At 32.3% G+C, this 72,089-nt stretch overlaps 5 protein-coding genes across 6 annotated transcripts in view; 4 read left to right on the top strand and 1 right to left on the bottom strand.

Annotated features, from left to right (window-relative positions):
- Positions 1 to 22,313: 22,313 nt before the first annotated feature.
- LOC134243411 (proprotein convertase subtilisin/kexin type 5-like) lies at positions 22,314 to 37,010 on the bottom strand. Its single transcript, XM_062725662.1, has 3 exons — positions 36,935 to 37,010; positions 23,029 to 26,241; positions 22,314 to 22,821 (listed from the first exon to the last, which is right to left on the bottom strand). The coding sequence occupies exons 1-3, from the start codon at positions 36,995 to 36,997 to the stop codon at positions 22,633 to 22,635; spliced, it is 3,465 nt and encodes a 1,154-aa protein (XP_062581646.1). The 5' UTR covers positions 36,998 to 37,010; the 3' UTR covers positions 22,314 to 22,632.
- A 229-nt stretch (positions 37,011 to 37,239) lies between these two features.
- Positions 37,240 to 41,949, top strand: LOC134243396 (uncharacterized). Its single transcript, XM_062725650.1, has 8 exons — positions 37,240 to 37,920; positions 38,038 to 38,073; positions 38,895 to 39,049; positions 40,192 to 40,464; positions 40,562 to 40,669; positions 40,943 to 40,978; positions 41,092 to 41,151; positions 41,529 to 41,949. The coding sequence occupies exons 1-8, from the start codon at positions 37,266 to 37,268 to the stop codon at positions 41,706 to 41,708; spliced, it is 1,503 nt and encodes a 500-aa protein (XP_062581634.1). The 5' UTR covers positions 37,240 to 37,265; the 3' UTR covers positions 41,709 to 41,949.
- Positions 41,950 to 43,520: 1,571 nt separating this feature from the next.
- LOC134243409 (uncharacterized) lies at positions 43,521 to 48,471 on the top strand. The gene is made up of 5 exons (XM_062725659.1): positions 43,521 to 43,689; positions 45,732 to 45,861; positions 46,308 to 46,422; positions 46,990 to 47,133; positions 47,379 to 48,471. The coding sequence occupies exons 1-5, from the start codon at positions 43,592 to 43,594 to the stop codon at positions 47,675 to 47,677; spliced, it is 786 nt and encodes a 261-aa protein (XP_062581643.1). The 5' UTR covers positions 43,521 to 43,591; the 3' UTR covers positions 47,678 to 48,471.
- Positions 48,472 to 56,525: 8,054 nt separating this feature from the next.
- On the top strand, positions 56,526 to 65,816 carry LOC134243410 (uncharacterized). 2 transcript variants are annotated; one of them, XM_062725661.1, is made up of 5 exons: positions 56,526 to 56,592; positions 61,112 to 61,241; positions 61,808 to 61,922; positions 62,571 to 62,714; positions 62,878 to 65,816. In XM_062725661.1, the coding sequence occupies exons 2-5, from the start codon at positions 61,116 to 61,118 to the stop codon at positions 63,174 to 63,176; spliced, it is 684 nt and encodes a 227-aa protein (XP_062581645.1). In that variant the 5' UTR covers positions 56,526 to 56,592; positions 61,112 to 61,115; the 3' UTR covers positions 63,177 to 65,816. The 2 variants fall into 2 exon arrangements, with proteins under 2 accessions (XP_062581645.1, XP_062581644.1); XM_062725660.1 differs by lacking the exon at positions 56,526 to 56,592 and adding an exon at positions 58,976 to 59,284.
- Positions 65,817 to 70,628: 4,812 nt separating this feature from the next.
- The window catches only part of LOC134243408 (E3 ubiquitin-protein ligase TRIM56-like), a 5,375-nt gene continuing 3,914 nt past the window's right edge, over positions 70,629 to 72,089 (top strand). Inside the window, exon 1 of the mRNA XM_062725658.1 lies at positions 70,629 to 70,659. The gene's annotated coding sequence lies outside the window, so the exon portion shown is untranslated. The remainder of the gene's footprint in view (positions 70,660 to 72,089) is intronic.

Here is a 72,089-nt window from a genome sequence, read left to right as displayed (position 1 = left end):
TCGACGACTGACTTCTATTTTAAACAGAGACAAACTCCATTTACTAAAATGTAAAATTCAGCTGTCGAATGTAAAAGTAAGTCTCTTCATAAAACTCCAATTACAACACCTTAGCATTTTTAATTTTGCGCAATATTTGTTTTCACGTAAATAGTACGCATTTACAGTAAATTTGTAAAGGATTTTCAATAACAATAAAATAGCACTTGCTTCGTTTTAATTATGTTCATTTTGTGTGTGACATCTTAAAATATAACAAATTTAAAAGTTAAAGTATTCGGTCAAACTTCCACATAGCTTAACATATTTTTTTCCTAATATTTTTTATGTGAAACAAAGGATTCTTCAAGACCTTCTCGAATTATTTATGCAGAAAGATTGTCAGTTCTTATGAATTACGTGCCAATAGCATTTACATGGTCCTACATCATTTTTATCGATTTTAAAGGATAAATCAATTTCATGCGATTACTTTGCAAAAATGTCATCAATACATCTGGGGTAAAAATAACATTGAAAAGAGTTATGAATCCAATGCTGACGGTTTTAAGGGCGTTCTATTTGCTATGTCTCAAAGATGCACCTGGTGACTTATTTCTCCCATCTCTTTCTTTTGGTCTGATTGTTGCTTTCATTTGAAATCAAATGTTTGTAAATAAAATAATTAAGATATAATAAGATGTTATTGATTTGAGAAAAAAACGGTATTAAAAATAAAAATCTCAAAAATGAAAAATGCCATTTTTCATGGACGAATTACAAGTTATATTAAATACATTCTATGCAAATACTGTAAAGTATCGCATTAAATGTATACACTGATGCTTATAGTTAGAAACCTTAATATTGAAAAGCAGCATTTTCATGAAGAAATAATTGATATTGGTATTAATTTTTTGCATTTTGGAAAGCTTATAAATTATGATGAAAGAGAAATGTGTCGCGAAACCAACTGTATTTACAAGGTAGAAAAGCGTTATTATCTTAAACAAAGAAATATATTTTAATACAAAAATGCTGCCTTAATTCGAAATGTACATTACTATGGTATTGAATAATAGATGATATATTGCGATTTTTACTGAATTGATGACGGATTTTTCCGTTATTTCCTGATCATGACAAGGAGCACACGGCGGGTGGGACCGGTCGGCAGGGGATGTTCACTCCTCCATGGCACCTGATCCCACCTCTGATGTTTTGGAGGTCCGTGTTTGCTCTGCTCCTGTTTTGTATTGTTTTATGGATTTTTGATCTTGAATAATATTCGTTATCTCCATATGTTTCATTTAAGAGATACAGGAAATGTTCTTCTTTAATTAGATCTAAAAAACATACAAAATTGATTGAGGAATTACCAAAAAATAGTTGAAAAACAAATATTATTAAATTAATGAAAATAACGATCAATGAGTAATATAAAAAAAGAACCATTACAAATATGCAAACAGGGTATATATAAAAGGGTATTTATAAAAGAACTATTCAAATCCACAGGCGGCATCAGCTGCATAGGAGGAGTATGTATCTACTGTAACCCACAATTGTTTATCAGTTAGACGTAGTAATTCGTTATCAAATTCAATTTTGAATAAAGCAAAGTCTTAAAAATGCGATGAAATAGGTAAATCAATATACCGTTATTGAATATAAGATTAAATTGCATTGTCTAACAAAATTAAATCATTATATAGACCATAGAATTATTGAAATACTAATTTATATGGAATTGTTAAAATTGCCATAACATCAAATAATCTTTCAATAGCCTGTCTTGGTTCCAATATTAATCACTGGAAGCATATCCCTCAGTATGGTTTACGGTTGGAGACGATAACACCATATACGTACATGTCATTGTTGATAATTTCTTTATCGATGAGAAAACATGATAATAAAAAAAGCTGACCATCTTGTTTGTGTCTGTTGTAAATTTTGTATTTACTGCCACCCGGTAAATTCAAAATTTACAACATGACATTTGTCATAAAGTTTAGTTGATAGTTGGCAGTTATCATCTATAGACTGAAATATCCAAATATATATTGGAATAGATTCAGAGAATAAATCGTTTCCGCATGAATGGAAGAATATTTAACAATTGTTAACTGATATATGTGAATGTCGAATTGAAGCCACAGCAGTATGTTAAATGCTATATAGAACTTTAAAAAAAATAATAAATGTACTTCTTCATATACCTTGTAATAAAAAACCCCGGCTCATTATATTCCAAAATCAAGATCAGAACAGATTGCCATAAAAATACAAAAAACCTAATCTTTTCAACACCTATTTCAGATATTGAAGTTGAAATTTAATTTTCCTTTGATGGCATATGCATTGCATAAATAATTAAAAATATTAACTGAAAACATATAAACTACGTTATTTCAGCTGCCAAGCGTTAGAATTAAAAGAATCCAACTTCATCGTGGCTTTAAGTAAGTGAAACTTTTACAAGATAATCGATATTTTGTTTATTTGTATTCTTTTCGGTGAAAAAAGGGAAATGCAACTTAACGGACTTGATATATATTTGACTTTACCCTAAGCGAAATAAGTTGTATGGATCGAAGTAAATGCATGATAGTTTGTTTGTTTGCTAATTGATCTAGTTGAAATTAAGTTTGAAAAGTGCAAAAAGGACAAAAATGGGAAAAAACTGGAAACACCAGAGATGAGACCAGGCGCCAAGGAGAAGTGAGCATCTTCTGCCGCACTGTATTGATCATGTAGTCAGCGAATCCAAGTCATACGCTACTAAAATTAGTGTGAGATTATTACAAACATGTGAGAAATAAAGCAAAAAAAGTAGCTTTTTATGTTTGTATGTTTTGTTGCTGTAGTTTTAGGTGTTTTACTTTTGTTATTAGTTTTTTGCTACAAAACTATTAGTACATAAATAAACATAATACGTTGTATGTATATAGCTAGAACGTTTGCCATTATTTTTAAAAGACAATAAATTACATGTAGAATTGTACAGATATTGAAAGTTGAATAGTTTAGAAATTTAATTTTTATGTTAAAGGTTTAACATTTATGTGACTGTGCTTTAATTATGATTGTATATAGTAATTAAAAAAATATATTTAGAATTTGATATTATGTTAAAAGTGAATCAGTTATATGTGTGTTAATTGTAATGAATTAAAAAAAAATCTTTATATGCAAAAAGTGATTTTTCATATGTTATACTATTTCTTATAAAATAAATATACATATACTATATAGGAATTCTGAAATATGAAGATAGAAACAGTAATTGAAGTGAAAATCAATTGGAACAATACAAATTTTGGACAGGACAATCACGAACCTTTAAAACATTAGATATGGGATCAAATGCCATGGAGAATTAAGCATTTACAAAAACATCATTTTTCGCAAAAAAAAAAAAAAAAAAAAAAAAAAAAAAACTAAAAGAATCAAATGGAGTTTAAACAGCAAACTCATTTTTAGAAGAAAATGAGAGTTATGCAACATGAGACCCACAGGAAAAATTCTTTGAATACTATCCCTTCTAGATCTTCTTTTATAATAATTTATCAAAAGTTCTAAGATATTTTGAAAATAAAAGAGACCATGGTTGGAACATGATTTCTTCCTATCAAACTTTAATGCATTTCAGTGTCTTTGGTAATATACGTACAATATTCGTTTTATTCACAGTTAATATTTAAGATTTGTTTTACGGCACTATCTGCTTTGAAACATAAAATAATTATTGATCTTTCATTTTATTGTTAAAGGCGAATTAAACAAGAATCGAAAATCATTTTTACTCTTGCATTCATAAGTAATCATTAAATTCTGTGGTGGCTTACCATTTGTTGAATTCGTGGCTATCATGCATCCACGAATTTACATTGAATCAATACCTCGGGGTTGAAAAGTCAATCACCTTTCCTTTTATAGATATGAGTGAATGCACAATTGTACTCCTCCCTCGTACATGTACCTGTATCACCAAGGCAATTCACGTCAATAACCCCAAACTTCGATAATTCCACTGGATCTTTTTTTTCTGAAATCTAAGGTCATTTTGGTAATTTTCTCTAATCTTGGAAGGGAACGCACTAAAAATTTTTGATTGAAAAAATTTCGCTTGATAACGCATTTGCGAAATTCTAGGGGTTTTAATTGTGGTTTTGTGACTTTTTACCCGTCAACATGCATTTTCTTTCTAACTTACTACGTGTATGCTTAGATGAAAGAATGACATTAAGTTTATGTCTGCATCTATGTTTGCAATTGAATATATTTTTAATGTTGTTTCGAAACAAAAGTTCTACTCTTAATTGAAATTAAGATAAAAATGAAATTAAAAAAAATAACAAATTCTATCCGTCTTCTCATGGTTTTCAAACGGCCTTAAAGAAAATTGCATTTGCACTACGATTTTTGAAATGCTCAGTCTTTTTTTATTAATTGTAGGTGGAATTTGACCACGGAAAACTTAATTCTTTAGTGCGTTTCTTAATTATTTTCCAAAATTTCTGAAAATAATGCATGTGATTAATCATGTTAAGTCATAAAAATGTGATTTTTATAAAAATACGACGAAGATAATGCATACTGATATGATATTGAAGGTCAGAGTGGACAGAATAACATTTGATTTATAACATCTCCTAAAAGAAAGAACCAAAGAACGCAAAATGTTTTTGTTCGTCCGTAGCCTCGTTTTGAGTGATCGTAACTGGTCCCGCGCAATGAAGACCCTGTCAAGGAGATTTATACGTTTGGTTACATAGGGAGTAAAATCTCATAAATATATAGTCTTAAATGCTAGTTTTCAACTTTTTATGGCCATGTGTGTGCGTAATGACACGCAACTTAATTAATATTCGTAACATTTTATTTCAGCAAGTGAAAAATTGTCCCCTCCGTTGACATCCTCTCAACTGTGTGATATACGTGTGATTGATTTATTGTTCCTCTCTAATTCCACAAGTACCTTGAAGGAAATAAAAAAAGAGGACTCCCCAAAATCAAACAACAAACATTATCTAATACCATTTCAATGACACCTGCAAATATATCTTTATTGGACGGCACAATGGCTGCATAGGTTGTGAAAGGGTATCAGGAACACACACAAGATTTTTGAATTTCAGATTGCCCTGTCAGATAATGCACTAATTGGATTAGTATTATGTCTAATGAAGCTTGCAAAGTAGCAGCATTCAGTGTCAATACCGCACATAAATTAATATTTTCGATGCAATAATTTAATTAGGATTTTCAAATGAAAATTTTCAATTAAAACTGCGGCTAGAAAATCATCAATATGCACGTGTCAGTTATGAAACCAAAACGCTTCTCAGACGAGTTATAGGTTTGGGTTAAAATATAATTGTGATGTTTATCGATAACAAAAGAATCATCGATAATAACACTCATTAATCAATAATAGAAATGATTGATGCTGCTTCAAATTTGTTTGTTTTTCGCAGCATTCTTAAATCTATCCAGTATTACAATATTATTGTGCACTTGAAATGTTTTTTTTTATTAACATTGTTGATTGTATCATGGTTCTTGTAACCCTTTCCATATTCATTTGCATTTCAAAGTTGACTCAATTTGTCTGCATGGCGCAGCAGTACAGCGTTAGCGCTAAAGACAAGGAGAAATGATTTTATCCGCACGTCGCGGGATGTGGAGACCGATTTTTTGGATGAGACCGTTTAAACCGAGATTCCGTGTCGCAGTTGATGCTACCATGGAAATTTTTTCCTTAGTGCTCAATGGCCCTCAGTGCCGAATATACGTCAAAATTGCAGCTGTTCACCGGCAAATGGTGGCGTCTCATCAAGGTGCTAAATTTATTGAGAGGGACGTTAAACAACAAACCATTGATCTAAACATCCTGAAAGATAAAGTCTTAATGTTTTCCTCTTTCCACATAGAAAAATACACTTATCAAATAATACAGATGAACTTTTTCATGACCACAATGATACTACTCTTTGATGCCATAAATACTTTTTTAAAGTTTTAAGCATCTGATTGGTCCACAGTGATAAGTATTATTTTCAATGTGACACACTTTAAACTTTGTAAAGATCCAAATAGAAATTTCGCATTTATTACTTAGTACCAAATACACCTTTTCTTTCCTTAAAATAGCAGTACATAGATGTAATTCATTAGTTGCTGGAACAAACCATTGAAACAAGTTACTTTTCAATGGATAGGTTTTTATGCAAACATTACAAATAAAGATACCAGATGTCTCTACATTAAATTATCATTTATGACCAATTGAACTTTACAAGTTTATTAATTTTGATTTCTAATCAACAAGAATGTGTTTATAAAAAAAAATCAATAAAATCTAAATTCAATTAGATAAAGATTATTTTAAATTGAAACTTCTGATCACATAAATGTTCTTTTGGCCTCATATCTAGATAAATCTGATTATAGTTTTTCATTAAGTGGACAACAAAATAACAGTGTTGACACCAATTGACGAACAAATTACATTCTACTTCCAAAGAGATTAATTGAGTTCAAATACTGCATGATTAGAAAATGTCCAATGTACATTGTTCGTTTGTATACATGTATCTAAATCAGGTATAATATTTGAACAGTTTGAAGACCAAAACCTTTTTACACATGTAATTAAATTCACACAACACTGCTACTTCTAATGAGGTATCATTAAAAAAGTTTATTAAAATTCGGTTATTGATAATTTTATATCTTTCAATAACGTACCACTATTGATGACATTACTCGAGAATAGACCTCCCCTAGAACTGAGAAAACCTCACTCATACAACATATAATATGAAGTTTGATTCCTGGAATGCAGGCCATTCAAGCAGTTTCTAACGTATACAAATAGTTCATAAACATATCACTACAGTAAATGATACTTCAGTGTATTTTTCAAAGCAAAAATATTTTGAAAAAATACACGCTACTATAAAAACATGTACATATACAAACATTGGCGATTGAAATAAAATCTGGTATACATAATTTATATAAATGATTTTTTTTTAAATACAATCCTTCACTGCAGGTGCAAAGCATCAAATTGTTTCTACCTAGACCTAAACATTAGGTCACCATTTTTTTCATGTATTAAACATGTCGCAGAATATTTAAACAAAACAACCCATATTGAATCAGATTCTCAGGAAAAAAAATATTATTATAGCCAAAAATAGTCTGCTTGACCATAACTTGAAAAGATATATCCGGCTGCTAAGAACAATCTGGCTTTTGTAAATTATAGCACAGTCTAGCATTTCATAAAAACTATCGGTTTGGCTTATTAAAGTAATGAGATTTTTTTGTGTGATTGTAGTTTATCATTCCTCTCGAGAATTTTTCACTCATGTGGAGACGCCACTACTTGCCAGTGGAGAGCTGCAAATTTTGTCCTACTCTCGGCACTCAGGGCCATTGAGCAGGGAGGGATCTTTTTCGTGACGGCACCTACTGTGAGACGGGACCTCGGTGGGATTCGAACCCGCGACGTAAGGATTAACTCCTTACTTCTCGACTCTAGGATTAACTCCTACCTTTCGACTCTAGAGCAAACGCTCTAACCACTGCACGCTCTAACCACTGCGGCACGCAGGCGAGAAAAGTAACGAGATAAGACATATCCATAAATGAAAAACATAGTAACATCCCTGACAAAAAATACCATTATATATATAGTTAACTATAGTAAATCAAAGTTCCAAAGTTTTCACTATAGTAAATCAAAGTTCCAAAGTTTTCACTATAGTAAATCAAAGTTCCAAAGTTTTTACTATAGTAAATCAAAGTTCCAAAGTTTTTACTATAGTAAATCAAAGTTCCAAAGTTTTCACTATAGTAAATCAAAGTTCCAAAATTTTTACTTAAGTAAGTCAAAGTCCCATAGTTTTCACTATAGTAAATCAAAGTTTCAAAGTTTTTACTATAATTAAATCAAAGTTCCAAAGTTTTAATTAAAGTAAATCAAAGTTTTAAACTGTAAACATGAGTTTAGCAACCTTTGTGTTTTTGTTTAATTTTTTTGATTATTTAGCCGTTTTAAGGGGGGGTGAATATGGGGTTGGTTAGGGCTAGCTTTGCTGTACATCTTAATTTTAATATGCAAAGTAGTTAATTCAAATACAATATTTACATTTCTAAAATCAAAAAAGGTTGACTGAAGTTGATAAAGCAGATATTTTGATTCTAAATGACGCAAATTTTATCTTACTATAGTAAATTATTTTTTTTCTACATAAATAAGACCTACGTTTCATCTGCATAACATTTAAATGATATAGATTTTAAAGGAAAAATATTGGGTTTTCTCGGCGCAAGAGGCAAGCTTAATATTAAAAGTCATTTCTTGTACCTTCTTTTCAGGGAGGGATCCGATTTTTAAAAAGTTCGTTCTGGAATCTATTAATCTTAACCTTGAAATATCGTAAAATGTAAAGAATGGGATTAAAAACATAATTTCACTTCTGTTCTTAACTAAAGTTTCAAAGTTTTTGCTATAGTAAATGAAAGTTTCAATGTTTTTGCTATATGGTAAATGAAAGTTTCAAAGTTTTTACTATAGTTAATCAAAGTTCTAAAGTTTCCCTACGGCAAATCAAGGTTTAAATGCTTTTACTTTGGTACTATAGTTAACTTAAGTACATTGTAAACTATAGTTTGTTATAGTAAAGTATTTTTTGTTATAGATATTACAAATATAAAGTCATTTTTTAAGACGCTTAAAAAAATTATTGTTGTATTTGTATGAAAAAAAAATAATGTAGTTTTTTTTTTCTTATGAGGAGGTCACACTTATGTATCATGCCTTTTGTTTGGAAATTGATTAAAGACACTACCGGTATTCTGTTTTTATTCAAGCAGTCTCGATATGCAATGACATCGTCTGTATTAGATATAAATGTAAATTTAAAATTTAAAAAAAATGAATTTTCGGGGTTTTTCTTTTACATATTTTGGTAAGTTATTTGCGCCTTTGAACAGATGTTCTTTATTGCCAAGGTCAACACTGTGAAACCCAAAATAGTTGACGCACAAAAATGTTACATATTTTACAAACATTGCATTCTTTGTTTTGAAAAAAAGGTGCATTCTAATCTCCGTCAGCGTGAATGGAATATTTAATTATCTAAAGCTCATAAAATTAGTGAAGATTAAAGGAATATTAAAATGATTCGATCACTAACGTCTGCATCAGTTGTCAGTCATCCGGCACAGATGACGAACCTCGCGAGACGTTGACGATATGTATGCCACCGAGTTCCCGCCGACAGTGTCAAAGGTCTTGTCCTGACATGCGCTGACATGCGCAATGATAACACTTTTTTCCAATATGGTGTTATACCCTTTAAGCAATTTTCGAGCACATTGTGGTGTAAATGGATAGCAATGAAATCTGTACATTAAATCTATGAATATCTTTTCATTCGAGAATTCTTGTAACATTCATTATATTCCAATTATCTTTTCAATACTTTTATTAAAAGTTTTCCATTCGAACTCACTTGCTTGACAACAAAAATCTATTTAAAAAAAGGAAACAAAAAAATTGTACTTGAACATACTTACAAGTGGTTACTAATTCACCTAGTACGATATTCGGGGAGAGTATTCGGAGAGGAGTTCACTGACACCGTCATTTCTCCACGGTCCCCAGTTCTGACAACTTCAAACAAAAACACACGCCGATTCTAATGAGCTTGAAAACATTGACTAATGATGTTTCTTAATTTATTGTGCCGTTGCCATTGAACCTGGTGTGGAACGGGGACCTTTAGAAGCTGCAAGGTTGTGACCCTGTCCGTTTCTCTGTCCCCCTGGCTTCTCAACACGTCTGGAAAACTTTCTTATTTGACATTTTATAAATCATATTTTTGTTTATTTAACAGGTAACGTTGTGTAGAAATAATTGTTTGTGGTGTTAAACAGCTAGATATCCTAATGATACAAGGGCAGATGTCATAGTTAGCTACATTTATTTCCCAGACAGTGTGTTTTAAATGGTATAAAGGGACAAATTTGTTTTAAAGATTTTTATGTTAATTCTCATAGATCATATTGATACTGATTTATTTTGAGTCTTAAATCATTATCATTCTTTTTACCATGAACTTATCATACAATGATTACATGCTATGTTTAATGCATTTCGATGTCTATGAAGCCCTTTAGTCTCTTCCAAATAACTATATCAGTCAAGGACAGAACATACAAACAAAGAACATGGATGCCTGAATTGATATATAATTTCTTTGTAAAAAGTCCTCCTTTCGCTCTCAACCTTTTAAAATATTCTATACATTTTTTATCACTTGGTAGAAAATTTTTGATGAATTCTGCACGAAATAATTATGTTTATCATTTAATAATCTTGTATGTTATTGATGCCCTGTCAATAAAATATGTTCAATTCAATTCTTTACTAGTATTTTCATTATTACGTGTACAATAAAGTCTACATGTATTAGCTGTCCTCTAAATTAGTTGATTTGTGTATACTTCCTCTAAATGAAATACATGTGAATTCCTTCTTTAACTATCGCTGCTTAGAACCCATTTTCTACCATTTTAAACAAATCATTCCCATTTTTTTTTTTGCAAAAACCCAAAATATTATCTCGAAAACAGGTACACTGTGTATATATCTTTAAACATTAACATCTAACATCCTTACTATATTTAAAAAAAAAAATAGTTCGTATTCTTTATTTCTTTGAATTTCATTAAATCCCTTTTTACTCTATCTATGAAACTTCGCGACAGCATGAGCATGGCCAGAAGAAATAGAAAAAATAATCTTCACCATAAGTTGCAAGCCTTTCAAATTGAATAAGTACGATTCAAGAATGACTGTATTTTAATCATCATTAATTGTATGTTTTTGCATCCGAGGACAATTTTTGCGAGACAATAAGGTTATCAAATTGAGTTGAATGTTTATATGTAATTTTTTCATAACAAGGAATTTTTTATACATATTTTTTCTCATATTTTTGTTTCTTAGTGTTATACGGATTTAAAACTATAAAAAATATACCTTGAACATGATTTAATCAAGGCAAGCAAACCGAAAGTTAACAAGTAAGTGAACTTGAAATAAAAGACACCACAGAGTCTGCCTCAACTGTTTCATATTTGGATGTTTTACTGTCTATAGACGATAAAGGCCATTAACAACCAAAAAATATATGACAAAAGAGATGATTTAAGCTTTTCCATCGTTTACTTTCCTTACTTATATATTTCACTATCACCTGTTTATGGTGCTGTCTCCCAACTTACTCACTACTCGAGAACTTGCTCTTAGTACGATCAATTTTGAAAGCAAGGCATTGATTGGTTGGTCTTGTAATGACCTAATTTGAAATAAATATAACCTATCATCAGATCGTATTTTGGCTTTCTCGCGATCGTATTGTACCAATTTCTAGGCCTATGCTTTCATACTTATTTGACTACAGGAAGTTCCAAGTTCCTGATCAATGCATAGTGGTTACAGTAGGTGTGACAGGTCAGTAGGGGATGCTTACACCTCAAGAATTTCCAGAGGTCCATGTTTTATGCCAATTTTACATATTTGTATTGTTTATAGATTTTAAGAGGTCGATCACGGTTCGTTACCTTCACCCTTAACATTAATGTTACAAGAATTTCAGGAACGCTGTTTGAATTCAACATTTAGCAAATTCAACGGTCAATATAATGACATTGTCTGTACGTGCACCCTAACCATGGATCGTATTATTCCTGACATGCTTTGAATCATTTGTTAGGTCATTGCTTTCATACCTAAATTGACTACTGATTACTCTGACTACCTGATCAAAACATAGCGCATATGAAGGGTTTGACAGGGGATGCTTACTCCTCCTTGGCCTACGATCCTGGTGCTTCCTGAAGACCATGTTTTGCCCTGTTCAACATGATTTCTATATTTACAAGATCGATTATCGTTCATTGTCTTCTCTTTTACATATTTATACGTTAAAATGTTTTCCCTATAATGATTTCGCACATTTTTCAGTTATAAGAAGATCTGATCTACCACAAACAAGGATAGTTTAAAAAATACGGATCGATGGTAGTCGTTTGATTCGAAAAAGATAGAGTTGTTATATATAAAGTTTTCAATGAACTCGGTTATTATAACATCTTCCAAATAACTGTTGACAAAAGAATCGACAATTCTTCTCATATAAAGGAACAATTTTCGAACCAAATTACGAAATGGGCATTCACAACCGACATGTCACCATAAAGTTAGTCAAACTACCCAAGATATGGAATTTACAGTGAACAGCAGCCGATCATTCCACTTAAAACAGTGGCATAAATCGCGTAAAATTGACAAGAAAAATTGATTGCCAGGAAGGATGGATTTCTAAGTGTTCATTGTGATAGTGAAATGTTGCCAATTCCTGCACACGCTTGCTGCTTTATATGGTTGAAACATACGTTTAAAGCGTTAATTTGACGTTGGGCCTGTCATTTCCAATTTAAGGATTATGTTTGATATGACATGCTGGATAATTTTGGAAATGTTTATGATGTTATTTAGCAAAATCATAAAGGCTACAACCTAGAATCATCTAAGCCTCGAAACATTTAAAAATAACAGTTCAAACTGAGAATTTATAATTGATTGTTAAATATCATGCAATTCTCAGAACCTTTTTATAAAACATTTATATTGTATTAATCTACAATATCAAAGGAAAAAAACCTAAAGATTTTCAGGGAATTACATGTCTGAATAAGTTTTTTTAGGTTACCAATTTCAGTTGCAAAATAAATGTGAAAATTGTACCGCTACAGAAGAGAAAGTCGATTTATCACTTTCTTTTCTTACACTGTCTAGTCTTTAAATTATATGTGTTTATCAAGGAAATAATTTTGTTTTGATGATCAACTTATACTCTGTTTTATAACAAACTGTATCTTCTACATTTATCAACAAAACAGATGGCTCAGTTTGAAAAACAAATCAATGTTCAAACTATGTGATAAAACTATTTCGTAAAATTTATCTAATCCGTCCACCGCTTGTTTCAAAGAAATTAGCTGGATTACACAAGATTTAAAACAGTTGATATAATTGAAAAGGATATGAAGCTTGCATCGTATTAGACAAGATTTCGGAAAACACAAAATCCGAATATTTATCATCCACTTTTGTTACACCTTACAAATATATTTTAGCTCTAATCTTGAAAAAAGTCTTACATTTTCCAAAACTTTACAAAAGTCCATAAAAAAAAATCGATGTTGGACCTACCGATAATACAATGGTATGGACCGCAATGTTTTTTTTATTTGGTCTTGCTTAGGCGGGATCAACTGCATCTTATTTTTGTCGTTGATATTCGACAGTCATGGATTTACGAGAGTAGATCAGGTGCTGGTTTTCAAAATTTACATCAGATTTTGATGTTTAATATTTTCCTTGATAATTTAACACAAAATACACTGTAATAAAAAGGTAAATGTATATAAAGAAAAAAATGACTTAGGGGCCTGGGAAAGGGGGGGGGGTATTATATTTTTGCCAATCCCTTGAACTTAACTGTTTTCCTTCGATATAAGAGCTTGGTGCTTTGCTCCCACAAAACGCTTGTTGCCCGAGATATCTGTCATTTTGTGACTACATGATCTCAAATATTGATATGTTTTGTAATTTCAAGAAGATGAAATATATGGAGATAACGAACAGTATTCCAGATCAAAATTCCATAAAAAAAATACGAAATAGGAGCAGAGCAAACACGTACCTCCAAAATACTAGAGGTGGAATTAGGTGCCATGGAGGAGTGTGCATCCCCTGCTGACCGGTCACACCCGCCGTGTGCTCCTTGTCATGATCGGGAAATAACGGAAAAATCCGTCTTCAAATCAGTGTATAAAAAATGGACTAACAATTAGTATGAAAAACGTCAGTCAGCATTTGAATCAATTATAAATTGTATTTGCTGACAAGGTCATTGTATCGACCACAGAACTTACAAAATGTTGACTTAAAACGAGACTGATGAAATTCTTGTTTCATCAACTTTTTTGTCAATACCTCGTTGTAGCAATTGATCATAGGTAGAACATGCTCTTGCGAATCTAACTATATATCAACTGAGATATGTAAACTCCGTATGCAGGTGATGAAGGTTTATTGCTGCATAATTATAAGGAAAGTTGACGATAGAAAAGTTAAAGTCATCACGTTTATCATAGAGCTTGGTTGTTAGATTACCATTAACATCTTTTTCAAGTAAAATATCAAGTAAAATATCTAAATATGAAACAGGCGTCTCAGACTCTATGGTATCTTTTATCTCAAGCTCCCCAGGATATATCGTATCGACATAAGAATGGAAATTACCACTGTTCATTGACAGTACGTCGTTGATATATCTAAATGTAGAGTTGAAGGACACAGCAAGTCTTTTCTTCTTTACACGCATAAGATTTTGCACAAATTCTGCTTCAGATCTGATACAAACACAGATTTGTATTCTGCTTAATTTATCGGTACGAAATGGCAATAATAGATTTGGAAAAAAATCTATTTAATGATCACCTTTAATTTCGCAAGAATTTATTTTGACACTTATACAAAATGATTTATCGCTTTCCCATGTTATCCTCAGATATAAACTCAATTAGGAAGCTTGTGTTTTTCATATTCTGCGCATCTTTGCATATTAATTATTCATACACTTCCGGTAAAGACCGGAAGAATATTATTCATCGGGTCTAAGGCTTTCTAAGCCGACTATTAACAAGGAATACGTTACAATATCGCAGTTATAAATTCGTTTTATGATTGATGCAGTAAGAAGTTAATGAGCTGAGTTAGAAGTGAAGCGTTATTGTGACCGCCATCATGAGGCACGCGATCATCGTCTCACAAGCGTTTTATATTCTCGCCAAGTATCCATTATGAAAGTCATCAAATGTTTTAATATGTGATGCATCGTACAAGTTTACGATTATTGACCAACATTACTTCTGAAATACATACTCTTGGGAAGCTGGAATATTATTCTTTCGTATGGGAAAAACACTGTCAGATATTATACACGAATGTATGGCGTTCCTAGTCTTCAATGTTTAAAGTTATACTGTTGCGAAGTATTATGTTATGTCTAAATACGTAAATGAAAATTATAAATCTGAAGTAAATGAAAATTTCAGTGACTGTTTTCAAAATGATTAAATTTGTAAACAGTATAATGATGTTTTAGCAAACAATTCCACCCATTGCAAATTTATTATTGATGTCAATGAAAATTTGTCAGTTGAAGGAAATATCAACCTGCATGTATTAGTATTATTTTTTTTAACTTTATTTATTTATTTAATTATTATAACTTTTTTTGAATGAAAAGACCAACATCAAAATATTAAGAATAAACAGTAATTTAATTTTGTCTTTTTTGAAGTGGGGCATACCATCAAAATGCTCTTTGATATATTGTCAATAAAGACAAAATAACGTTCAGTTTGAAAAATTCTTATACAAATGGCGGGATAAAACTAATGAAAGAAAGTTTAATTGATATGCCTGTGTTACTTGGAATTTTTTTTTATCATCATCGTTGCAAATTGCGAATGTTGGCTGTAAATTTATTTTCTGATTTCTTTTCCTCTATGAGGATGAATTTTTAAAAAGTATCTTTTAAATACTGCCTAGTTAAAAGATCTGTGTCATTATGTAAATTTTGAATTGATCAAGTGACAGTCAATAAAAAAAAAATTACAATATAACAACTATGTTTTTTTTTTGTACATAGGTTGTAAATTAAATTAAAAAAAGAAATCTCAATTTCATAATTAGTAGAGAACGTTATCAATTTGTTTTGCTCACTAAATAATACCAATACATGCACAATCGTAAGCCACAACTTCTGAAAAACTGTTATTAAGTGGTCAAAAAGAAGAGAATCTAAATGCAAGTTTGCAATCAAGGCAGACTCAGAAAGAAAGCAAATGGTGCTATGGTCGGCAATGGCTATCGTCTGCAATCGATGTTTCGTGTTAATGACCAAAGGAGATGGAATTAGCTGAGGCTCTGATAATGGTCAGCCGAAGACAGTGTGTCATTCTGTCTAAGTGTGTTTGTTCCGATAACAAAATGGTAATCAAGATGTCACTTTTTCTTTGCATTACTTTGGTAAGTGGCCGTAATGAGTTTTGGGTGATTAATGGAAAATATTTCCTTGCTAACTTATCACTTATTTGTGATTATTTTTACGTATAAAAGAAATAAAGATGTCAATGGCATATCATTTCCGGGTAATTGGTTAGACCAACTACAAACAATTTTTTCTTGGTATTTTTTTTGTACTTTTAGAAATTGTGTAGCCTGGATTGAAGAAAGATTTTCTTTCGCATAATTGTTTCAATTCCTAAAATTGATCACACGACTTAAACCTGTAAAAAGAAAATGTTACCAAGTAAAATGATTTAGTATTTGCAAAAGTTGATTGCTGAACGTCCCTTTCGAGAATTTTCACTAATATTAAGCAAACACTACTTGCCGAAGGAGGGCTGCAAATTAATACTTAAAGATAAATAATACTAACTTTTTCAGAAATCAGAAATATTTCTCAAAGATTCACATTTAAATTGGTAACATGAATAATGTTTACCAAGTATATTAGGAGAATTTCGTAAGATTTTGTCATAAGGTTAAAAAATTTCTGCAAATTTTTGTATGGAATTATACAGAAAGCAAAACAAAGTCTCATATGTAAGCACCAAGGAAAACCTACGATATATTTATATTTCAGGGATCGATTTATTATTTATGTCATTTCAAATCAAAATCAGTCAAAATATATATCAATCCATGCATCAAATTTTTGTTTGTGTCATCTACTTGTACCCTAGGCCTAAAACTGGTCATTTTGGCTCGCGCCAGCATCCCCTCAGATACAGGACCTCGGTCTATACGGTCTCAACGATCTGCAATGGTATGTAAACCATCGACGAAGACATCATCTCCGCAACTGCACAACACTGGCAACAATATTAAAGAATGAAAAATCACTTTAATGAAGAGCGTAAGAACAAGAAAGAAACTATAAGATTAAATATGATAAAAAACAAGGTTTATTCAGTTTTAAATATGAGCTGTTGTGAGATTATTAATTTAACAACAAACAGAAAATCTTACTGTTTAATAATTAATAATTCTACAATTACTAGAGCAGATCTCCAAAAGGACATACTGAAAACATTTTTCTCATAAGCAATTCTTTTGTCTCCTAATCACCCACACACTAGTGAAGTTTCTTTTTTTCTTTGACAGTTTTATCATTACGATTGTTTTTGATGAGAACTGGTAAAAATGACTATAGAGAACACTTTCTATCATAAAATTTTCTTGGATATATACGTATAATTAGCAATTAAAAATGATATACACTGTAGAAATGTATGAGAATGAAATATATATATATATATATATATATATATATATATATATATATATATATATATATATATATATATATATATATATATATATATATATATATAATATATAATTATTCGAATTGGAACATTTCAAACAAGTGTACTGAAACGTTTTGAAAAGATAAATAGACTTTCCCATTTCTAATCGTTTGTTTTTGATCTCAGGCTGAGAGAAGGTGTAATAGGTAAAATTAAAGAAAAAAATGATTGCAAACTGAAAGCTTTGAATTTCAAAGTGTGTTACATAATACAAAATTTCATCTAACTATTTTTTACACAAACTAAAGAATCTTAATCGGTGGTAACAATACCTTGTTCTTTACGCAAAATCTTGTACAACACCATTGTTAATTTACATGAAAAATCTGTTTTAAATAGAATACCTCAAATTGAAAATACGCTGAAGAGTAATTTTGTGAATCACATCAATATCACCATTTCTCAAACATGTTTCTGAGCGTTTAATTATAATTATTATAATTACTTTTAAGAAATGGAAAGATAAACACTCAAAACATAAATATATATTTCTGTTATCAAAATTAAATTATTTCAAATTAGAGGGTAAATTCTAATCAAAGAAAGATAACTCTATCATCACTGGAAAATAATTTTTAATTTAAACAAAAAAAATACAACATATTTAGATTAACAAAAAAAATCTATAAAGCATTATTGTTTTTAAAAAGGCAATATGCCAATATGGACGGATGACAAAAAACTAATAAATAAACATAAATGATGAATAAATACGCAAATTCTATAACAAATATCTTTTTTAAAAAATAAAAATATTATGCATACATTCCGTCGTTTTTTCTCTCAAAATTTTATCATTCACCATTTGATTTTATTTCATTCATTTTTAATTGATCTTAAATAAATACAACAAAAATAAGTAACAGAATAAAAAAAAAAAAACAACGTGTCAATCATTCATTACATTCATTACTAAGTGGCTTTTTAGAATTAGGAATCAAGCAATCTTTTGGTTTAAACACTAAAATTTGATAAATCTGAGAATGAAATTTATGGAGATAACGAACATTATTCAAGCTCAAAAGTCCAATAAACTGTACAAAATAGGAGCAAAGCAAACACAGATCCTCCAAAAATATATTTTCGATTTTTTCATTTTACAAAGACCATTTTCCGTAAAGCTCATAAAATCATATTCAGCTTTTTTCTGTTTTAAAACAAATTTAAATGAACGTTTTGAAAAATAATTAACACAATCAAGTACAACTTAAACAAAAGCTTTAAAAAATATGCAAAACAAAATTAAACAGGACAAAATGATTATACAATAAATTCACATTAATACACCTTTTCATCATTGATTTTCATCAACGATACTTTTCTGCTTAACATAACATGAAGTGCAATATTAGTCCCAACTGATTCATTAATACATTCTATTGAATTATTGAAGATGAAAATATGTCTGCAAAAAGATTGTTATTAGTCTTTCTAGAACAGGAACATAGATTGTGTTATTCAGATGTGTTCAAAGAGGGATTACTCTATCACAGAGACGTGAAAAAAAATCATATGTATTGCAGGTCAACTAAATGTTCAACAGAGCCCTAAAAATTAACTGTCGTGATTGAGAAACTTAAGACATTACGTCACCACACGTTAATAGTGGTGTAATTGAAATGTGGACACTAAAACAGTAAAATTTCAGAACTTTGCAAACATCATTAGAATCTTGAGTTTTTATGCGCTTTATAAGACATTTCCTCATAAACTTATGAGCACACTTTTATTCATATGTCAAATCCATACCGGTATACCGGTATACCCCGGTAAACTAGAAATAAAAGATACAACAGAGGCTGATAATTCTTTTTTTTTTCAAATTTCGATATTTTGATAGAAAAAGACGTAAATGGTACATATAACATAACATTAAGACTTTATGATGAACGTATTGACCAACTTTTCTATCTTCAACTTTTCTTATTTAAGTCCTTAATAAATCTTTATCACCTATATATGGAGCTTATATTTTGTCAATTAATTTGATACGCAATAGCATGCGCCACTTACGATCAATTTCAAAACGAGGCAAGCTTTGATATAAAGTTCATTAAACAAGGATATCAATAGCTGCCCTAGAAGTCATCATTTTGGAAGTTCTATGGTCGATACAATGACAGTATCAGCAAATACAAACTACCCTTAAGTCAAATGCTGAAGGACATTTTTCATAGTTATTGTTAAACCCTTTTAAATTAAAAAATCACTAGTAGCGTAGGAGAAAATGCCTATCAAATGCGCTATGGCTCTTTCTGGGTACTGTTGCGGGCTGGGGTGAGGTGCGGGGGGGGGGGGTGCAGAGATTCAAAATTAAAAAATACTTGATACACAACATATGAAGAGGGTCAAGTGATGCAGTGCTGGATCCAACTGTAGACACATGTATACTTTTTTTCTTCTATTTTTGAGTATATGGACGAGAACTTATAAAAACTTTCCCCCTCAGGCTTAATCCTTTTCATACAGGCGTAAGATAAATAATTATAAACAATTTTTCGCAAAAGGCTCCATGTCGGTTATAATAGAAAATAATTTACAGTTATTTCAAAAAGAATCATTAATTTTATAAAATTGTACAATCAGCTTAAGTTTTTAGTCTGAGTCGTAAGTTCTTTTGTAAAACAATCCCCTGATGTATATGTTTTCCACATTGTGTGAGCTGCTTTAGTCTTGAACTGAACATTACAATCATGTATTTTGTTTCTGCAGTAAATGTAAATAGAGAGCGAATTCAATATTAGGTTATATTTTACACTATCCACAAACTAGAGGTACTGTGAGCAATGGGCTCACTAAATGATACCCCCCGCCTCCCATATGTGTATAAATGGCAGTGTCCATGTTTTGCTATGGGAAACCCAAAATATGTATCGGTTCAAAAAGTAAAATAGGAGGTGCACAATGGCAATATGTAATAAAGATTCTGTGAAAGTTTCATCAAATTTCATTCAGTGGTATAAGAGGAGTTGCGGATAAGAGATGGGTACCCCAAAGCGTAACAGACGGACGGACGGACGGACGGAATTAACGATTACTATATACCCTCCCGCTTTTCAAGCGGGGGGTATAATAAAGGACCAAAATATGATTATAAAACAAAAGGTATATGTAAAGACTACAGGAAACCAGAGAATTACATGTACCCTTTATCGATCTTTCATGTAGTATTAAACTCCACACTTGGGATAAGGAATTTGTTTAAATCATATAAGGCGGTTTTTTTTTATATCAGTTAAGACTAATATCATAAAACTAAGATCTTTCTTTTATATACAGAAAGAACCGCTGTACTTAATTTCCGACATTTCGTTATTTTATTTCCGACAATTACTCTTTTTTTCCCGACATTTATTTTTCTTTTTATTTCCGGAATTTTTGCTAGGTACCTCTCCGGCAATTTAATGTTTAGCAGGTACATGTACGTAGAAAAGGAATTTTGAAAAAAATTATTATACACAACATTTTTAATATAAAAATTTTGTATATATACATCTGTACATGAAGCACTAAGTCCAGTTAACATAATTTTTTTCATTCATTTTGTTCACTAAATTAAATATCAAATACTGCGCCGAACTTATGTCCAAGACATTTGATTTACTAAACAGTCTATAATTTATTCTTTAAAATTTTCCATTACCGAAATTTAAATCAATTGCGTTTCATGTATAGATATCAGAGATTTAAAACAATGACCGATTCTTATCGACTCGGAATTTAAATATCAGACACAGTTTTAATTCAATTAGTTTGAATTTAACTAATAGAAACGTCGGTATATTTAAGTTCAATATCGGTAAAAATTTTAAACATAAACATAAATATCAAATCTCATGTAAATTATTATACGCTTAATCTAGTATTTTTAAATTTTAGCTCAGATTATGATACGCCATATTTAGCTTTAAATATTCAAATAAAGACTAGTATACGATTATACTTATTATAAATGTCGCAGTTTTGAAGTGTACGCATGAATATTTTGTTCCTTAGCATAATTTATTAATTTAAAAACTTCAAATCTATTGATATATAAAGCTAACACATGACCATTAGGTTCACCGACCATTCAATGACAGCGCCATCTGCCGCGGGCTCTACCTGTGGGTACCTGTCAGGTAAACAAATACGTCACACCCCATTGTTTTATTAGCTATACACACCGACAGATTTCACACCTTGAATCGTACTAATTCACACAAAGTAAATTCTAAGGAAAAACAAACACTTGCACAATAATTGTGGCATTATTTTTAAAGAAATTATGGTCCTAAACAGCAATGCTCAAAGCACACTAAACGAGTAGATTCTTGTCTCGAGATACGTGTATGTTGTACAAAAAATAAAACACAATAGGGTAAATCCTTCTTATCATATAGTATAAACTGATTCTCTTTAATGTCATATGTTAAAGTCAAGATTAAAACATTTTGCACCACCCGGACCTTAAAACGTAGGGGGACCTTTTCTTATACGGGCCGGACCTTTTCTTATAAAAGGCGGACCTAATATGTTATCGTATTTGGTCCGGCCGGACCTTTAAACGAGGCGGACCAAATATTATGCGACACCGGTCGACAAGCTTACTCCTCTAAAGCATATGATACCATCTTGTCCATGTTTGCTCTCTTCTGATTTGTATGTTTTCAGTAGATTTGAGCTTAGGAATCGTTCTTTACTTCCATGTTTAATTACACAAAATTTTGATGATGTGAATTCATTTAAAATATATTTTACTTTCAATAAAAATACGTGACTGAAAATGTTCTCTAAATTCATGAAATGTCAACACTTATTACAAAAATACTCGAAAGAGACAACCGGTTTTGTAAAAATTGTTCAGTAAAATTTTCCGTGTTTTTTTTATTTTAATTTTTCCGATCATGACAAGGAGCACACGGTGGGTCTGACCGGTCAGCAGGGGATGCTCACTCCTCCATGGAACCTGATCCCACCACTGATGTTTTAGAGGTCGGTGTTTGCTTTGTTCCTATTTTGTATTGTTCTATGTACTACGATATTGAATATTACTCGTTATCTCCATATCCTTCATAAAAGATGAAATGAATATCTTAAACGAAAATTGTTCAATCTACCATTCATTCTTACTTAAACATTACGCCTGCGAAAAGTAATTGGTTTGAACCCATCATTTAGTTCCACCACTTCTTCGAGATTTTCTCCATCCGTTTGGTTTGCGTCGTTCACCTCCAGAATTTCGGCCGTTTCTTGCTTTCCCTTTTTAAAATTTATGATGTATTTTGTATTCTTCTCCTTGTTTTTGTTACGTGTCACCAACTGAAAAACAAAAAAAAAAATACGTAGTTAAAAAGTGAAGTATTGTTCATTAGCATTGCATCGCAATCTTATTACCATTATCATCAAAGCAAAAACATTTTTTATTCCGCTAAATAGTGGTACTAGTATGTATTTTTCAACCTTTCAAGGGATTATTAATCAGTCAGCTCAAAACCCCTTCAATAGTGTAATGGAGTAAATCTTTACCTGAAAGTGTGTTTTTATTTTCTGTATCCTTGTTTCTTTCAATTCTTTCGGTCTGCATCCAGTAAAACACGTCAGACAATAAAACACTGCCATCAAAATCAATGTGAGTATAATGAGACCGATTGTAATAAATATATTTTGCAATAAGGAGACACATGTGTAATCTCCAGAAAGTCCTGTACCCCTTGGGCAAGCATCGTAACAGACATGATCATATGAGAAATGTTTCGCGTTGTGACAATCAGATTCCTCAATACAGGTTGTGCCATTTGACACATAGTTGTCAGGACATACTGAGTAGCACGTAACACGTGGCTTGGAAGATCCGAAATTCTTGTAAGTTATCGGATGACTCGGTGGACATTCATCAGCACACATCGCGTTCACAATCACCTTTTCTGGTGGACATTCCTGGACACAATGACTGCCATCTAGGAAAAACGTAGGTGAACATCTATTTGTACATCTTTTGCCATAATCAGTGTGTTCGAGATATGCATGGTTTGGACATTTATATATAGATCGGCAAACACTACCAACTATAAGCTTATTATCAGGACATTTCTCAACACAGGTCCCTTTGTTTTCCATAAGAAGCAAATGATGAGGACATTGGTCATGACAAAATATCCCTTGTTTGGCATTTTGGAGTAATGAATTTGGATTTCTGCAAGATTTCACACACGCCTTTTTCTCAATGTATTGTTTATCATGAGGGCACTTTTTATCACAGACCTTGTTATCAACAATTACAAAATTGTTTTCACACGTGCTTAAGCACTTTTGGGTAATTATGTCTGTGTATGGATGTGATTGTGGACACTCCAGTCTGCACGTACCAAGATGGTTCCGAAAACCGGATGGACATTGATCGAAGCAGTTCTGTTTGAATTTAAATGTTTGATACGGACAGGAATACACACAGGAATGTTTCCCCTTGCTTGATGTATAATTAAGTGGTCTATCGTTTGGACAAGACTGGACGCACTTATTGCCAAGTTCAAGCGTATCCGGAGAACAGTGGGAAACACATGTAAAATTTAAATCAAATGTGTTCACAGGGCATTTACGTAAGCAATAATGTTTATCTATTTTCTGGTTGTTTGAAACTGTGGTTACGTTTTTAAATCTGTACTTTCTTTCTTCGGCTTTACATTCCTGAACACAGTATCCATCATCCTGAAATTTGGCCCCACTGGGACAGATTTTATAACATGTTTTGTTAAGCGTTAACAAAGAGGTGCATGAATTCATACATTTAAAATATAAACCCTCGTGAAGTTTGAAATCACTTGAATCTGGGCATTTGTCATAACATGTACTGTTAAATTCGAAATTCTTATCATCTGGACACACGGAGACGCAGAGAGACTCATTGTATATGTACGTGTTAGCAGGACAGTCATCATAGCAGGTGTAATAATTTCCTGTTAAAAAAGCATAATTTCTATTTTCTGGACATGATGTGGTGCATGTTTTGTTATAAAGATAATTCGCTTCCTTTGGACATTCTTTGACACAGTTATCAAGGTAATAGAGACTATCTGATGGACAATCTGGTAGACAAAAATGATGGTATATTTTCTTTGTGTCTCTCCAGTTCAAACTTATAGTGGTAAAATTGGTGAATTTGTACTTCCGTTCATCCGTACAATTTGCAACGCATGTTTTGTTATTTTGATAACGAGCTTCAGTTGGACAAGAAGGCACACAATCCGACTTGTTATAAACGAATGTTTCCGAAGGACACTTTGCAATGCATTTGTAATGACTTCTTTCGAGTTCTCTAAAGCCGAATGCTTCTGGACAGGTTTTGAGGCAAGTGCGATTAAAAATATGGTTTTGGTCTTGAGGACATTCTCTAACACAATTGTTTCCAGAAATGAAATATTGTTTTGGACAGCTTTGAACACAAGAATAGTCTGTCTTCTGGTAATAAAATGTAAGTTCTGTACGTATCTTAATTGCATATTTTAGCTCGTCTTGACATTGTGCAACACATGTTCCATTACTTTTGTATTTTGCCTCATGTGGACAATTTTCCATACATATAGTTTGATTGAAAATCAGTGGAGAGTTTTCGGGACAATCTTCAAAACATTCATAGTGAGATAGGTAAACGTTTAACTTTCGATACTTTGCATCCAATGGGCATTGCTTGTAACAAGTTTTATTATGCATAAAATGTTCTTCTTTTGGACAGGAGTGACGACAATTCGTCTCATTAGAAATGAACTTGTTCTGAGGACACGATTCCACACACAGATAGTAATTGCTGTAATCAATATTAAACCTGTGAGACGCTGGACAAAGCGAAAGACAGGAGCCATTAAAAGCAAAATGTGAATTTTGAGGACACGTTTTTAAACACTTCTTTTCGAATTCCAAGTTGTACTTGATGATAGAATTAGTTTCCAAATTGCAGGTATCAACACACATAAAATCTGCCTTACCAAAGTTTTTTATAGAATTTATAAAAATTCTTTCTATGTTTGGATACATCAAAGGATGCGAAAAAGGACAGTTTTCTACACAAGTATTGTTTAATAGATGTTTTCCTTTAGGGCAAGCACTGACGCAATATTGTCCATCCAATACATCATTTTCTGAACAAGAGTCTGAGCATTGAGAGATAGAATTATATTCTGTGGTCAAGGTTAGTATGAATGGATTGGAGGGAGGGCATGTCTCATAACATGTTCTATTGTATAAAAGTGGAGACTTACTCGGACAACTCAGATGACAAACTTTATTAACTGCATCTTCAAAAGTATACGGAGGGCACTGTTGCAAGCAATGTTTGGACCTTGATGCTTGAAATATAAATGGATGGGACACTGGGCAGGAACTTAAACATGTTTTGTTTCCGGTCATGCAAGCTCCTTCACAATCTGCTGAAACCACGAAAGACTGATTGCTGGGACATTTCAAAATACAGTTGTTATTAAACTTAACAGTATACTCGGGACAAGTCTTTAAACAGTTCATTCTGTAACACATGGGAAAGTTTTCCGGACAAGATGCGCGTTGGCATTCAAAATCATGCTCTATGGTACAAAATATTCCAAGCTCTGTTTGGATTTCTTGTGTATTGATAGGACATTTGTTGTAGCATGTTTGTCTAAACATGGACAGTTTCTGTGGACAGGATTTCAAACATCCACTTTTGTTTTCTACATTTACCTCTGATGGTAGGCAAAATTCAGTCGATATCTGAAAGTAATTATACTATTATTAATCTGAAAGGTTTGTACGGTAGGTTTTTGTTTGAAAATATAAATGTGCTCAAAATGTTGCTGAGAAAAAAAAAAGGCAACCTTTTCGAAGGCCTTATAACATTTTTTGTTACAAATTCCATTAACTATGGGCGGTACCAACTTTTATCCAGGTTCATTTTATTTAGGTGGTTTTAACTTAACAAGTTATTGAAAAAGCAGCTGCCACTGATATAAAAAAGCCTTGTAGCAACCTCTAATGATAAAACGCCGCTTAATGATACAAATAGCATTAAGCGTTGCAATTGCAACGCTTAATGCCATAAATTATTGCTTTAATAGCTGACATTATCAACCGCTAATGCTAAATCGCCGCTTAATGACAGAATTATATCATTAAACGTCACAAATGCAGTGCAACACCGACGCTTAATGAAACATGCAAATATCGATATATTCGACGCTTAATGATACACACTGGTGTATCATTAAGCGTTGCAGTTGCAACCCTTAATGATATAAAATTAAGAAATCGCTTGAAATGTCTAAGAGAAACACACATCCACCTTTCCTGAACAATGAGATATCACTTGTCAAAATATTTATTTATGCCCTTGTGCTATATAAATGGTAATTATTGAAGTTTTTCTGTGTTTTCTATCTAGTCAAGGGAACGTCGTTTAGCCCCGGATGTTTAAGAGACAGATAGTCAGAGAGCTAGAAAAAAGAGATACAAACAAAGGGATAAATAAAATGATATTCAAATCCTTTATAAGAACCATTATTTTTGAAACTGGAAATACAGAAGCAAACAAGCAATTTAATTCTTTTTAAATTTATACAATGATTTGAATAGTCAACGTGAAATATTTATATGTTTTAGATTTGATACAGCTTAACACATATCACTGTTAACGTTTCAGATATACGTATCGAGATTTTCACTATTGCTTCGTTTCTCCAAATTCCGAAAAATAGGGACATAAATATTGACAATTTATGTTTAAGGATATATAACAAAGAATACAAGTACATGTAATACTTAGAATAATATATATTGTGTTGAGAAAAAGGTTCATTTATGCTTTAATAGTAAGCCGTGTTACTTGAATACATCACTGTTGCATGATTATTTTAGAATCAATTTTGAATTCTAGTACGAGGGTTAGAAAAGTTCGCGGACACATTGATTTACGGAAAATCTATTGTGTACTTTAATGTATGACCTATGTCTGAATAAATTCCTACATTTTGTTTATTAGTATGTAAAAATCAGGTTCAATTACAAAACTCTTGAAAATTTACAACGATTGTTACCAAGAGATCATGGGATTCACGGAGCAATCACATGACGTAAGGCGACGAGACAAAAGGATTTTAAAACGTTAAGCTTTGTTGCAGTTCATTAAATATTTCATTTTTTTCATATTTTTCCTATTTTTTCCTACTTTAAAATTGAATATCTATATCAAGACATGTTACTTTTCCACTGTGTCTTTTTTATTGATTCGGATATTATTGAGATCTATTTAAAAGTATATGCAAGTAATCGATCAGGTATGGGAAATATGCAAAACCATATAGGCACAACGTCCATGCAATAAGGGGGTATTGACGTATCGATGGAGTTAATCATTCAAATTGTTAATCCTTACATTCTTATAAAGCTACAACCATTTGAAAACTTTTGTCCTATGTATGTGAAGGAAATTCCCGGCAGCATCTTGAACATTTTAATCCCTTTTTTAGACATTTTCCTGTCTACACACATAATTTTTACGCAGTGCAGTGCTCCATGACGCTCAATGACGTTCCGATTTTTGGCTGTGTTTTTAAGCGTTGATCATTTATAAATGGCTATAAAACAGTCATCAACCCTCCAATTTGATTCAAAATTTCTCCCAGTGACGTTTCATGAATAATTTAGCGACAGGTAAAATATCACAGATCTCTGCGCTACAATTGTGTAATTTTTAATTTTGATAAAGAGTCTTTGTGATGAAAACGTGCCAAAATGTAGCATGCTCCGTGAAGCAAGTTTTATCAAAATAAAACAGCTGTATATTTTTCAATGATCACCGGAGAGCACCAATTTTTTGTACATTTATTGGAAAATAGGTTAAGATTTTATCTGAAAAGTTTGACCGATTTCGTGGAAATAGCGCACTCACAATAGAACTTGTCCGCGAACTTTTCTAACACCCCTCGTATTTATCAAATTACAATATACATAATGACTGTTGAAGAGACTGTTTTTTTAAAATTCTAAATATTTCATTTGTAGTATATTTTTTTTCTTTCGATATATAACACTAAGTTTACATCTGACTAATATTAAAATGAAATAGATTTAAATAAATATAATCGGACAACTTTAGACAATAAATTCTCTTTCAACTTAAGAGTTCCGTGTATTTATTTGTTTCTGTCTTGAAGCTGGAGATTTAATTTTTTTATGATACCGATTGCTATTATCATGTTGTGACAAAAATACCCCGAAAATGGCCTTGAAGTTACGTCATATTTTACATCATCAAAGGGAAATAACCAGAAATTTATGATTTTGCGATTTTTAGAATTATCGTTCTTAAATTTTGACTTCAACGGAACGAGTCAGACTTTGATGAATAAAGTCAAAGATTGGTAATTTTACCTAAATTTTAAAGAAGTTTCACTTCGATGTTCGTATAATTCTTTTTTGAGCTAGTTCTCACTATTATGTTCATTTCTCCGTACATCGGACACAAATTAACCATGCATCGGACACTATCCGATGCAAAGGTCAGCACTACCATTTTCATAGAGAACCCAGCTGATAGCTGTTTTTTTTTTTTTTGCAGAAAAAGAATATAAAAACTCTATATTTTCAGTCAAAATACAAGTTATCGATGTATGACGTATGGAATTTAACTCAATTTATTTCTACTAACCAGAGTATGATAAACTATGAAAAAAAGCGCGAATTACCGCATTATAAGCATTTTAAAGCATTTCTAAGGCAGAGTGAGGTCTCTTGAATCATTCTACATTTGTGCAACGATATCGTCAATTAAATTCAAGTTGAGGGCTATTTCTTAGATAATAGATAAAAATATATCCATATCAAGCATTTTAAAGCACTTTGATAAAGGTATGATATTTTTCCGGTCAAAATACCGTCTGTCCGATGCATGGTAAACAATATCCGATCCATTGTGAATTTTGAGTTATTCCTAAAAACTCGATTTTTGAGGATATTTTCTCAATAAAGGGCATATAATTGTGTCCCAAATTAATATTTTAATCACAACATAATTGTTAAACTCCATTTTGATAATTTTCCGTCGGTAGCGATATCGCTAGAACTTGAAGGACAAGGGTATCCAATGCATGGTGAATTCACCCTATATGATATTCAACTTCATTTCTAACAGATAAGTTGTATTCAAGCTGAGTCTTTTGATTTGTTTCTTGATTATATGGCATTTTAATTCTTAATGCAGCGAAAGATAATTCACTTTTAAGCACTGGTACTTTGTTTCCATAGTACATGTTACACTGCAAAGTAGCAATTATACCCAATTTTTCTTATGGTTTTGGTGTTGCAAGGTTCTAAGGATGCATATTAGCCAGTCTTGAATTTTCATGTTTTTCCTCAAGACAGTATAACATTAACCCAATCTTAGTTACTGGTTTTGCATGATTTCACTTTGTTACCATGGCAACCATAAAAGTTATTTATAGAATGATATTGCTTATACTTATATACTTAAGGTCAAATATTTTCATTGTTCATCTTAAGTCGTTGATTGAGTTTGAGCATGTAACACCTATCATTAGTGAATACGGAGTGTTTTTCAACATATTTCAGCATTTTAAATGTATCCAAATGTACCCTTGGTTACCACTTACTCAAGGTGTCATGTTTTTGTAAAAATGGTTTGTTTGCTTTTTCTAGTGTTTATTAAGCCACAGTCAAGATTTAAAAGTGGCTGAAAATCTCGATTTTCAAACTTTTCCGGCTGTTGCCATAGCAACCGATACACCTGGCAACGGAATTTTGTTTGATATTTGTTTCTGGTGTCAAATACTAAGCATGGATGAAGTTTCACTAAAATCGGTGACCATGTGTGGAAACGAAGTTTAAGTGGTTACAGAGAAAGGCTATTAAATCGATTCCATATGGTCACTAGCTCATCTGATTCTATACATAAAAAGTAGCACAAATACAAGGAAAGAAAGAAACACATAAGTCTTTCTGTGTGCTGTCTAGTTGGCCAAAATAAGCACGAGCTAGAGTTTTTATTGCAATGACAATTAATTTTCATTTTCTATCGTAATAAAAAAAGCAATAATTTGATTGGAAATAGTTACTTTAAGACCCTGGGTAGCACATGTAAAGATGATAAAAAGAAACGTAAGTTGCATATAAAGCAAGTCTGTGGCAAAATTTTCCTAAAAAGGGCCTCAAAAATGGAGAATAAAAAATCTAATCTTCCCAAAAACATTAAAGAAATATTTCACTTAAGTAGCGTTCTTCTCTGGTTTCTGAGTAGATGGAATATTCAAAGTATATTTGTTGATATGTCATATATTTAGATGTAAGAGGTTTAAAAGACCATATTTTTCTTTCCTCATCACAATTATACAACTTGAAATAGAAATGGTAAACTGCGTTTGAAAACTAGCAGGGACTATATTTTTGGCGTAATGGTGGCGTATGAAAATATCTTCTTTTCTGCCTCTCAAAATTATTATAGAACATTGAATTTAGTTATAATTTTTACGCAATCAAAGACTAGATGAAATTTTCAAATGTAAGTTAAATTAATAATAAGGGACTAAAGTTTCAAAATATATGAAATAAATAAGATTTTTCACACATACTAGAACTACGCTTGCTTTTAAATGCTCAAATCCAAGTACAGATTTGAGCCAAAAATCCGTAAAAAGTGTTATCTTAGTAAACGATCAAAACTATTAGTTTTTGTATCATTTTGTACCTTTATGTGTCAACTTTACTTTATGTGAAAATTGGAAAAATTTAAATACATGTATAGAAATCATATAAAAATAACTAATAAATACTAAAAAATTAAGAAAAATGGAGGATATTCGGATTGGCATATATCCATTTTATTTAAATTACCTATGTCAATTTGGTAATTCCATCTTATAGGCCCTATATGGTAGTATCTTTTTGTGCAAAAATAAAAAAAAAAAATAATCTTTTGAACTACAAGTAGGGATCGCATTATTGGAAACAGTACTTTTAGCTCTAATGGTCAGAGATTAGAAGAGCTTATGCAATAGTAATGCGTCCGTCCGTCTAGCTGTCCGTCTGTCTGTAAACAATTTTTTTAAAACGCTACTCCTCGTACAGTTTTGGTCTTATTTCAATATAACTTGGCACACAAATATACCACATAGAGATACATAGGATATTTCATCGGTTTTTGATTTCGATGAACAGTGTTGCCATGTTTACTAAAAATACAATTTTCTGTGAAATTTCTCTAAAATACTACTTGTCCTATAATTTTTGTTTGATTTCATTATAACTTGGCACACAAGTAGACTTAACTAAGATACATAAAAAAGTGCATCAGTTTTTGATTTTGATGAACAAGGTTGCCATTATTAGTAAAAATAGAAATTTCTGTGAAATTCCTTTAAAACGCTTCTCCTTCTACAGTTTTGGTCTGATGGTTTTGGCTTCTTTTCTCATCCTTTGTTATTAGTACAAACCAGTAGAGCTACAGTCTTGACAGAGATTTCTGGTTTAATGTTAAGGTTAGACGACACGTTCCTCAAAAATATATCATTTTTTAAGATATTGTCATTGAAGAATAGGTACTTAAACGTTTAAGATTCCTCACAAAAAATAAGGGTACCTTACCAGCCATTTGGACAAGATACCAAAGGTTCATATTTCTTATATAACCCTTATTTGATAATCCTCTGAAAGGCCTATCTCAATTTTTTTTTTTTTGGTGTACCTATATTTTAAAACATTTTGAAAACAATCAGAAGAGAATGCTAAATATGAATATTTTTTTTATCTTATTCCAAGAGATACAAAACACATTATTAAGGAACGTGTCGTCTGATCTTTATACAAAAGGTAATGACCTTGACCTGACCTTGCCTCTAATATTAAACGGTCAAATTTATCCTTACTGATACCATCACAAATATTGTACTCTTGATTCTGTGAACATTCATTAATTTTTAAATACAAGAAATGTGAGAAGAATCCTACCTTAACCAATATAAAATATTTATGAATGTATTTAAGTAACCCCTACCCCATCCCATCCCGACGCTTACAAACATACTTTGTATCATTACTTCTCCTTAAATTGAAAACTTCCATTAAACTACAGCGTAGTTTGATCGGCTTTTTTTAATTTTGATTAGAAAGTCGGTGATGTCGATGTTACATTTTATTCACGGCTGGCGTAAAAACACTAATACATCCCTAAAAATACTACAGTAAACTATAGTTTACTTTAGTTAACTATAGTACCAAAGTAAACATTTAAAACTTAAATTTACTAATAATTGTGAAAACTTTGGAACTTTGATTTGCTATAGTAAACACTTTGAAACTTTGATTTAGTACAGTGAAAACTTTGGAATTTAATTAACAATAGTAAAGACTTTGAAACTTTGATGTAATTATGTTTTGATTTCTATTCTTAATATTTCATTTCATTTCAAGGTTAAGATTAAGAAAAAGGTTCCAACATTTTTTTAGGAACAGGACCGTTTTCCTAAAAGAATAATGTACAAGAAATGAATACTAGTACATGCATTAATAGAGAGGGTCTGTCTTGTATAGAAAAAAGAACTAATTATTTAAATTTATTTCATTTTAATATAAGTCAGATGTAAACTAAGTCTTATATATCGAAAGAAAAAAATATATCTCTGTCGAGACTGTAGCTCTACTCGTTTGTACTTACTTATAATAAAGGAAGAAAAAAGTAGCAATTGGGGCTTAAAACTTTATAAAAGCAATAAATAGAATTAAGGTCCTTAATTACGTCTATCTTTGTGGCAAGATTGCAATAAAACTACAACCGTAGTAATAGCTTTAAATAAAATTTTACAGAATTTTCAATTTTAGTTACCATGGCAACATCAATCAACAAACTCAAAAATACGAAACTGATAATAGTGTATGCCAGTATAGTCTACTTGCAAGCCAAATTATATTACAATCTGACTAAAACTGTAGGAGGAGTAGCATTTTGAGTGAATTTCACAGAAATTTCTTTTTTAGTAACCACGGCAACACCGTTGATCGAAATCAAAAACCGATATCTTTAAGTGTAGTCTACATGTGAAGTACGTTATTTAAGGAATCACTGTCTAGTTAGGAGAGTATGCCAGGGCATCAACAATAGTGGGACACATGGGATAATTTATCTCATGTTTCCCACTATTGTTGATGTCCCTGGAATACTCTCCTAACTAGACAGTGATTCCTTATATTACCAATTCATTGTGAAATAAAATTATATATTTATTCTTAAATAGTAGAGATAGATTTAAATTACACAAGGACTCCCATGCGGATTTCAATAGTCTTCGCCCACTGACGTCAGACAGAAAGTAAGCCGCACGAGATTTACATGCATATATTTCCTCCTCAGCGTCAAACACGGAGACAGATGCGCACGAGATATGCATGCGTTTATGACCTTCTTAGCTCCTGACCTATCGATCTGCCTAATTTACATTCCAGAGAATTGTCAAGAAATTAACTCCGGTAACTTTCAAAGGGTTATCACAGAGAAAAAAAAATAGAAATGGAAATATTCTGAAATAAAACAAAAAATGTTGGATAAGTAGCATTTTATTATATTGTTTCTATCTTAAGCATCTAAGGCAGAAATCAAAAAACCGATGCAGAAATTAAGTATCTTAGTGTAGTCTATTTGTGTGCCAAGTTATATTGAAATCAGTCCAAAACTGCAGGGGGAGTAGCATTTTGAAAAATTATTTACAGACAGACGGGCAGACAGACAGGCAAATATACAACAAAATGAAGCATGCGTCATTTAGAATTTTAAAAATATCAGCTTCATCAACTTCATTCGACATGTTTTTCATAATTTGATAATTATATACATGTACTAGTTTTCAAAATTGATTCTAAAATAATCGTTCCACAGTTACGTATTTCTAGTAAAACTGATGACAAATAAAGCATGAATGAATCTTTTCTCAAAATAATATATTATTCAATGTATTGCTTTCATTTGTATTCTTTGTGTTTTATATACTTAAACATAAATTGTTAATATTGATGTCTCTCTTTTTCGAAATTTGGAGAAACGAAGCAGATTAAAAATACAATTATAGTGAAAATTATATATTTATTTTTCGATATGTATATCTGAAACGTTAACAGTGATATGTGTTAAGCTGTATCAAAAAAAAAAAAAAAAAAAAAAAAAAAAAAAAAAAAAGTTTGGAATATTTAAAAACATTCTATATATTTTAGGTTGAGTATAAAAATCATTGTATCAAATTAAAATGAATTTAATTGCTTGTTTGCTTCTGTATTTTAGTAAAAAAAAATGTTTCTTTTAAAAGGATTTGAATATCATTTTATTTATCCCTTTGTTTGTATCTCTTTTTTCTAGCTCTCTGACTATCTGTCTCTTAAACATCCGGGGCTAAACGACGTTCCCTTGACTAGATAGAAAACACAGAAAAACTTCAATAATTACCATTTATAGAGCACAAGGGCATAAATAAATATTTTGACAAGTGATATCTCATTGTTCAGAAAAGGTGGATGTGTGTTTCTCTTAGATATAACAAGCAATTTCTAAATTTTATATCATTAAGGGTTGCAACTGCAACGCTTAATGATACACTAGTGTGTATCATTAAGCCTCGAATATGTCGATATTTGCTTGTTTCATTAAGCGTCGGTGTTGCACTGCAATTGTGACGCTTAATGATATAATTCTGTCATTAAGCGGCGATTTAGCATTAGCGGTTGATGATGTCAGCTATTAATGCAATAATTTATGGCATTAAGCGTTGCAATTGCAACGCTTAATGCTATTTGTATCAGTAAGCGGCGTTTTATCATTAGAGGTTGCTACAAAGCCTTGTGGGGAATGGTTGTGTATAAAGCTGAAAAGTCGCAAGTTTTTAAGCTGTCGATTTTTGGTAAAATCTTGTGATTTCAAATTGTCCGAAAGTTCTTTGGAATTCTTGAGTATCCACACCTGATTCACACCACTTCTTGAATATATCGTTGCAGAGTTCTCCTGAAGTTTATCCTTCGCTACTGTCAATACCTTATTGAGGAGTAAAGAAAGAGGCTTGGTTGAACATTTACTAGAACCCGCAATGTATCTTTGTTTGTGAGGATTCTTACGAAGTTTTAGACTCCAATATATAGATGGTAGTTCAAAATCATTTTGGTTCTTCGAGATATTAAAAATATTCCATACTGACATATATGATTTTGAAGAATTTCTTCCTTAGAATGGGAACTATGAGTATAAATTGGATTAACATTTGTATAATTAAAGCCAGGTTCTTCTAAAATACAATTATTATAATGAGCCTTACAAACTTTGTTACTTGCTTTGTCAGCAGGGACCAGTACATACTGATCAGGTAATCTATCTTATTCTTTTTTCAACTTCTGGATTATCGAATACTACGGAAGCCCATTTAGGACCTGTCAAAAAATATTTTTGAATTCGTTATAACGATTTTTAGAATTCATTATAACGAATTGAATTTGTTATAACAGATTCATTGAATTCGTTATAACGAATTTAATTTTTTATAACAGATTCATTGAATTCATTATAACGAATTTAATCTGTTATGACAGATTTGTTGAATTCGTTATAACGAATTTAATCTGTTATTACAGATTTGTTGAATTCGTTATAACCAAATTCTTGAATAGGTTATAACGAATTCAACAAATCTGTAATAACAAATTAAATTCGTTATAACGAATTAAATAAATCTGTAATAACAAATTAAATTCGTTATAACGAATTCAATGAATCTGTAATAGCAAATTAAATTCGTTATAACGAATTCAATAAATCTGTTAAAACAAATTAAATTCGTTATAACGAATTCAATGAATCTGTAATAACGAATTAAATTCGTTATAACGAATTCAATGAAACTGTTATAACGAATTAAATTCGTTATAACGAATTTTAAAAATCTGTTATAACAAATTAAATTCGTTATAACGAATTCTAAAAATCGTTATAACGAATTCAAAAATATTTTTTGATAGGTCCTAAATGGGCTTCCGTAGAATACAGAAGGATGCGACATAAGAATCAACTCCTTTCTCCGCAACTCTAGAGCAGACGCTCTAATCACTGCGCCACGCGGGCGATATGCATTATGGAATACTTATAACACGTCTTCGGAAACTTTTTTCTCGATAAATTTCAAAATGTTTTAATGTATATGTGTTTACATGGACGAGAATCCATAGCAATAGATTATCTGTGTGACTCAGGTGACCTAAAAATTGAAGTAGTATTCACATTTAAAAATATACTCTCCGTACCTTACTGTTGCACACTACACAACACTGCATTAAACTGATTTTGGGGTATCAACATGCTGATTAAATATCGATAATTAATGCAAAAGCAGATCCACAATATACCAGTTCATTTTATGGTTATGAATCTTACCTTTACCAAGTAGAAAAACGGAAGAGAGTATAGAAGCAAAGCATCCATTTTACATACAGACATGTCTAAAAATATATTCACGGTTTCCACCTTGTCACGTAAATAGAATTATAGGAATTCCTGTTTTCTCAATGTGTTCTATTTATAATTTTCATTCGTTTTCAGAAAATGACTGTGTATATAGCATTTGAAACTGTTACACTGTTATATAACGACGCAGTTATTTTTTTTAAATTAAATCAATAACAGCAGACGATAGATTGGTTTCAAAAAGATATATGTGATATCTACTTCTTCGTGTTCTTATTAATATAAGTGAAAACATTTCAAGATGTCGGATGAATCTGTCACGGAAAATGACAGTCTCTTAATGAGTGAATACAAAAGAGAAAATTGTGAAGGAATAACAACCTTTAATGAGACAAGTGAATCTGATCCTATCAGCCTTCAAAATCATCTCGATAGCGAGACCTGTGTTAAAATTCCTTTGGAATGCACGTCAGACATTCAAGAAGAAACAGATATTTTTCCTAGTGACAGTACTGAAATTCAAAGTTCTGTCCGAGGGCTTCCCCCGGGGAAAAAGTATCATATTTTCACTTCATGTTCTTCCGAAGATATCGAAGAAGTAAACAAATTATGCGAGGAATTGGAGAAAAGATTCTATCTCAGATGCATGCAGTTTGAGAGAGATTTTGTGGCTGGAAAACGTTTGGATGACAATATTCATTCCGAAATGACAAAAAGTGTGAAAGTATTAATAGCATTGAGCCCAGCCTATATTAAAAGTCACTGGTGCATGAGAGAGGCCGATGAGGCTGTTCAATTATCCTACTCTAACAACGAAAAACTAAAGATTATACCTGTTCTATTGCGCTCAATAGATGAACCTGATATGCCACCCTTTCTGAAGAAGTACAGGTATATAGATGCACAAAAGGAAGAAGACGTAGCAGCAAAGATAATGGATGCATACTATCATTCAGGTTTAAATTGAAGTAAACTATATAGAGCTTTTTGATATTTTTATGAATAAAAAAAATCATTTTATGAGTAAGCATTCATGTATTGTTGTATGATGTGGTTTAAATTAATTGTTTCAGAGGCTGTGGATAAAATCTTAATTCAAGGTGAACATGGTATGTTTAAAACACGTGTACCTAAAGTATATCACATTTACTACATTTGAATTTGAAGGGGCTGTAGAAAATTGAATTCTACTGGATAACATTTTTAAAAACATTATCATATGAGCATGTAATTCTAAACATTAAGGTATACAATGTTGTAAAGCTAGAAGTAATATCCATTTAAGAAGATTCCTGAACAAGAACGTACCAGTTTAACATACAGAAGTTATTACTTATATTTACATTTATAAGACTGACTTATAAAGTATATTTTGTACAATATGTTTCAAACCCATTAAATGATTTACGTTTTCAAACCTAAACGCTATATTGAATTTGTGGAACGTTCCTTGTTTTAAATATGGTGTTGTGAAAAGGAAAACGTAAATGTAAACATTGTATTAAAATAATACCAAGACAATCATTTTGGAAAGTAAAAAGGAATGGTAAAGCTTGGAAGGGTAGGGAGAGAGAATGGCCACTGTAAAATCTAACTTTCCAATAAAGTAGTAGGGGAAGCCTCGCTTAATAAAGGGGGAAGAGAGCGCGAAAAGGGGGGGGGGGGTCGTACAGAAGAGTAGATTAAAACAAAAAAACATTCCATACATACAATGTATATAACAATCCATGCATCCGTTTTTTTGTGTTTGTACCATAAAAAAAATGTGATGATTACATTAACAGAATTTTTGACAATTAATAGATACAAGAAAAAAAAATGTTTAACACGTGTGATATTTATAAGGTTCCAATAATTAAACTTGGTTTCTTTTTGAGAATTTTTATGAATTTGGAATGAAAAATAAGAACCTTTTTCTTGCATTAACAAGGATTAACAGCGGAAGAAATCCAGAATCAGAATGGGGCACGTCTGATGTCGAAGACATTTATACAGCAACATCCATACAGTGAAAAAGGCTATGTATTTGAAACTGAAAGTCTTACTTATAATGAGCGAGAGTATTTGAAAAACATTCATGAAAAGGTAAGAATGCAATATTTTCAGTCACTCAGTATTTTTTATGTACATGTATACAAGTGTTACATATCTTATTGTCCCCCGCTTTCGCGAAAGCGAGGGGACATTAAATCTCATTCGTCGGTCCGTCTGTCCTTCTCTCCGTCTGTCTGTCAATCAGTCTGTCCGCCCGTCACAAAAACTCTAACCTTGCCCATAACTTTTGATTAAGTGGAGCTATGGCTTTCATATTTCACTTGTGTATTCCTTTTGACAAGACCTTTCTTTAGGTACCACCAAATTTGACCTTTTGACCTTGACCTTGGAGTTAAACCCACTTTCACACAAAAATTCCAAACTTTTACTTTGGCAATAACTTCTGAATGGTAGGTACTAGGACTTTTATATTTCACGTATGTCTTGTTTGTAGAAAGACCTTTCATTGGATACCAACAACTTTGGCCTTTTGACCTTGACCTTGGAAATTTATGTACTTATGTAAAAACTTTAACTTTGACCAAATCTTTTGAATGGTAAGGGCTAAGGATTTCATACTTTATGTATGTAATCCTTGTGAGAAGATCTTTCATTAAATACGAAGAACTTTGATCCCTTGACCTTGACCTTAGAGTTTGACCTACTTTTTAAAAATTATAACCTTGGTTACAACTTTGGAATAGTAGATACTGGGACTTTCATATTTCATATATGTATTCTTTGTGGCAAGACCTTTCATTTGACACCAACAACCTTGACCTTTTGACCTTGATCTTGGACATTTTTTGTACTTATAAAATACTTTAACCTTGACTATAACTTTTGAATGGTAAGGGCTAGGGCTTTCACACTTCAAATATTTAATCCTAGTGAGAACTCAAGACTTGACATTGGATACAAAGAACTTTAACCCTTTTACCTTGATCTTGGGTTCAGTGATGATTTCTAAATAAATGACATGATCAGGTGTTCATATTACTTACAATACGTCATAAAAAATGACATCTCACCCACAATGACACCGAAAGCGGGGGACCACAATTCCTTGAATTTGCTTGTTATTTCTGTATCTGATTTGTATAGGCGTTAGTGTAAAAGAATTAGCCATGGTCATTCAAGTTGATAATACACATATCTTTTTTTATATCTCATTGAAGTATATTGGTTTACAGTGTGAAGAACAATTCGAAGCAGCTGAATGTTTGGTTTCAAGTCAGCGTCTTCTGAAGTTCTACAAGATCTTTGTTTTAACTAAATTTACTCACGCTGCAGCCGTTCTCTTGGCTGCTATTGTGGTGTCCTCTATAATGACGCTACAATACGTAACTGTACTAGTCAGTAGAGATATCAGGAACACTTCAAGCGCGTCATTCCCCTTAGGAGTTTTGCTTGGATTCGTGCTATACATCATATTTGTCGTAGCAATATTCGTCTTACGTAAAAAGGTAATCTTTAATTTTCAACAATATTTTAAAATGTTTACTGATTAAAAGTTTAATGATTTCAAATTGATATGGATATTTAATTCTTTTACATCTGCAGCTGAAAAACAATATAAGAAAGAAACTCTGGGAATTTGTGAACAAAAAGTATTTCCGGGAGACAAAATGCTTGATTGTGTATGACGATGTCATTGTTCGACAGCCTTGTGTATCCTCTGAATGCATTAAAAAATTAATTATGTGTCTTTACAAACATAAAAAGTGTCATGATTCTAAATTCACATGCAAAAAGTAAAATAGATTGCAACTTTTTATCTCTGAAATAAATATATAGCTGCTTTTTTGCGTCATTCCAATCTCATTTTTGGATACGTTTATAAGAGTACTCTTTAAATAAATCGAAAAAGAAAAAAAGTGTACTATTCGAATAAATGTACTATTCAAAATAATAGTAACAATTTACCTTAACTACGAATTTCAGTTGATGCTTATTCGCTACAATACATCACCATGCCAGGTATATCTCATTATTGTACTTTTTAATGATGGTGGTTTCGAGATTTTTTATGTTCATGTACAAAAAAGCGTAACTGAAGATATCCTTAATCTTTTTCCCTTTCACTCTTGTAGGAATATGTAACTATTCTTCTGGACAAAAAGTATTTTCATTTGGATGAGGAAAAAATTCAGGTATGAAGAAGCCTCAAAACACAGAATGACAATATGTCATGTTAATTCTTTCAGTTACATAGTTTACATGAGTATGAACATTTTCGTATAAAATATAACTCATTTTGCCAAATTATGTTCTTTTATATATATTTATATATCAAACTATGTTAATTTTAATTCATGCAAGATCTAATTTATTTTCTTTATAGTCTAAGGAAAGAGTTTTTACCGTTATTAAGAAAATAACAGAATAAAGAACTTTGCAGCGAAATTGCGTGAATCTATAGTTTGCATAAGAAGCATGCCTTAAACCCCTTGAAACTACCTCCAAAGAATGAAATGTATTGTTATGATATTATTTTATTATTTATTGAAACATTATAATTATTTTCAAGGCAATGGCTGCTGAGAAAATTGAAGAAAAATTGGAACAATTGCAGTGTTTGGGACTTTTGGCGGAATGGTACCAGTTAAGTGTGTACACTTATAATCGCCATAATACCTGGCTAAGAAAACAATGTCTCTGTCAGTTATTGGAGGGAAATCTCATCAAACGGAAAGTCATAACCGTATAATGAAGCAACATTCTTTGACATGTCCGACGTAACTTGATTCTTGAAGACCTTTTGGAAATCCTCCGCTTGCTATATATTTTTTTCAAGTGAATTCTTAGCTGTTTTGAGAAGATAGTTATTATTATATCTTTTGATTAAACACAGTTGTTAATGATATTTGATGATTATGTACCCGGTATTCTAAAATTATATTAAAAAATGCTTTTTTTTAATATCATACGAGTATAATTGTTATTATTTACTTTCTAATAAAAAAGGGTAAATTCCCTTACTTTTCTATCTTTTATATTATATTTATATACTATTTCTTTCTTTTTTCCATATGAAAAATGTTGTATTGAAGACTGATTAAATTGTATTGGTTTATGTATTTCTATTTGTAAGCCTTTCATCTTCAACTTTCCTCATTTATGTATTGCAATATTCCACTATGACCTACATATGGCGTTTATATCTCCTAAATTATTGGATACTCAAAAGTATATTCCAAGTATAATCAATTTTTAAACCGGAACAGAGCACTGCCAGATGGAGTTGAAGTTACAAGGATTCGAACAATATATTTTAATAGGTACGTAGCATTTCGTTAAGTCTATAAATTAAATCGTCATAATCTTGTTAGTATTAAAAATATTAATAACAAATCATTCAAGGTATAATTTGGCTGACTTGTTACATACCAATTGTTAGCTTTTTTAATACTGATTATGACTACGAAATGTTCAAGTCTACAATACTCTACATGATGAATACAGAGAGCTTACGGTGGGTAGGACCTGTCACCGGACTCCTCCTACTGGTACCTTGCCCCACTTCTGGAATTATATACCATGCAGGGGTTCGCGCATTGTGTTTTCTTTACAGATTTGTATTCTTTATCTTTTCTTTTTTTTCGATCAATCACTTTTAAAATTCTTCAACTTTTGTCCTTGAGGAATTCAGTTTAGTGTGTACGGAATATCGAAATCACCTCATTGACTGAAATTTTAAAAGTTTTAAAAACTTTAATCTTTTTCAAAGAATTTCATCTTAAGAATTAAGTAAACTGGGTGTATTTATAAGTCTTTGTCTTTATTGAAATAAAACAGTCACTGGTGTAATGACTATTTCAATGCTAGAAATCCAACGAAACTTAGATCAGCAGCAGGAGGAATGCATTTTGTTATTGGTGTTGTAATTTTTTTCATGCAATTTTATCAACATATGTCTGGTTAAATAATTCTTTAAAGATTACATAAAAGTCATGCGTTAAACATTACTTAGCTGCAGAACAATATAGGGTTAATGATATGGGTTTATATTTTAGTCTTGAATATATATTGTCAAAGACTAAAATGTAAAACCATAATGCTACCGTTCTGCTGCAAGTCTTGATTGCTGTAAATTAATTGTCAGTTTTATTTTCAGGTAGGTGTATAATTGCTTGAAATCTACATGTACATGTATATAAAAAGAGATTAAAATTTTGTTTACGGCCGAATTGATATTTACTAGTACTTATAATTACACTTCTTCAGTGGATTATTAGCTTTGTTTCCCGAGATTTATTCAGCATATCTCATAATACATGTTAGATCAGAGTATAAATCTCTCTTTTTAAGGTAAATTAGGGGGGATGGCATCGTCGTAAACCACAGCCAAAATGTACGATCCTCTCCCAAAAGCTGTATGCGGACTCCGGAGCGTGGCTTGAGACGATGGTGGGGGATGTTAACCGAATTCTTTCCTTGGACTCTCAGATAAAAAATATTTAAATCCATTACTTGATGTAGAGCTATATATTTTCATCAGGTTTATGTTTCTGCTAAAAACAATCGTCAAGATCAAATCGTAAGTCTGTCCGTTACTACGTGAGCCTAACCCCGCGGGTCGTTCACGCATCAATGTTTTTAAGACTGCAATCGCGAGTCTGTGGTTCTTTGTTTACATATAAAGGGAGATTCCTGCAGTGTGTTCACATACACGACAGACAAAGGCATCGGTAAGATTCCATGATTTTTTAAGTCTGATGTTGAGGTTTGATGTTATAATATAGTGACGAAAGTAAAGGGAAGATAGAGTATCTAGGTGCTGCTGTACAGAAAATAAATTCCAGTGTTTTCATGACAATTTATGAATCATGTGAATAATGTACCCTTTTTGTTTGCTGAAACTGAGAGAAATAGTACATGTTTTGTACTTAAATTTTAGAGTTGTGCAATTCTTATAAACAGATTAAAGTGTTGCAGCGTATTGTAATGAATTTTTCAGGGCACAGCTAGTTTATTCATTGTAAAACCTTTGTTGCCCTCACAGGGGTAATGGTTCAGTGACCTACTTATGTCCACACGTGTAGATGTAAGCACAGGCGGATTAAAAAAAAAGGCTGTTTCTGATAACGTTTAGAAAAAGATTCTGCATTACAAATATCTTCGGGTAACAGTAGCTCGTGTTGATGTGAAAACTGTAGCGACTTTTATCAATGCATAACTATACTAGTATGTATAAACTTAGGCCATATCAACACAAAGTGAACCATTAATTTTATTTTAACCAGAAACCATTAGAGAATCCATTTTGTAATGTAACATGAATTGAAACTTCCGGTACTTAATTTTCATGCGAATTTATAACATTCAATGCATTTAAAGTACATTTTCCCTCGTATTTCAGGGTAATTTAGGAAATATAGTACTATTAAATAGTTTCATAATTTTCATCCGTCATCTTTCTTATCTTTAAACAGATCTATATATATAAATACCTAATATAAGTATATTCAGGTAATATTATACATTTCATTAATTTGTGAATGGTAACTTAATGATTAAAATCTTACCAGGTTACATCATCACTACAGCTTAGAAGCGTTATATCTTAGTCTTTTATAACCAGTTAGTTTTTGGTTATATTAAGTCTTGAAACTTATTCCTGGACCATATCCGTTGTTGAATGTAAATGGGGAAGAAGGAATGTTGGCGGGTATAACAAAGTAGTGGCGCTGTGGGGCCGTGATAAAAAGTAAGGGGCAAAGGTGCCGTATTCCTTATGGTCTTCCAATATAAAGTCCAAGAATTGGTAAATCGGGTTTCCAAATTTATTAAAGACGATGGTGAATAACAAACATGAATTTTAACAATATCTTACGAGACTTAATCGAGTTGGATGTGGCCGGTAGAGCGTCGGGCCTCCAAACTGAAGAGATTATAATGGACATAGATATTTGTAAGATTAAGAGTAAACAATAATTGACGTTCGACACTAGTTGAGTTAATTGATGGACAGGCGTGTTTCTTTGATAGAATGAACATGAAAGAGGTTATAAGTAATTATTGGTAAAGGATTTTAAACAATTCCCGAGGCATTAACACCTAACGAGCAACAATTATTTTGACAGAGTCACAGAGTGTCAGTTGGAATGTCTTAGTCCTATTTCAAAGGGAATGAAATAAATAAGACACAATTTACTACAAATAAGCACATATTAAAAACAGACAAAGCATTTCACAGATAAACGTCCGAATTTAGTAGAAAATATATTAAAAAGTTATTTTAATTCAAAAATGTTAATTTTGCTCAGTGATACTTTGATCATTACACTGTGGATAAGTATGGTCCAAGACATACACGTAATGATATAAAACCATGATGCTACAGTTCTGCAGCTTTCATTGCTAGAGACTTTCTTTAACGGTAGTTTGAGAAAATGTTTGTTTACAGAAAAAATAACGAAGAACTTTGCTAACTATTCCATCGTGTTCATTGTTTTTACGCAAACTATTGAAAATTAACCAAGAATATATAATTTTGGATGCGTAAATCACCGATTCTTGTTAAAAACACTTCATTTCAATTCCAACTGCATTTATATATTCCTCGAAATTTGTCTCCTCAATCTGTTTAAGCAAAAATTTCATTTAATAAAGTTTGTGAAATCATCTCTCTCTCTTTCTCTCTCTCTTTCTCTCTCTCTCTCAGGATGTCATTCAAAATCATTTTACATTCTAACAAAACACCTTATTTATACATATCTTTTTTATGCAGAAGAATGGCTTCCAAATTTTCTTTTGTCTCCTTGGTGCTTATTGGATTGACCTTGACATTTTGGACAGTCGCCATGCTAACACCGGGTTGGCTTGTTGTGTACATCACCAATGAACTCTACCCAAAGGGGGTAAGTTAAGAAAAATGATATTCAGTTCCTTGCAATGTATCTTCATTGATTGAACACACATTGAATTTAAGTTTTAGGTTAGCTTTAGTGACCTTGAAATCGTTTGCTCTCTGACACTGTTTGTCATAATTCATCATTAATCGTGTGTTTATTGTTAACTAAAGTCTGTTCTAAAACAACTAAACCTAATTTTAGCAAATGTGGTGTAAGGTCTTTAGCATGTTTTACTGACGGGGGCATACATTGTGTATTTTATAGTCCCTACAATTGTAGCAGTGGGGAAAATTTCTACAAATCTTTTTCCATTTACATTTTCCAAATCTCTTTTCTTTACTTTAGAATACGTTAAACATCTTAAAAAGGCGAGACTCATATGAACATTGGTTTAAAGTTCGGCATACAATGTTGCTGCACAGTTTGAACACTCGCTTTCTTTTGTATTTTAGATGAAGGGAGCCTTCAGTATATTTTATTATCAGATGTGTTACCCTTCTGATGTGTGCAAGACGGATTCCTTATCCTCTTCCAAGGAAGATGACTCCTCCTCCTCACCAGGCATGCGTAAGCTCATTATCGTTATAACTAATTATGTTATATTAATAATAAAATTTCAAGTTATGATTAAATGATATTTTTCATGATATTGTTCAAAGTTTACTTTCTACGCTTTGTTAAATTTCTTTTTTTTTTATTCTATGAGTGTACATGTATATATACAATGTAGTTTCACTGAACTTCAAGATAATCTAATGCGGATGATTTCGTTAAACTTTTCAAGTGCACAGAATATTTTAAAATCTGATGTTCCTGTTTCCTTTTTAATATAGAGTAAAGAAAAAACAAAAGCTCAAAATCTTTCTTATGAAATTTAATAAATTAATGTACAGACATTGGATTAATTCATGCTGCACTTACGTATGCTGTACATAATAATTTCTTCCCTCAAAATTCGACAATCTCAAAATGAATAGTATTCTACCCATGAGTTGAAAAGATATGATCTATATAATAAAGGCCCCTTAAAAATGTATGCCAACAGCAAAATTAAAATAATTTTAAGTCGAATATATACGTACAATCAGTGCAGCTATGAACAATATACAGATAATGGTTATGACTTTATTACAGCTCATTTCGTGGAGATTCAGCTGGAAGCGTGCTTTGCAATCATCGTATGTTCTGCTGGCTTTGTCCTTCTCCTTGTCAACCAAAGGTCTGTCCTCCCTAAGTCCTCCCGTGTTGTTGTTGGTGGCATTCTTGTGTTCCTTGGAGGTATGATCAAATGTAAATGAAAAAAAATATATGTCATGGAATAAAAAATTCCAATAAAAAAACCTTTGGCTTTCAAGCCAATCTCTCACCAGAGGGCGCGCTCCGTGTTGGTGCGGAGCGTAAAAACGCCCTCTGGTGAGAGATTGGCTTTCAAGCTTGGGTTTTAACTCTAAAGTTAAGGTCAGAGTAACTATTATAATATTTATAGAAGGATTACACATCGACATCATACTTTACCTTTTCAGTGATCTCTGAATCCACACTTGTTGGTCGGATGATCAATGCAAACCTGAAGACAAACGACCAGTTCTCACAGCTTCAAGAAGGTACCCCAGTCAACCTACCTTTTACCGTGGAGTACCGACTGGGAGTTCAGTATTCTATCATCCTGGCCGGTCTCGGTGTCATTTCCGGCATCTTCTCTTGCGTCGCTCTGTTCTGTGTCTATTGTAGAAGTCTGAATGCGTCATCAGAAGAACATCAAGTGTTGGAAGTGTACCCGCCAGTCACTCAAAACTACCAACATCTTCAAGAGAGTTACTGAAATCGAAATTACTGAAACTTTTGTTTGAGATTTTATTTGATTCTCTTAGAACCTTGTTGATTTTGAGGACAAATCTTGCCAAAATATTAGCATGTAGTATTGTACAATCATGCACCACTATTTGCATTTGTTGCATTTATTTGAGATTTGATTTGAATCTCTGAGATCTTCATATTGATTTTGAAGACTCTTACTGCCAAAATATTCACGTGTATTTAGTATTGTGTTCTCTATTAAATTTTTGTTCATTATTGCTCTGTACATATTTGTAAATGATCTGCAGTAATCATTGTTTCTCACATTTTTTTCCTGTTTATTCAAATGAGTTTAATTTTTGCATTATATTTATTTAAAAGAATGTTAAAAGGTGCTCAAATTTGATATGTTTTATAGCAAGCAGTAAGGCAGTTTTGATACGAAAGCTCTCAGAATTGGAATAAGGAATGGACAAGGAGAAAAAAACTTTTCAGACTAAACTTAATGATAAAGAACCTAATCTGACAAATTATGAAATACTTGCTATATTTTTGTTGAAATACTCATTATTTGACTAGTTAAGTAAAAACATCACTGCAAATTGTTATTTTGGCTTTTTAAAAAAATTTTATAATTACAGTTGTTCGGTGTTTTTCTCACTATGCCTTCCCATCCCATCTTTAGATACATGTATATACATGGATATATCTCAGCGGAGCCCTCGCTGACTTACAGTTTTTAAGACTGTGTACATGGTGCTTTTATATTATGACCTTATTTTCATGCTTTAAGTATTAGAATAAAAAATATGTTACACATATCTTTTCTGTTAATTTATAGTGGAGAATGGAACTGAAAGCACATAGTATCATTTTAAAATGAATAAGTACATCATGATTACCTGAATTTATTTATTGTCTGAAAATACAATCAACATTAACGCAGTTTTATACTTATTGTTAGGTCATCATGTCTACAGAATTTTCCGTTTATCCCCATCATGACAAGGGTGCAAAACATATGATATGACAATATCAGAACGTTACTTTGTGAGGGACAAGCAAAACGGGTGACCCCTATAAAGAAATAAAATGGAAGCTTGTTACATAGACCTATATCAATGGAAAGTTGAAATTTTGAATGAAACTATGGAGATAACGAACAGTAGTCAAGATCAAAAATCCATAAAACAATACAAAATAGGAGCAGAGTAAACACGTACCTCCAAAACCAGATACCACGGAGGAGTGAGCATCCACTGCCGACCGGTCACAGCCGCTGTGTGCTCCATGTCATGATCGAGAAATAACGGGAAAATGTGTCCTCAATTCAGTGTATTAATAATGGATTAACAATAAGTATGAAAAACGTCAGTCGGTATTTAACTCAACGATAAATTGTGTTTGCTAACAAGGTAATTGTATCTACCATGAAACTTACAAAATAATGACTTTAAACGAAATTGTTGAAATTCTTGTTTCATCAACTTGTTTGTCAATGATTCACCTACTTTTAGAAATTGTTCAAATTTAGAGCATTCTCTTGTGCTTTGAATCAACTGAGATATATATAAAACCCTGCATGTGATGAAGATATTTTGCTGCATAAGTATGGGAAGTTGACGATAGATAAGATAAAGTCATCAGTTTATCATAGAGCTTGGTTGTTAGATTACCATTTACGTCTTTTTCAAGTAAAATATCCAAATGTGAACAGATATGTCAGACTCTGTGGTATCTTTTATCTTAAGCTTATCAGGATTTATCGTATCGACATAACAATGGAAATTACTATTGTTATAATTGACAATACGTCGTCGATAGATCTAAATTTTGAGTTGAAGCTCACAACAAGCGTTTTAAATGAAATTTTGCACAAATTCTGCTACATATGAATACAAAAATGGGTGTGCTAATAACGGGGCGTAATTGGTACCCATGGGAATTCCAATAGATTGTTTGAAGACCTGGTCTCCAAAAACAACATAGATATCGTCAGTTAGAAACTCAAAGAACTTGTTGATGTCAAATTCACAGAACTTGTGTGTACAATCAGAAAATTTTTAACAAAATAATCGTCTGTACTTTAATTTTTCATCTGGACATGTTGTGTATTAAGTTGAAAAGTCGTTTTTTAAGGTGTTGATTTTGATAAAAACTTATATCAAATTCTCCAAAACTTTCTTTAATTTTTGTTAAGTATTCACATTTGATTTACACCACTTCTTGAATATATTGTTACACAGTTCTCTTGAAGTTTCTTTTTCACTAATGTTAATATCTTAGTTAGGAGTAAAGAAAGAGGCTTGGTTGAACATTTATAAATATCCAACTTTAATATAGTGATCAATTACTAACAAGGGGTATTTAAATCATAAAACATGGGGGTATTATGCATCGTATGAAAGTGTCACAAAATGGAGTCTACATCCTCCTTAAAAACAAGGTCAACAAACCTTCTGACCCTGACAAAATACAAGCAAAGCTTCTACATAACAACGCTGACCAATTTGCACCAATATTTACATCCATTCCTAATCTTCTATATACACAGGAAATATTCCATATGACTGGTGGTGGGCAAAAGAAGTTCCAATTTTCAAGAAAGGGGACAAACACTTTGCTTCGATTTTTCGACCAGTATCATTAACATCTCTCCTTTGTAAACTTCTGTAGCATGTTATACATTGCCAAATCATGGACCACCTAGATGAGAATTTCATCATCTCAGACAGTTAATATTGATTCAATTCAAAGTGTTCCTGTGTAACTCACTAGGTGTCCACCATCAACGGACTGGCTCAGAATCAACATCAACAACCTATCTGAAAGGACACTGTCAGATGCTCGCCTTTTTGCAGAGGACTGCATCCTATGCAGATCATTTACAAACAAGGCTGATGCATATACCTCACATAAGGATCTAGACGTAATGACTAGATGGGAGGAGAACTGGCAGATGGCATTCCACCCAGAAAACCTCATTATTAACATTGCATCTAAATCCAACAAGACAATGGGTTTCATATATCAGGCGGTACGTAAGGGGATGCCGGGCATCTGGAACATCTGCAACATATCTGAGTGTAGTTCGACCATTCCTTGAATATGTTGTGCAGTTTTGGATCCCTGCAACTCCAGATTAGAAGAATGAAAATCAGACTTGCTTTGCTTTACAAGATCAAGCATGTATTAGAGGCTATTCCTGCAAATCTATACCCAACTTCTAGTCACAGCAGGACCAGAGGCAAGCACACGTTCTGTCTACCGCACATTCGAATAGATGTACATAATAACTCATTCTTTCCGATAACAATACTAAACTGGAACCGCCTACCATCTAAAGTTGCCTCAACACGAACGTTCGAGTCCTTCAAGTCACAGCCAGCTGGACATATACGTAAGTTGCCAGTTGGCTATGATTACCTTATAAACATGCCAGTTTTCAGTCATCCAGGTACACAGTGCCCTGATATGGTTTTTAAATTTGTTCAAGGCGTGGAAGTACCCAAGTGTAACGATCTACCTAGAGTGTTAGAGAAGAATATTAAACCATATTACTAACGTTGGATCTAAGATTTAAAGGGAGTCCTAAACACTGCACACTAAAGAGTTCTAATTGGGGCGTTGTTTTATGATGTTAGAGAAATCTGCCATTAAAATTGATACAGAGAAAATGGTTATTAGCAGTTAATTACACGATTTGTAATAGATTTAAACATGCTTGGCATTATATTAGACCAAGAATAATAAAATTGAATTCATTATTTCCATTAATTTTCCCAATATAAGTAATTAGCAGTGTTTCTGTTCACATATAGTCCATTGTATACTCTTTGAGCATTTTTCTTTTTGAAGAATTAATGCAGGTACCGGATGTTGAAAACGAGTTAACCCCCTTCCATGGCAAAGATTTTAAGCATATTTAGACAAATTAATGTCAAGATTTCAATGTATTTTTTGAGTATTTCTTGTAGTTTTTGTATATACCAGTGTAAATATATTCTGAAAGCAGGTATTGTGCAGTTTCTGAAAATGATTTTAAAAATAACATTTCAGTTGCCACGGCAGCCAAATACACCATAATCATGCTGGAATTTCCATTTATTGAAGAATGAGTTTCATTCAATTTTTTTGCTTAGTCAAATACATCAAAAATATTTAATTGTTGTGTTGAAAATTATGAGTATGCTGTACATTTTTATAAACCAATTTTAAGTATTTTTGGAGGATGGGGTGGGGTTGGGAGGTAATCACCAGAATTTAGTATTTTTACATAGAACGTTACCCCTGCATTGATTTCGAAAATGGCAAAATCACTCAAATTGTGCGCAAAGTTTAACTCAAGCTAGTAGAAAACTGGTAAAACCAATGAAAAAAAAAATAATTAATTCCCTATAAGACCCCTACGCAGGGGTACACGTTACATTTTGGTGGCAGCCAGTAAGGGGATAGAAGTTTTAAAGTAAGACAAAAATATTATGTAACAAGTCCAGTTTACCAAGTGCTATTTAGGTATCAGGTACGCAGAGCCAGGTATTGTGTTACCAAGGACATTTTAACAAGTGCAGTTTACCAGGTCCAGTATAACCAGGTACAGAGAGCCAAGTGCGTTGTTACCAAGTACTGTTTACCAGGTCCAGTGTTGCCAGGGCAAGTATAGCGTGACAAGGTTTTTAATCTAGCTAGGTTCAGTGTACTTGTCATTATTAATAAAAAGAGGAATCCTTAAGAAAACAGTAAAGAAGTCAATGTCTGATATAGAAGCTGAACGTTTGGCTGACCTAAGCTCTATAGACGCTATGCGGGAGAAGTTAAGGGAATCTTAAGGTAGAATGAAATCTACACCAAAGACGTCTGCAAATCCAGCAAAGATACCAGATTCGGGAATAGATACTGGATACAGGCCACTTGAATCTAGTTTAGATGAATTTACAACTAAATACACGAAAACCTTGGACAGAGAAAAGGGTGCTACGGGTGGTACAGAAGACTATAGGTACTTTATGTCCCGAAAGCCGAGTTAAACCCTGTTTTAGGAAGAAGAAATTAAAGATAGAAGTACGACTACGTCTGGGAAACCAAGCAAGTATGATCTATCAGGACAGGTTAAGCAAACAACCCTCCCTGGATCTATTCCAACAACAGGATTGCCTTGGAGTTTTAGTGGCTATGTAACTCCGTCAACAAGTACAAACAAGTATAAATGTGACCTGGTCACACAGCTGAAATGCAGAGACTGGTTCATTATCTGTTCAACAGCCAAAATCCAGTTTCGACACTGCAACAAATATAGCAACTGAAAACCTTTGGACAAACAGTGATGAAACCAGCCACATATGATGGAGTAGGATCTTGGATTGATTACAAGGTACACTTTGAAGCCTGTTGTGACATAAATATGAGAAGCGCTCAACAGAAAAGTTTGCACTTGGCAGCTTCGATAAGAGGACAGGCTCAAACTGTCCTAGGAAATATGAGCCCTCCTAGGAAATATGAGCCCAGGCACTGCTTGTACATATCAGGATTTGTACGATGCTTTACAGGCCAGGTTTGCACCGGCAAACCAAACTGAGTTATAAAGAGCAATGCTGAGGGAGAAAAGGCAGAAATCCACAGAAACTTTGCCAGAGATAGATGAAGGTATTCGCCGATTAACTCACTTGGACTATCCAACTGCCCCCCCCCCCCCTGAAGTAACAGAAATGATCGCCGAAGACCATTTTGTGGATGCACTGACAGACTTTGACATGCGACTCCGTATTCAGCAGAGTGAACCAAAGTCACTAAATGATGCAGTGCGACTGGCAGTCGAAATTGAAGCATTTTGCAGAGCAGAAAGGCAAAGAAGACATGATGTTGGGTTTGCTAGAAATGCCACAAGGGATCAAGACGTTAAAAATGTAAGTCATGGTGATGACAGTGTAAGAGAAGAATTTCAGAAGCTAAGGGATGAGATACATATATCTTTAGAAAATTAGAATGCCATCATTGTGGGAGGCGTGGACACAAAATAAAAGACTGCGTTTTGAAGAACTAATCTAAGCCAGTCCAGGTACCAAGAACCAGACCATATGCGAAGAACAATAAAGCAGTAGAACGGTCATCACCAGAGAAAAGAGATACTATCAAATCTAGTACAGCTACGTGCAAAAACAGGTCTAGAATTAGGTCTTTTCATAAAAGCTCAAGTGAACCATGTTCCTTGTAATTTACTAATTGATACTGGGGCAACACTTACTATTTTGATTGAAAGACCTGTATGATGAAATGGTAAAGTCGGGTAATATTCACCTAGAAATGATATCACAGAACATAGTAGCTGCTGATGGAACTACGTTAAAAGTGAAGGGACTAGGTAACTTTCTTTTTAAGTTAGGAGACCACGAGGTTTACTGCCAAGCTATCGTGGCAAACATTAAAGCAGACGGAATTCTAGGCTTGGACTTCCTTCGATCAGGTCAATGCTTAGTGGATATAGCACATACTAAAATGAAAAGTAAAACATGAACTGCATTTACAGGACCAAATAGGTTGCTTAATTGTTAGTCGTGAGGAAAATAAAACAATTCCCCAAAATAGTGAGATGAGTTGTTCTGGGCAGTTATTGTCACCTCCAGGAGATCAGGTAAAAGGACCTATACTGATAGAGCCTATCAAAAAGATTGATGACGGCAGTAAAGCACGAATGGCTAGAACATTGGTTAACCCAACTAAGAATGTCACGGTGCGTTTGATGAATATGTCGGAGCAGGTGCAAACCATTTATAGAAATACAGTTGTTGGAGTCACTTCGATAGTGTACGTAGTTAAATCTGAGGATGATTATATGATTAATTCAGTGATGCTAAATGAAAAGGTAGAAAGTGAAAGATGATTATCCCTTGCCGCGAATCGATGACTCCCTTGATCGTCTACAAGAAGCTCTCTGGTTTTGCACCCTAGACCTTCATTCGGGGTATTGGCAAGTGGAAATGGATGAAGCTGAAAAACCATAAACAGCTTTTGGCACAAGAAATGGGCTTTTTAAATTTTCAGTAATGCCCTTTGGACTCTGTAACAGACTCTGATGGAGACAGTTCTCGCCGGGTTAAATTTTTAAATATGTTTAGTGTACAGCTATATATTGACGATATTATTGTCTTTGAAGCACTTTTGAAGAGATACTTCAAAATCTGGAGCAAGTGTTTCAGAAAATACACGAGGCAGGACTAAAGCTGAAACCTTCTAAATTACCTTGTTCAAGAAAGAGATTTTGTTTTTGGGATACCGTGTTTCAGAACATGGAGTTCACACCGACCCTCAGAAAATAGCAGTAGTAACAGACTGGCCTGTTCCCATAGATGTAAGTGAAGTGCGTTCTTTTGTTGGTCTTTGTAGTTATTATAGGAGATTTAATGCAGTTTTCTCCTCACTAGCCAAAACTCTATTTAGGTTTAAACTTAAGCACCATTTAGTCACTGCTCCAATTCTTGCATACCCTGACTTCTTCGGCACAGTTTATTTTAGACACAAACGCAAGTCAAGTAGGTCTCGGTGCAGTTCGTTCTCAAGAAATAGATGGTAAAGTTCGAGTAATATTTTATGCCAGTAGGACTCTATCGAAAAGTGAGCGGAAATAGTGTATAACTAGAAAGGAGCTTTTGGCAGTAGTATTTGCCTGTAAACATTTTCGACATTACTTGTATGGCCATGAGACAATTGTGTACACTGACCATAGTGCACTAAAGTGGCTTATGAGTTTTAAAGACCCCCAAGTACAGGTGGCCAGATGGATTAAATTTCTTGGTACTTATGATCTAGAAATACGACACAGGCCGGGTACAAAGCATGGGAATGCAGACAACCTTAGAAGTAAAACTTTGCATTCGGGAAATTTCTTTAACAAACTGAAAACATTCTGTATAAACAAGGAAATGTATGAAATATAAGCCGTTTATTTGTATGAAATGGAAAATACATTTTTTGAGTGGTAGAGAGATTGAATCGGACGATTCAATCACAAGTCCAGCACCAGCCAATGTTGTCTCAACTGCCTGTACAGTTTCTATCTCAGGTTCATCATCTTTATCATTTCCCTTATATCCACATTGACGACACGGATATCTTTTTATAAATATGCCATTTTTTTCTCAAATTATTCGAATTTTTTGTTAAAATATGTGTACTAAATTTGGATATAATATGACGTAAAATAAAAAAAGTTAGGTCAAAAGTCTACGAACTTTTTGAATGACCCTCGTATATAAGCCTAGTGGTTTCCTGCCATATATTCAGCACATTATATAGATACAATGACATGTAAATTAGCTACATGTACAGATTGTGGTCTTGATGTTTACATTGAAGGATGAGAGGGATTCGATAAAGTAAATCGTTTACCCAATTCTTTTACTTTAAATAGGTCTCTCAAATCAGCTTTATGTTACAGTAATATATGAAAAAAGTGAACAAGGTGAAATATTGAATAATTTATTGATGCAGAGTCATATTAGATGTTTTTGTTAACAACAAAATGTGTTTGTGAAACATTGAATTGATGCTCCCGTAAGACAGGTAATAGAGAGGGTTGAATTTTCTCAAATTCATGTCAAACTCCAAAGACCAAAAGTATTGGTACCTTAAGCAAGGTCTTAAAAATGTTACAATGAATACACCTGTGAAATATAAAAACCCTATTTTTAACTGTTGGCATAAGTCATTGCCAAGGTTAAAGTTTGGTACGATCTTCTAACACTATGGTCAATGTCGAGAGGTCAAAATCTTGTCACAAGGAATACACCTTGTGTTAAATATGAAAGCCATAGTCCCACCACCTCAAAAGTCGTGGGCAAAATTTTTTTACGGGCAAATACAAAGACAGCTGTAGACAGACGGACGGACAGGGTAAAACCTGTATACCCAAGAACTTCGATTTCGAGGGCATAAAATCGTCAAATCGTAAGTCTATTATTACTTGAGCCTTTCCCCCGTTAAGTCTGCAATCGCGAGTCTGTGGTTCTTTGTTTACATAGAAAGGGAGACATGTAGTGTGTTCACATACAGGCATCGGTAAGATTTCAAGATTTTAATCTTATGTTGTGGTTTCATGTTAAGATATAGTGGCAAAAAGTAAAGGGAAGATGGAGCATCCAGGTACTGCTGTACTGAAAATAAATTCCAGGATTTACATGGCATTGTTAATTCATGAAATTTGCATCCATTTGTTTATTCAGAGACTGAGTGTAAAAGTACATGCATTTGCACTTTAATTAATTTTAGAGTTGTACAATTCTTATTAAGTGCTGCATTGGGTGACATGAATATTTCACAGTAGCTAGTTTATTCATTGTTAAACCTTCGTTCCCCTCACAGGGGCAATGGTTCCGTGACCTACTTGTGTCCACACGTGTAGATGTAAGCACAGACGCGGATAAAAAAAACAACAGAAAAACCCCGCTGTTTTTGATAACTTTAAGATAAAATGATGCATTACAATATCATGAATATGTTTGGGTAACAGTAGCTCTTATTGATGTGAAAAATGTGTCAATGCAGAACTATATAAAGTCTTTTTAACTGAGGGCACATCAACACAAAGTGAATCCTAATTTTTATTTTAATTAACAACCATTATTGAATGGATACAGTTGTGCAACTTCCGGTACTTAATTTTCATGTGGATTTTTAACGGACTACACATTCCATGCATTTAAAGTACACTAAATTTTGTTCGTATTTCAGGGTAACGTAGGAAATACACTATTAAATTGTTTCAATGACATTATTTTCATCCGTCATCTTTCTTATCTTTATTCATCATGTTCATAAATACCAAATATATAAATATAATCAGGTAAAATATTTCATTGATTTGTGAATGGTATATTAATGATTAAAATCTTACCGGGTTACATCATCACTACAGCTGAAAACTGTAGCGTTATGATATACTATTTTTATCTTTGATCACCACGCTGTGGATAAGTATGGTCCAAGACATAATGATAAATAAAAGCATAATGCTACAATTCAGCTTTCATCGCCAGAGAGTTTCTATATAAAATATTTGTTTATAGAAAAATAACGAAGGACATTCTACTTTTACTACATGTAACTAATTCAAAGTGTTCATTGATTTTACGCAAACTATTGAAAATTAACCAAAAATGGGCTTGTATGGCACGCCAAATCCACAAAAATGAGCAAAACATAGTTTCACAGTCGATAGTCTAGGTTTATCGGTTGTAAACTACTAGTATAGTTTACGGACTGTAAACTATAGTTAACAACGATAATCTATATTTTACATCTGTAAACCGTAGTTAACGCGAAAATCTATGTTTCACAACCGTAAACTATACTTAACATTGAAAACAATCATTTGCGATTGCAAAACATAGATTATCTGATAAATACAGTTTCACGATTTGTAAACTATAGTTTACAAACCGTTAACTATAGTTAACGATCTGATAAATATAGTTTCACAATTTGTGAAACTATGATTAACAACTCTTCACTATACTTTACGATTGTAAACTATAGTTTACAAACGTGAATCTATGTTTATCAACAAAATCTATTGTTAACGCTTTATTCAGACATAAAAACTTAGATTAGCATTCGTAAACTATAGTTAACGACCGTTAAATATAGTTTTACTGATGAACACTATACTTAACGAATCGTTAACTATAGTTTACGGTTTGTAAACTATAGTTTACAGTCGATAAACCTAGTTTATCAATTGTGAAACTAGGTTTATCTCATTTTTGTGAATTTGGCGTGCCATAGACTTGTTCATATTATTCAGTCAAACCTGTATTAAGAGAACTTCCAACGGAGAAAGAAAAAAGTCACATATGACAGGTGGTCTCTTAATACAGGTTGCTTACTTTCCGCAGTGTTCAAATGTACAATGCCAAAAATATCACACGTGTATGTTGAATGTATTTTATAACACCTTCTATTTATTTCCTCTTTTAATAGGTACTGCTCAAATCTAAAATGCTTTTACAATTGCCCTGTTTGAGGAATATGATGGTAAAATCTTTAAAAAATTTTCTTCTCAAGATCAAGTGATTATTGGGAAATATTGTGAACATCTGAAAATATTAATATTATTTACATACAGTATAAAAAAGCTGCAGATATTTTTCCTAATAATAGTTTTTTTTTAATAACATGATAGCCTATATATATAACTTCATATGTTTTGCATATTACTAAGAATTAAAACTGTATCATGATTTTTGTTATGCACTTGGTGTCAAATTAAATTATATTTATGAATTAAATTTTTATATAACCTACATAATTTTTTTCATTACTGAACTACCGTGTCTAATTGCCTGTTTGTGACCAGGTATTTCAATTATCTCCTGGTGTGGGTACTAGCTAGCGTGTGTTTACATACCCATTGGTGACACAATGCACTTAAATAAACATCTAGGGTTTGGTTACTTGTTAATTAAAGTTAAAAAGGCACTTTTTACAGCTGAATATATATTTGGCCCTTATAGGCCCCTAGCATGAAATGACATCGGGATCGACCTCGAACGTCTATTTTCAAAATGGCGCTCAATCACTGGACAGAAAAACGTGATGTTTGTGTTTTAGATTTTAATGTATATTCAATAAATATCAAAGCGTAAGTAAAAATATTTATGTGTTAATGTTATTTTAGTCGTAAAACTCGCATTTTATAATTATTAAATGAAATAAAAGCGTGTCTGTAGTTGTTTTGAACCAGAATGCTAGATCTAAATCGAAAGTAGGAATCGGAAATTATGTAGTCGTTAAATTCAGGTAAAATTGCTTGAAAGTTCAAAAAATGGTCAGGAAAATCACGGTCGTTGGTCGCGTTAGACAGGTGGTTGTTTAATACAGGTAGAACATAAAGGGAAAAGCTTTGGGGGGATTTTTACGGTCACACGTGACAGTGAGTCGCTTAATCATTCTAGACGAACTCCAAAAACGGCGTTAACGGAAGTGAGAATTTCAGTCCAGAAAAGACTCCAAAAAAAGAGTCCACGCATGCGCAGTTACATCAAAAAACGGTGAAAAGTCGTGAAAAGTGGGCTCTTACAAAAAGTGCTTTTGCAATAAATTGGATTACCTTGCAATAATGTAAGTTCTTAGAAATGATTAAAAATAAATGTTTCTAGAGAACGTATTTGTTGGAATTTTGATTTTATGTGCAAATAGTTTTTAATTTCAAGTCAAAGTTGACAAACTTTCAGCTTCAGCCAGATCTCGTACAAGTAGGATACAGAAAATAAATTTAACAGTCTTAATCTTACTAAAACATCTCTGTGATTGATAATTTGTTTGCAGTGACTACGTTCGTCATTTTAGAACTAATTTTACTGATTTAGGAAGTGTTTTTGTAAGGAAGGGACGCTGACGAATTTTCAGTTGCTCGAATTTCCTCTGTCTTTCATGTATATCGTGTACGAATGAATTTAGCATGTTTAGAGTAGCAATAAGCAGCCACATTGTAAATACATCTTACCATTAATTTAAAAAAAGTGCTGAATTGTTTATTTTAATCATAAATAAGAGTTGATCCGATGACAGTTACCTGAGAATCTATTCAGTTTTCACAATTCCTCTAGCTGTTGCTGAAGAGATCGTATATTTGTTAGATTTTTTATTTTATTTGCAAAAAGAGAGATATTTACTTTCAAAGTTAATTCACGTTTCAAGTTAGATAAATTACAGTTAAACAAAAAATATGGTCAGCTGTTAAATATTGACCTAATTTTACCCATTCATAATATTATTTCGTCATATAATCCTGTGTGACATCTGAATTTAGAGCGTAAGTTATCACCATCGTTTTTTTTTTTAGCTAATTGTTATCACATATGTACAGATATTAATTATCATGAAAACATTTTTAGAGACTATAAAATATCAATTTGAGAACTTTAAAAAATCACTCTTTTAAAATTACGGTAAAAAAAGTCTTCTCAAAACGAACCTGTTAGTATCTCTGCTCCGCCGCGAAAATTGTGCGTTTTTGATAAAATAAATACGATCTAAATGTCTTGGAAGTAAAATTTAATCATCTTTATTGTAGGCATGACATAAAATTTAAATCAATTGACGAGACAATAAATTAAGTTTAGAAATTAATTCTTACCGACTGTATCGAATCCGATGTCGTATATATCCCAAATCACTATTATGCATGAATACGAAGCGATAAATAAGTCTATAACCACTAAATAATTTAATTTGTCAATTATTTTATTCAATAAAAATTAAAATCCTGTCACAGTTTACTAAATACAGCCATTATTCGGCATATTTGTTTTTTGTTTACATCGTTTTGGTGCTCAATTCTTTTTTGTTTTAGCAAAAAAAATGTCATTTAATCGAGTATGTGAAATCTCTCTCATTCTCTTTCTCATGATGTCATACAAAATCATTTTACATTCTAACTAAACATCAAATTTATTTATTCATTTAGAAGAATGGCTTCCAAATTGTCTTTTGTTTCCTTGGTGCTAATTGGAGTGACCTTGACATGTTGGACAGTCGCCATGTTAACACCAGGATGGCTTGTTGTGTACATCACCAATGAACTGTACCCAAAGGGAGTAAGTTTAGAAAATTGATATTTAGTTCTTTGGAAGAATTCCCTTCAAGTTACATGTATGTATCTTCATTGATTTAACACACATAATGATATTGAGTTAATTTTTTTTGGTCAGCGTCAATGACCTTGAAAACCTTGAAATATTTTGCTCTCTGACACTGTTTTGTCATAATTCACTATTAATTATGTGTTTATTGTTAACTAAAGTCTGTTCGAAAACATGTAAACCTAATTTCAGTTAATGTGGTTTAAGCCTTTAGCATGTTTAGCAGAAGGGACATACCATTGGGTATTTTTTTAAAAGTCCCTACAATCGAGCAGTGGGGAAAATGTTTACAAAATGAATGCATCTCAGACACCGAGCTTATCTTCCAGAGAGTCAATCCTCAACAAAACACGGGCGGACATTGTGTCTGTGACCCGAAAATGCATCTCAAAACTTTTTTCTTCACTCAAGAATATGTTAAACATCATAAAAATGGCAAGACTCGTACAACCATTGGCTTAAAATTCAGCATAAAATGTTTCTGAACAGTTTTAACAAACTCGCTTTCTTTTGTATTCTAGATGAAGGCAGCCTTCAGTATATTTTATTATCAGATGTGTTACCCCTCTGAAGTGTGCAAATCTGATTCTTTATCCTCTTCCAAGGAAGATAACGCCGCCTACTCACCCGGCATGCGTAAGCTCATTATCGTTTTAACTAATCATGTTGATAATGATAAATTCAAGTTATGATTAAATGATATTTTTCATGATATTCTTCAAAGTTTACTTTCTTACTGTCCACGAGTGCATATACATGTAGTTTCAATGAAAATCAAGCTAATTAGTCCGGATGTTTTCATAAAAAAATCTTTTCAAATGCACTGACTTGTTTAACATCTGATGATCTCCTTTAATAGAGTATTCTTATATAGAGAATCTCTTCCTTATGATATTAAAAAATTACATATAATGTAGACATGGGATTAATTTATGCTACTGTAAATCACTTTTTATTTCATTCTCGCTTATAATAATATTTCTTATGATTATTTAGAGGAATAACCACAACTCGTGAAAATTAAATCTCGCTAATAAATTAAAAGGAATCAATGACTGTTTCGCCAAAATTTAGTGATCTACAGTATATATAGATGTATTTGCTGTAATAATTTCTTCCAGAAAAATACGGAAATCCTACAATTCGAATAATTTTCTGACTATGAATTAAAAAGATATTTTGAGTCTACGTCATAAAGGTCTCTAACAAGTTTGCCAACAGCAAAATTAAAATAAATATACAAATATAAAACAAAATACAATTATTGATTATTACCTATCACAGCTCATTTTGTGGAGATTCAGCTAGAAGCTTGCTTTGCTATCATCGTGTGTTGTGCTGGCTTTGTCCTTCTCCTGGTGAACCAAAGATCTGTCCTCCTTAAATCTTCACGTGTCGTTGTTGGTGGCATTCTTGTGTTTCTAGGAGGTACGATCAAATGCAAATAAAAAAACATGTCATGGAATAAAAATTTCCGATAAAAAAAAATTCTTTGGTTTTCAAGCTTGGGTTATAAGACTTTAAAGCTTAGGTCAGAGTAATTATTATAATATTTATAGAATGATTAAACATCGACATAATACTTTTTCAGTGGTCTCTGAATCCACACTTCTCGGACGGATGATCAATGCAAACCTGAAGACAAACGACCAATTCTCACAACTGCAAAAAGATATCCCAGTCAACTTACCTTTTACCGTGGACTATCGATTGGGAGTTCAGTATTCTATCATCCTGGCCTGGCTCGGTGTCATTTCCGGCATCATCTCCTGCATCGTTCTGGCCTGTGTCTACTGTAGAAGTCGCGGTGCGTCTTCAGAAGAACATCAAGTGTTGGAGGTGTACCCGCCAGTCACTCAAAATTATCAACATCTTCAGGAGAGTTATTGAAATCAAGAGCACTGGAATTTTTATTTGAGATTTCATTTGAATTTCTTAGAACCTCATGAGGAAAACTCTTGCCTAAATATTAACATGTAGTATTGTACAATCATGCACAAATAATTGCATTTGATGTATTTATTTGAGATTTAATTTGAATCTCTGAGATCTTCATATTGGTTTTGAAGACTATAAATGCCAAAATCTTCACATGTATGTAGTATAATTGTAGTCTCTATTAATTTTTTATTCATTATGTTCTGTACATATTTGCAGATGATCTGCAGAAATCACTGTTTTTCACCATTTTTCTGTTCATTCAAAAGAGTTTAATTTTTGCATAATAGTTCGAGAAGACCTTATATGGCTATTGTTATTATTTCGCACATAGTCATTGTCCAATCTGATGACAGAACAACAAAACATGCTGGTTTACTTCGTTTACGTGTTACCACAGACACGTGGTATAGGTCAATTTACCTGTTATAGTTTTCTACATTTCAAACTTTCATAATGGTCAGTCAAGGCTGTTGATAGTTTATAATACGCATGAATTTTCAGCGTTTACGTTTTTAGGACAAGAAATGCACAGTCATGAAACTTGTATTCACTGATACTCGGAAATATGTGTAGACCTAGCGAATTGCTGACCAAACATACTACAAAACTTTAAAATAATTTATATTTATCAATTGTTTGTAACTGTAACAGTATGTTCAATTCCCAAAGTGTTAAATGCATGTATAATGTCAGTTTTGATAGTCATGAAATGCAAACTCTTCCTAAATGTACATCTCTAAACATATAATGAAATTAAGGAGTGTATTTCCTTTCAATTAGGATTCCATATTATTGTGGAATGTTCCATGATGTTTGCAGGACACACTAAATTTGATCCTTACAGGCATTTTGGAGTCTGGAAAGTAAAATGACATTCATCTACAGCAGAAACCATGAATAATATAGCAGACACAGTCCGTCATTCACCCCACAGAGGCCATAACATTCCTCAGCTCGTGTCAGATCCACAAACACCTGTGCAATTTAGGGACTGGAAGTCGTACTTTGAACAGCTCTTCAAACTCTTGAAAAACATTCGAGGCTATCATCATTTCCGAGTAAGTGCTGAGACTCCTGGTTTTGTTGAATGTAATGAGCTCTGTAATTCTGTTCCTTTCAGTGTCAATCTCCTGAAAGATCAGAATATCCTTCCCTCCGTAAATGATCCTCTGCCTCAAGAAATCCTAGCACCTAGTCTTGAGCCCAAGAGGCAATGGTACTTATATGAAGAAATCCGTGAACATTGTCTATCACTCTCTGCTAAAGAAACATCATGTCCAAAACCAGCTGTACCAAAGAGAGGTGAAAGTTTATTCACCTGATCATTCCGCGTCAAACTTGGGGAAAAGGAAAAGTCTTCTCCTTAGATGAAAGGGAGAGTTATTGTGTGTAACAAAGATAAGAAGTAAAATGTATACATGTAGTTCCTATGGTATTACCTCTAGTAATATGTTACATTGATGTACTTTTCTGTTAGTCAAATTTCATTGCTTTAAAACATTTGTTGGAATTAGTACTTTTACCAAACTCAGCAACTGTTTACGTAAGTTGAGTCCTATATTTACGAGTAGTGTTACATCTCAACAGTTAAAAAATGTGTAACATTATGAAAATTGTTATCTGATGTTTGCACCTTCTTTGTGAATTTTTTCTTTAAATGCATTTTGGATATATTTAGTATAACAAAAAATATTACAAAGCTTTGTCAAAAATGATTTTCAAGGGATACTACTTTCACACTACCCCCCAAAAATGTACTATTTTAATATAAACTTTATAAACTTTATACAGATGCATACATCTGTAATATCATGACAGTACATTTTGATTTATAATGTACATGTTTGCAATATCCAGAATGTCTGTTTTAAAAATAATGAGCAGCTTTTCATTTTTTTTTTGACAGCTGTCAAAGAACCTCTGTCTTTCTGTATTTTATGTGATACCTGGTGTATTTTTAAGGAATCACTGTCTAGTTAGTATAGTATGCCAGGGCATCAACAATAGTGGGAAACATGGGGTAATTTGCATAACGGGCGAAGCCCGTTATGCATGGATTATCCCATGTTTCCCACTATTGTTGATGTCCCTGGCATACTATACTAAGTAGACAGTGATTCCTTATATTTCCACTTCATTGTGAAATAAAATTGTAGATTTTGACTTAAAACATGTAGACATAGATTTAAATTACACGAGGATTCCCATCCCAATTTCAATAGTCCTCGCCCACTGACGTCAAACACAAAGGCAGCCGCACGAGATTTTCATGTATATTTGGTCTCCTTAGCGTCAGACTCAGAGACAGATGCGCACGAGATTTGCATGCTTATTGGGCCTCCTTAGCTCCTGACATATTGAAATGCCTAATTTACATTCCGGTAGAATTATCAAGATATTAACTACGCTAACTTTCAAAGGGTTATCACAGAGAGAAAAATTAGAAATGGAAATATTGTCATATAACTACAAATAATTTGTTATTTTGGAATGTAATTTCAATTTGCATATTTATCTTGATAATAATTATTGTGCATTTCTCGACATGTTTCTAGAGTTTATTTTATTGAAAATAAATGATTGATTGGATTATTTTGTTTATTATGCATTTTTTCTTCCCTTTCTCTCTTTGGTCATCGATGCTGGTAGGATAAGTCATGCAGTCTTCTGAATCAAATTCAATTGTTTCAACAGTCATATGTAACAAGTAAAAGTCATATGTAATAAGAAAGAATAACAGTATATTTAATTATTCAATTTATTTTCATCATATCCAAGCAAAATTTCAAGAAGATTTTAAAGAAAAAGAAGAGATTGTTCTTAATATACCAGTAGACTAAAACTAGTAAAATTGTTGAGATATGTTTGATTTTCTTTTTACGACTTTATGCATGGTAACGTCGCCGACGTTATGAAATGACTGCAGGGAGATGTCTGCATAACTGGGCTTATATCTTCTTTATTTTCAATGATATTTCCATGAAATTTTGAATTTGTTTTATTCGAAGTGTCCTGATTTAAAAAAGACAATAAAATTACTGTTGTTCGGTGTTTTTCTCACTATATTTAACTATGCCTACCCACCCATCCTTAGATACATGTATAAACAGCTGTGATAGGGTCTAAAAAATCAAAGATAATGCAGTATTCCATATAATTAAAATATGTCTGAACTATTGAAATTATTCAAAAGGCGTCGTATTTATTCACTCATGTTTGAAAACTACCAAAATCGTTGTAGATTAAATATAATTCGTCGTGGAAAAAGGGGCCCCAGATAGCAGATATGTCACATCCTCCTTTGGTAAATTTTATAGCAAGGAATAAGCCATTTTTTGATAACAAACCTCTCAGAATTGGGATAAGGAATAGACAAGGTGAAAAAATTTTCACACAAGTTATGAAATACTTGCTTGCTTTTTGTTGAAATACTCATTTTTTGACAAGTAGTTAAGAAAAAACATCACTGCAAATTGTTATTTTGGCATTTTCTTAATTTTATAATTACAGTTGTTCGGTGTTTTTCTCACTATATTTAATTATGCCTACCCACCCATCCTTAGATACATGTATATACATGGATATATCTCAGCGGAGCCCTCGCAGACTTAAAGTTTTTAAGTCTGTGTACATGGTGCTTTTATATTATGACCTTATTTCCATGTTTAAGTATCAGAATAAAAAATATGTTACAGAATTTTAATTTTAGTGGAGAATGGAACTAAAAATACATAGTATCATAAATAAATGATTTTAAAATGAATAAGTACAACATGATTACCTGAATATATTTGTTGTCTGAAAATACAATCAACATTAACTCAAATGTATGGTGGCATATTTATGCCCCTTGTGTGCAAGTTATTTTTCTATCAAATATGTCGACATGCAAGATAGATATGTTAACATGCAACATAGCTATGTCAACATGCAACATAAATATGTTGACATGCAAAAAAATTGCAATAAAATAAAATTATAAAAAATCTTCAAAAATCTCAAATATTGCCCACATGTGACATACAACACGCTAAATGCTACTAATTTATGATAACGTGCAAGATAAATATGTTGACATGCAACTTAGATATGTTAACATGCACCTAATTTATGTTGACATACAACTTGTTTATGTCGACATGCACCTTAGATATGTTAACATGCAACTTATTTATGTTGACATGCAACTTATTTATGTCGACATGCAACTTATTTATGTCGACATGCAACTTGATTATATTGACATGCGAGATAAATATGTTGACATGCAACTTATAAGTTGCATGTCGGCATAACTAAGTTGCATGTTTACATAAATAAGTTGCATGTCGACATATTCATCTTGCCTGTCAACATAAATAAGTTGCATGTCAACATAAATAAGTTGCATGTCAACATATTTATTTTCGTCAACATAACTAAGTTGCAAATCAACATAACTAAGTTGCATGTCAACATAATTAAGTTGCATGTCAACATATTTATCTTGCATGTCAACATAACTAAGTTGCATGTCAACATATTTATCTTGCATGTCAACATAACTAAGTTGCATGTCAACATAAATAAGTTGCATGTCAACATAAATAAGTTGCATGTTAACATATCTAAGTTGCATGTCAACATATTTATCTTGCATGTTAACATAAATAAGTAGCATCTAGCATGTTGGATGTCACATGTGGGCGATATTTGAGATTTTTGAAATTTTTTTATAATATTTATTTGATTGAAATTTTCTTGCATGTCAACATATTTATGTTGCATGTTGACATAACCATCTTGCATGTCAACATATTTATCTTGCATGTCGACATATTTGATAGAAAAATAACTTGCACACAAGGGGCAGAAATATGCCACCATACAAATGCACCCTAGCGTTTTATACTAATTGTTAGGTCATCATGTCTACGGAATTTTCCGTTTATTCGCGATCATGGCAAGGGTGCAAAACATATGACGATATCAGAACATTACTTGGTGAGGGACAAGCAAAACTGACCCCTTTAAGAAAATAAAACGCAGGCTTGTTACACAGACTTCTATATATCAATGGAAAGATAAAATTTTGAATGAAACATACACGGGTATGAAGATAACGAACAGTAGTCAAGATCAAAAGTCCTTAAAACAATACAAAATAGGAGCAGACCTAGTCTCCAAAAACAACATAGATATTGTCAATTAGAAACTCAAACAACTTTTTGATGAGTACTTGTGTGTACAATCAGAATGTTTTAAACAAAATAATTTTGCAAATGACCAATGACAGGGGAAGTAAATTTACAAGTTCCATTTTTATTGAAAAAGCAGCTGTCAATGACCTCAAAAAGCCTGTACCTTGATTTATCGTGGGGAATGGTTGTGTATTAATTTGAAAAGTTTGAATTTTTTAAGCTGTTGATTTTGGTAAAAACTTGTTTCAAATTGTCCAAAAGTTTCTTTGAATTTTTAAGTATCCACATTTGATTTACACCACTTCTTGGATATATTGTTACACAGTTCTCTTGAAATGTTTTTTTTACTACTGTTAATATCTTGGTGTGGAGTAAAGATAGAGGCTTGGTTGAACATTAATAAATATCTAACTTTGATATAGTGATCAATTACTAACAAGGGGTATTTGAATCATGAAACATGGGGGATATTGGGTTATGCATCCATTTGCGGTGCACTTTGCATTTTTAGCTCCCTGGCTTGTTCAACAAACAGTGCAAAATTCTGACAAGATAAGTTATGTACATTTAACAGAACAAGACCTAAGGTTTTCTTTAAATGTACTTTAAGGGTACATTTTCTACCCCCATGGAAGAGCTTCAATACCTTCTTCTCGACCTGTGCAATTCTGCACATATGAAAACCTGATATTTTGGGAGTTATCTCCCCCTATTAAAAGTCTCACATAAGAAATAACTGCAGATTTCTTCTTCTTTTAATATTAAGAAAAGACTCTTCTTTATGCTAATAAAAACAAAAAAAGATGCAGTTTTCATGCAGACTTCCTAAAAATAGCGGGAAAATCCCTACCAAGCATGTTTCTCCCCCCCCCCTCCAACGGATTTTATTCAAAACTGTGTTTAGCTACCCAACCCACACACCTGGAGTGACTGGTCGGGCAGAAGATGCTCACTCCTCCATGGCAACTGCTCCTGATTTGTATTGTTTGTATGGACTTTTGAACTTGCGGAAAGAGATAACCGTGATACTGTTTTCTAGTCTTCATAAATGAATGCAAGTATAGTCTATGCTTCCTGATACAAAAGTCTACAGTATGCATGCCGAAGTTCTTCAATTCTTTTTTAGTCATGCGGAGATAAGGTCTTTTGGCCAGAGACGAAAAGATTCTATGTGTCAGGGCATTCGTTCATCTTTCTGTCTGTCCATCTTTCTTAAAACAGTTTTTAAACTGTCACTATTTGAGAAGTTTTGGTGTGATTTCAGTAAGACTTGGTAAATGAGTAGACTTATCTAGAATACGTGTGCTTGTGCACCACGGGATCCCTGGAACTTCAGATTAAAAGAATTAAAATCGGACTTGTTTCCCTTACAAGATCAAGCATGCATTAGAAGTTAATCCTGCAGATCTACACCTAAACTCTAGTGACAGCACGACCAAAGGCCATCACACGTTCTGTCTATCTCACACTCGGATAGTTGTATATAGCTATTCATTCTTTGCGAGGACAAATCTAGACTGGAATCGCCTACCATCCTAAGGTGCCTCAACACCAGCGTAAGAGTCCTTCAAGTCACAGCTGGACACATACACAAGTTGCCAGCTGGCTAATATTACCTTATAAGCATGCCAGTTTTTGTATAAAGTTTTTCTGTTTTCTGTTTTCTGTACAAAGTGCCCTGATTGGGTTTTTAACTTTTTCCGAGGCGTGGCAGTTACCCAAGTGTAACACGCTCTATCTAGAGTTTTACAGAAGAAAACACATACCTAATGTGGCACCTTTAAGGAAACTCTACATACTTCGCACTAATTAATGAGTTCTAATTGTGAGGTAGTTTTAAAGTACAAGGGTGAGTACTTAGAATTGATATAGTGAAAATGTGTAATACATTTAATCATGCTTAACATTATATTAGACCAAGAATAAGCAATTGAATTCATTATTTCCATTAATTTTTCCAATGTAAGTAAACAGCAGTGTTTCTGTTTATATATACATAGTCTATTGTCTTTGAACATTTTTTTTTCTGCAAAATTAAGTCAGGTTCCCGATGTTGAAAACGAATGAAAAAGTCTCAATATGAACACCTTTATATGATATATTTTTCTCAAAGTCCAAAACATTACTTTTTGTAAGTGTTTAGAAATTAATTTAATTTTTGCCCGAACAGTATGGCAGAAACATTTCACCATACTTATATATAATTGCACAGAACGGCCATATTTTTTAAAGTGCATGGTGACCGATTGAAGGTAGTATTGACAAGCATTTTTGTGTCTTACTGAACATTTTTTTATTATTATCTTAACAAGGATAACAGAAATTTAGAACAGTTGGACATTCTGTACTGGACATTAGAACTGTCGTTACCTCCATACAGTGGAATTTTTGCCAGTATCGATTTATTATCTATTTTTATTTAAATATTCTCTAAATACATAGTGACGGGTTTAAAAATGCCTCACTTGGTAAAAACAAAATAGACGAGTCTTCTATCTGTAGCTCTTTGTAACATCAGACTTAATGATTATCACATGATTATTTTTCTATTTGCTACTTTAAAAATGACCCAGATTTAATTTGAACACGCGCAAGTGCAAGACAAAGCAAACATAATGTGTTAAGGAAGCTCTAAACACAAATAAAGTGTTTTTTGGACTTCGAGTAAAATGTATCATATAAAGGTGTGCATATTGGAACTATTTATTAATTTTCAACATATGGTACCTGACTTAATTGTTTTCGCAGGGAAAATGTTTAAAGAGAATAGAATATACATGAGCAGAAATCATGTTATTTACTTAAAAAGGAAAAATAAATTGTTCAATTCTTGGTCTAATATATTGCAATGAATATTTTAATCTATCACAAATTATGTAATTAACTGTAAATAACCTTTTTTCTATCTTATTTCAATAGTAGTTGAAAGCTATGGTAATCATACTGAAATGCACCCTTCCCCACTATTAAATAATTATTTCAAAAGTGCTCGTATTTCAGTAGTGGTTGAAACCTATAGTTATTATATTGAAATGTACTCTCACCCACCATTGAAATAATTATTTCAATAGTGGTCGTATTTCAATAGTGGTTAATACAGTATCTATGTTTGTTATTGAAATGCACTCTCATTTTATATTGATAAAAATTTCAATAGTGGTTGTATTTCAACAGTTTGTGTCATTACCTATGTTTCTACATTGAAATGCACTTCAAAACTATTGAAATAATTATTTCAATAGTGGTTGTATTTCAATAGTGGTTACTAGCTATGTTTGCTATTGAGATGCAATCTCAACCACTATTGACATAATTATTTCAATAGTGGTCATTATTTCAAAAAGTAGTATATGGTTGCAACATAGCTTCCTTAACAAATACATGCACGTTTCAATAATTTTTTTTTGAATTATTGTGGATCTAGATTGAGTATGTTATCAGTATTTAGGTTAACTGTAACAAATTAAAATATTAAACTAAACAATACTTGACTTTTCAATGAAATTATAGCATCTAAATTAACCATGCGCATGCACGTCTTGTTTTCATGAATTTTCAAAATTCGAATTTCAAGGAGGTATATCTCAACAATAATTTCAATTCTTGGTCAGCAACGGCTGGAAGAGGGCGCTTGATTTTCTATTAAAAAAAATTCAAAACTATGGGGGAGGAGCTATTTTTG

Source organism: Saccostrea cucullata, unplaced genomic scaffold, assembly GCF_032062105.1.
Source record: "Saccostrea cucullata isolate Sc308-1 unplaced genomic scaffold, CSIRO_AGI_Scuc_v1 ctg26, whole genome shotgun sequence".
Taxonomy (NCBI): domain Eukaryota; kingdom Metazoa; phylum Mollusca; class Bivalvia; order Ostreida; family Ostreidae; genus Saccostrea; species Saccostrea cuccullata.
This window is presented reverse-complemented; position numbering and strand designations above follow the sequence as displayed.

Bases quoted from the DNA above. Each gene is read 5' to 3' on its own strand.
- LOC134243409 (XM_062725659.1), top strand. From the start codon at position 43,592: ATGTTTTTAAGACTGCAATCGCGAGTCTGTGGTTCTTTGTTTACATAT. The intron at 43,690-45,731 runs GTAAGATTCCAT...TTTTTTATGCAG, and splicing joins CACGACAGACAAAGGCATCG to AAGAATGGCTTCCAAATTTT. The intron at 47,134-47,378 runs GTATGATCAAAT...TTACCTTTTCAG, and splicing joins CATTCTTGTGTTCCTTGGAG to TGATCTCTGAATCCACACTT.
- LOC134243411 (XM_062725662.1), bottom strand. From the start codon at position 36,997: ATGTCTGTATGTAAAATGGATGCTTTGCTTCTATACTCTCTTCCGTTT. The intron at 26,242-36,934 runs GTAAGATTCATA...AATTACTTTCAG, and splicing joins CGTTTTTCTACTTGGTAAAG to ATATCGACTGAATTTTGCCT. The intron at 22,822-23,028 runs GTAAAGATTTAC...TTTGTTTTTCAG, and splicing joins AAATAAAAACACACTTTCAG to TTGGTGACACGTAACAAAAA.
- LOC134243396 (XM_062725650.1), top strand. From the start codon at position 37,266: ATGTCGGATGAATCTGTCACGGAAAATGACAGTCTCTTAATGAGTGAA. The intron at 38,074-38,894 runs GTATGTTTAAAA...TGCATTAACAAG, and splicing joins CTTAATTCAAGGTGAACATG to GATTAACAGCGGAAGAAATC. The intron at 40,670-40,942 runs GTATCCTCTGAA...TACGAATTTCAG, and splicing joins TCATTGTTCGACAGCCTTGT to TTGATGCTTATTCGCTACAA.
- LOC134243410 (XM_062725660.1), top strand. From the start codon at position 59,208: ATGGCGCTCAATCACTGGACAGAAAAACGTGATGTTTGTGTTTTAGAT. The intron at 59,285-61,111 runs GTAAGTAAAAAT...TTATTCATTTAG, and splicing joins TATTCAATAAATATCAAAGC to AAGAATGGCTTCCAAATTGT. The intron at 61,242-61,807 runs GTAAGTTTAGAA...TTTGTATTCTAG, and splicing joins ATGAACTGTACCCAAAGGGA to ATGAAGGCAGCCTTCAGTAT.